Source organism: Triticum aestivum, chromosome 5A (assembly GCF_018294505.1).
Source record: "Triticum aestivum cultivar Chinese Spring chromosome 5A, IWGSC CS RefSeq v2.1, whole genome shotgun sequence".
Classification (NCBI taxonomy): Eukaryota; Viridiplantae; Streptophyta; class Magnoliopsida; order Poales; family Poaceae; genus Triticum; species Triticum aestivum.
In genome coordinates this window covers 608,279,085-608,347,203 of record NC_057806.1, presented here as the reverse complement: position 1 = coordinate 608,347,203, position 68,119 = coordinate 608,279,085, and the positions used below count along the sequence as shown (strand labels likewise).

The 68,119-nt window shown below is 45.9% G+C and overlaps 3 protein-coding genes and 1 pseudogene across 4 annotated transcripts; all 4 read right to left on the bottom strand.

Annotated features, from left to right (window-relative positions):
* Nucleotides 1-12,508: 12,508 nt before the first annotated feature.
* LOC123107926 (protein app1) lies at nt 12,509-13,327 on the bottom strand. The gene has a single exon (XM_044529812.1). It carries the CDS (start codon nt 13,212-13,214, stop codon nt 12,780-12,782), a length of 435 nt encoding a protein of 144 aa, XP_044385747.1. The 5' UTR covers nt 13,215-13,327; the 3' UTR covers nt 12,509-12,779.
* A 2,727-nt stretch (nt 13,328-16,054) lies between these two features.
* On the bottom strand, nt 16,055-16,835 carry LOC123107925 (protein PELPK1). The gene has a single exon (XM_044529811.1). It carries the CDS (start codon nt 16,747-16,749, stop codon nt 16,315-16,317), a length of 435 nt encoding a protein of 144 aa, XP_044385746.1. The 5' UTR covers nt 16,750-16,835; the 3' UTR covers nt 16,055-16,314.
* Nucleotides 16,836-22,692: 5,857 nt separating this feature from the next.
* LOC123105282 (RNA-binding protein 12-like) lies at nt 22,693-23,486 on the bottom strand. The gene has a single exon (XM_044527320.1). It carries the CDS (start codon nt 23,403-23,405, stop codon nt 22,971-22,973), a length of 435 nt encoding a protein of 144 aa, XP_044383255.1. The 5' UTR covers nt 23,406-23,486; the 3' UTR covers nt 22,693-22,970.
* A 4,335-nt stretch (nt 23,487-27,821) lies between these two features.
* Nucleotides 27,822-28,883, bottom strand: LOC123105281 (DBF4-type zinc finger-containing protein 2 homolog; annotated as a pseudogene). The gene has a single exon (XR_006450775.1). The product of XR_006450775.1 is annotated as a DBF4-type zinc finger-containing protein 2 homolog (transcript).
* Nucleotides 28,884-68,119: the final 39,236 nt, after the last annotated feature.

Sequence of the window (68,119 nt, the reverse complement as noted above, 5' to 3'; positions counted from 1 at the left end):
TACTACGAGTGCGCTTCGTCCTTTGGTGTTGCGGCCGTTGCGTGGGAGCGATTCTGGTCTCATGATCGTTTGTCTTGGGAGAGGCGCGAGATTACTGCCGTTACTAGAGTCCCTCAGGATGTTTGCTTCTAGGTACAATACTAGCTGCTTGTATTATTGGGAGATTTCCATATTCTGAAGTAAGTCCATGCCGTAGCAGTAATGCCAAACTATGGTAATGTTCCTGCTGGCCAGGCTGCAGCGTATATGGCCCTCTGCAGATTATAATTGGATAATACTAATAGTTATGTGTTTGAGAGGTGAATTGATCCCAACACTGATGTGCTCATCACTTCAACCTAAGAACACACATTCAATAGATTGAGGAGTCTGTTTGGTGTGTTGGGTGGGGGAGGGGGGCAAGAAGAACATAGCAAACGTAACGAAACAAACGAAGTGCTGAACAATCACGAGAACAACCAAAAAGACACTTGAGAGAAATTACACCACGCAGATGGCTGAATCTTGATGAGATAGGTGGAAGTAGAGCAACGTCAACCCATAAGTAACGCGGAAGAGAGCCGGTGATCATCAACGCATGAACCGCCTCAAGAAGGTGACGATGCTTGCGCTCATCAACACCATAATTTGAACACGTGGACAAGAGAACTGAACAAGTGTGCCCTACTCAGCAAAGAATCCACGCAGCAAATGAGAGATATACTCACGAGCAGAATCTGCACGGAAGACATGGGCATGAGTGGAAAACTGAGTATGAACCATGGTGGAAAACTTCTTAGGGCGAGTGCTTTTGCTGGCTTTTTGGGCTTCCAGAATAAGCTGCCCCCTACCCAACTTATTCTAGAAACCCAATCAAATTTATTTTTAGAAGCCTATAAAAACCCAACCAAATTTATTTTGTTGGGTTTCTAGAATAAGCTAGGTAGGGCGCAACTTATTCCAGCTATTTCTAGAAGCCACCAAAAGAACTCTGTGTCAAGAGAAATGATCTATGGAGAATATAGTAGTGATGGCCTCCTTTCGAGGCAAAGGGAGCTGGACCCCAAACATCAGAGTGAACAAGATGGAAAGGACGTTGAGACACCGTCTCGCTATGAGGATAAAGTAATTGAACTTGTTTACCAAGCCGACAAACCTGATGGTCTAAAAACACGATGCTAAAGACAGATCCAAGAAGACCATGTCGAACTAGGGATGAGGGACGAGAGCCACACAAGTGACCGAGACGATGATGCCACAAAGAGCCGGTAGTCAAGGTAAAAGGGGTGAAGAGATTGATGGCGGTGGCAGAGGGAAGGTGAAGCCTGTCAAGCTCCTGGAGGCCTTAGGAGTTACAATGCCGAGGGCAAGCACCAAGTAGAGCACCCGTGTGACTGATCCTAATCCGAACAAGAGTCAAAGTCGAGATTGACTACAACCAGAGTCGACAATCTGATCACTTGAAATGAGCTACATGGTAAGTCAAGAAACTTGAGCAAAAGGAGCATGAAAAGAAAAGGTGCTAAGATTGTCTCGATGATCGATTGGGAGGGGAGTACCATCAGTAGTAAGAACATGAATAGGAGAATCTAGAGGTTTGAATGGAGGACAAACTAGAAGAATCATGAGTCATATGAAAAGATGCTACACAATCAAGGATCGATGGAAAATTTAGCTCTGACTTCGTAAAAAGTGGTATCAATATTGAAAGAATCAACAACAAAACTGTTGATGGAGAACTAAAAGAAGCATCTAGCAGACACTGAAATCTCGTAATCCCCAGCGTAGTCAGGGGTTCAACTGAAGCAGTAGGTAGGTGTCGAAGTCGTGCAATCTCCAGCGTGGTGAAGGACACCGCTGAAGTGGCCGACGTCGAATCACCAGAAGAGAAGTGCCCACCACCACCTGTGTAAGCCGCTAGAGGAAGCGATGTAGCACGACAAGCACCAAGCACGAAGGGAAGGCGCATGTCCGATGTAGTCGATGGAGTGATGTGCACCAACACTACTGATGAAAGCCGCGAGGGGAGTTTGTGTAGAGCGACCATCACCGTCAACAGAGGTCGCGAGAGGCGACACTATGGAGCCACCACCATAGCCTGCGGAAGGCACTGGGTGGGAGCAACGTCATAGGTGGAGGAGCATCAAGCATCGATGGACGACACATGTGTGAGATGGGGTTAGTGTAGGGTAAGCTTGAGAAACTATGTCCAATGAAGTCAACACACCTGTTTTTTGTTCCTTTACTCTTCTACAAAATTAGGTCCGTCTTACAAAACAAGGGAGCAAAAGAGCAAGGAAGAGCAGCGAATAGGGTACACGAGGTAGGGGCAAAGCCAGTCAGCAGGATGGGCTGCCGGGTCTGAGGTCTAGTGGCGAAGTCTGTCATTGAGGTCCTGCGTGTAGCAAGAGGGAGCTGATACCGTGACCTGCAACAAAGGACGTCTCGAAGATTGCGGTTGGAGCCAACTAGTTTGAGTTTGCGACAATGCGTGGCCTCTTGTAGTGGTAGGGCGCCGGCCTCTCGGAGATGGCGGCGAGGCGTTGACCTTCTATACATGGCGATGAGGCGCGACCTCTTGAAGATGTAGGCTAGATAGCCTACGGTGCGAGCACGACGGAGGTGGCCACAAGGGGCGAGCCTGATGGAGGCGGAGGTAAGGAGATCGGAAGGGCATGATGAGAGGGGCGACATGTGGGAATTTATTGGGGCGCGAGAGGCCCGGACAAGGAAGGTTTTTATCCTGATCTAGAGGCAGCGGAGCGATGACGATAGTCGTCGGGATAGACACCGACGCGGGTCAGGGAGGTGTGGTTGCACATGAGCGTACTAGCCTGAGAAAAATTGATCAAAAACTTGGGATCGATTTGAAGAGGAACGCGAGTTGTGTGTGAGGAAGAAATCCTAGGCTCTAATACCATGTTAGGAATATGCAACTTGTATTCCTAGTTGGACATAGACTAGAAGTACATGTGTGTTGCAATATGCAGAAAGCCCCTTGTATAATGGAAAAAATACAAAGGGTACACAACTATAATATATTACTCCAACATGTTGAACACTTTGGCACTGTGTTCCTTCCAAATGGTCTAGAATGCGAGCAACACTACTGACTCGAGTTCGTAGTGCACCGAAGGTGGCATTGTCGCCCGATGGCTAATCCACTAGTTGGAAAGGGAAACGCCGCTCCTTGGGGGCATTGGTGATGCTGAAGAGGCGAACACCAATTCTAGATTGATGTCGAGAAGGAACAACTGGTGAACATGTGTTGAGAAGTCTTTGGGGCACTTAAGCAGATGGTGTAGGCGACGTGGATGTCCATACAGTGGCGATGACGATGGTAAGTAGACCATAAAAGGTACCTCAAGATATCTGCCAACCGCGTTGTTGCAACCGCAATCCAAAGCCGAGCTTCATCATCGTGTCGTTGTCTCTATAAATTGTCGATCGTTGATGACCCAAGCGTTGTGTTCCTTCTAGATTGTCTAGATTGTGAGCAACAATGCTGGCTTGAGATCCTGGCGCACCAAAGATGGACTGGTTGCTCGACAACCAATCCACTAGTCGGAACGGGAAATGTCGGCCCCTGGTTGGGAGGGCAAGAGTGACACCAAAGAGGCGAGCAACGATTGCTAGATTGCTGCTGAGGAGCAACTGATGAACATGTGTTTGGCAGTCTCAGGGGCACTAGAGTAGAGGGGACATGCGACATGGTTGACAAGACCATGCTAATGATGACAGTCGATGGACCACAAACATTTGTGGGGAGTGAGCCACATGTGGATCTTGCATTTGATGGATGCCCACGCTTTCCACAACACTTTGTTGTGGGGGACGAGCTGGAGCCCATGAAGAACACACAATACGCGAAGTACTTGACGATGTATGTTTGCTTCCAAACTGGGTGATCTTCCTCCTCCTTGAGTACCAATATTGATTGGAGAGCCCACGTGCGAGGCTTGTTGGGCGGTGCTGATTAAGGTTAAGGCTCTCTTCAGTCGTCCTGCTTTTTACATCGCCATGCAGGTGGCTTAGGCAATGCAAAGGACGTCAAATTCATACCACTTATTATTACACTTTTACAACAGAGTTTAAGTGTTTGGGGGATTGGAATCACAACCATGCATGGGGCTCCTTGGCTCTTTAGGCACCATGCTATGGTAATTGAGGAGTATACTGGAATATGTCACCGTTATAACTCCGCATGTGTTTGGGCTCGGATCATGGGTCGATCGGACTTGAGAAGACGAGAAGACGAGCAATGGCTTCCAAGACAAGAGAAGACGAGAAGTGTTAGATGTGGAGCTTGGGCTAAATGGCGTTGAATATGAAAGTTTGTTTGAGTGCACGTCAAGGATAAATTGGAGAAGCCCCCTTTGAGGTTGTTAGGGAATGTTGAGCTAGGTAAACTGCCCAATTGTTCCCGGTGCTATATGAGAAGATGTTGCATTTTTGCGCAAATTATGATAAAATGTTATAGAACAATGCATGGATGGGGTTCATGATCCAAAGAAGTTTCAGTTTAGCGATTTTATGATGATGAGTCCATTGCTCAACCTCGTGGTAGCACTACTTGTGGAAGATGTGGCTGGGTAGTAGAGGCCAAGGTGGTCGTGGAGGGCAAGTTGGGGCATGCCTCGACCCGATGTATAAGGAGAAATATTATTTTCACCCTACGAATGGAAATACCGGTACATGCAATGTCAATGCAAACAATGTGAATGCAAACGGAGTGATTGCAGGCAACCATGCATCGGCCAAGGACCCTCCCTTGGCGCCAGGGGGAAGGAAAGTGCCAGGTCTTACAAAATACCATGAGGGGAAAACTGGGGCGAGCAACTCAGCTCAGGGCACCTCTTTGCAAGTTCAAGCGAAGAAATGGTAGAGGATGGCGGGTGTCCCGTCCAGATAGTGTTTTCATCGCTTCCATGTACCTCCCTTATACTCTCGTTTCCCGCTAATCTGGCTTGTCGTCCTTGCCTTGTTTGCGGGTTGTGTGACACGTACTTGATTCCGCATTCCACGTTCCCTTGTTGGGCGTCCCTGGCCTTGGCGACAGGTAGTGGCGTGCTCTTGGGCACTCTGCGTCCTTGCGTAAGACGGAGACGGTGCCGACTGCCCGTGCTCTTGCTCCACCGTTGGTGGTACTTGAGCTAGCAGCTATGGCGACAACCTGCATGGGAGCACGGGATGTAGGAACAAGGCAGCGCACAAAACAACTTGTAGACAGGAAAAGGATTCCCAATTGGACTAGCGGGTAGCGGAGAGTACGCGGGGGGTGTGGGGGAAGGGGTGAAAAAACTGTTGGGAGCGGATTGCCTTCGCCGTCAGCCGCCTTGTTGGACCCAGAGCTGAGGGGCAAGGGGATGACGATAGGGGAAGCAAGGAAGAGGGAAGACATAAGAGGGTTCTGGGAGGAGAGAGGCATCATCCACCACCCTACGCATGTGCGTCAGCCGTGGCAGTGGGTGGATCTGGTGTCTACACGCGAATCTACTACTCGGGTTGGCATGACGTGGTTGTTGTGGAGTGAGGTGGAAGAACTATTGTGCCGAGTGGGTTTGTTTGGTTGTCGGCAGTTGGGCATTTCTGCTGTGTGGCTCGCGTGCGAGTGAAATCATTAGAGCGGCAATATTGGATTTGGGGGAGTGTGTTTAGTGCAATTGTCGCATGTGCTGTGCTATAGATGAGGCTGTGATGCTTGTGTGGTTTTTGTGCTACTTTTCCTTGTAAATTGGCCTGCTTTGTTTGGTTTTCGATCCAATTTCCCTTATAAACCGAAGCACCCAAATCCTCAAGCTCATGGTGGATCAACAACACCGAGTTTGGAGAGATAGAAGTTGTGTGGTGCTCTAGTCTGGGCCTTCGTTAATAAATCGGTCAACATCGGAAGGCACATACTGAAGAGCAATAATTTGATCTTGCACACTGGAGCACACCAAGGAAGCATCAACACCAATATACTTGGTGAGCTCATGCTTCAAAAGGCCGCACACGATACTGATAGCACTTATACTATCTGATAAGAGAGTAGTAGGTGTAGTGATTGAAACACAAAATCCTCGAGCAGCCATCAAAGCCAAGTCACATCTACTGTAAAAATAGCAGTACCTCGCAACTTAGCCTCTACATTCGAACAAGAAAGTGTAGTATGTTTCTTCATCTTCCAGACAATGAGAAACCACCAAGAAAAACATTAAGTGGAAAGGGGTGACGAATTTGAGCGTGGGAAGAAGAGACGGCGAGAGAGTCTCATGAAGATCCATGCAATGAGAAAACCACGAAAACATAGTAAGCAGAAAGGGATCAATGAATGGGAAGAAGAGACCGCGAGAGTCCCATGAAGATATCGTAGAACACATATGTGGTGACTAGTGGATTGAAGTGGGAGGAGAGAAAAACTGACTGGATGTGGTGACTATGAACGGGATATGAAATGTGCGGACGAGTGATTTAAATACACAAGATTCCCAACAAGATGACGGTAGATGGGGCTAGGAGGGGAGGTTGCCGTTACTGTTGACGAAGCTCTGAGGAGGTGGCGCACGACTTGGTGTTCAAAATGGTTTCCTTCACAGTCAGACTTTAGACTAGGGCTTTTTACAGTGTGAATGTGGTCGCGCTAGAGGTCTACCATCTCTTGGAACGCTGCTGCTTTGAAGACTGACTTAAGAGCCCTGGAGTTGATCGTGTTGGAATTGGTCTTCGGGCTTTGTACTCGGTACAACCGGTCGAAGATTGCATGCTAGGAGTGCCACTCGCTCTCATTTTAGAAGAAAAAGTCATCTTGTCACGCGGTAGAAATTCCCATATTCACATGGGCTTCTTTGACGCACCTCGGCGTCCATTCTCCATAAATTTGTGGTATCCTTCAATTCTGTTCCTCCCGGGCTAGCAAATCCGATGTCTAAGCGCCGGCGAAGCTGCCATCTTGATGAGGCTGGTAATTGAACCTTGCAGTTGCTTTGCCGCTATTTGCCACCAGTTCTTCAACTTCTTGTGCCGCTCACACCGGCATGCCTCAACTCCCCCACAATTTTCACCTCCTTTTCCTTGCCGTTACCAAAGCCGGATGGATGAAGTGGCGCCAAGCTTCTGGCATTCTCTGTGACAAGAGGGTGCCACAAAAGCTAAAAGGCAAGTTCTACAGGACGGCGGTTCGACCCGCAATGTTGTATGGCGCTGAGTGTTGGCCGACTAAAAGGCGACATGTTCAACAGTTAGGTGTGGTGAAGATGCGTGTGTTGAGATGGATGTGTGGCCACACGAGGAAGGATCGAGTCCGGAATGATGATATACGGGATAGAGTTGGGGTAGCACCAATTGAAGAGAAGCTTGTCCAACATCGTCTGTGATGGTTTGGGCATATTCAGCGCAGGCCTCCGGAAGCTCCAGTGCATAGCGGACGGCTAAAGCGTGCGGAGAATGTCAAGAGAGGTCGGGGTAGACCGAATTTGACATGGGAGGAGTTCGTTAAGAGAGACCTGAAGGATTGGAGTATCACCAAAGAATTAGTTATGGACAGGGGTGCGTGGAAGCTTGCTATCCATGTGCCAGAGCCATGAGTTGGTCGCGAGATCTTATGGGTTTCACCTCTAGCCTACCCCAATTTGTTTGGGACTAAAGGCTTTGTTGTTGTTGTTCCTTGCTGTTACCTCCATTTATTTTTCACCCTGCCCCAATTTACTGGTTTTATGTTAATCTCTCTCATTCCCGATTCTTCTTCTTGGCTTATGTATGCTCTCACTTTCCTCCCTCCCCTACAACTCCAGTTTTGAGATTTTGCTCAACAACTTCCTTCTGATCACTAATCTCTGGTTTTGGTCAGAATTTGTTGATTGTATGTGCCCTTTTGTTCTGCTAGAGAATTGAATTTGTATGCTCGGTTTTATTGTGTTATGCAAGGTGCTTCTATCAAGTTAAATGGATGCACTGATATGTTGGTGCTTCCACAATGTAGATTTAGACAATGTAGAAGTTATTCACATGTTCTTTCCAGCTGTATCTGCATAGGTAGCCATCTTGTAGAATTTGGTATACATTCCACTCTTGTTCTTTTCCGAACATAATTCATATATAGAAAACCAATATTGTCAGCTACGTGCCCTGAATAATCCCCTATGCTCTTAGAATTATTTCTTATCTTTGTGATTTATTAGGTAACATAATTCTAGGACATATGATTGTTATTGAACCTTAGGTCAATTAAGTTCCTGGCCACCACCTTTGGTTTCCTCTGTTTGATGCCTGAAAGCAGATGTGGCATCAATTCTCCATTTTCTGAATACAAAACATTAAGAAACAGACTGGAGTGAGGGACAAGGAACAGACACTTGATGTGCCTGCTGGGAAGGCAATTACAAAGGAATTAGTGGTCTGCTGTCCTCCTTAGTCCTTTGAATGATTCATTTTCTTTTGGCATGCAATAACATGACTAATGCCGACACATCTCCATTGTGGGTTTTATATTTTCACTAACCATGTCAAGTTTCCCCCTCATTGGAGTAACTACTTAAGGAATCTGTTAACCGGTTCATGGCTTCTGTAGCAAGAAAGAAGACAAATCTTGATTTCTTTATGAAGGGGTGGAAGGTATATTTCTGTATTTAAGAGTTTACTTATTGATACAGTTTATCAATAGGATCTATTGACAGTCTCTTATGAACGCCTTTGGTGGTAACTATTTATGGGTAATGAACTATTACTTGTGATGCAAGTACCATAACTTATTCCCATCATAGGATATGTTTAAACATCTTGAGCGAATACTCCATACATGTTGAAGCTTTAAGCCTCTTGTTTGCCACGTTGTTTAGGTATCAAGAGCCTTTTCTTTTGAAGGCATTGGCTTTTATGGATTTTATGTATGCCTTCAAAGAGGATTTTATGTATTTCTTTATTCTGGATTTTATGTATGTCTGTTGTGATGTTAGATACAGATTGATTCAAAAGGCTTCAGCTGCGGATTTGTTGGTGGTCTATTTTAGCTGGGGTGACCAGTTGGTTTGCAGACAACGATGGTTTGGCCCCGTTCCCCGTTCTTTATATGAAGTGCTACTTTGCTTTTCTGATTTGGAAACTTGATTCTTTTAATTCAAGGATTCTGCTGATGGTTGAGCAAGTAGGTGGGAACGTCGCATGGTGTGCGCTGCACATTCCGGCAGTATTCAATTCTTCCTCGAAAGCCGCCGTCATCTTGGCTGTGCTGTTCGAGGACGAGAAGTCAAGGCCCAAGCATAGTTGCCATGTTTCCGGTACGATGGGAACGAGGAACGGGAACGAGGGACGAGAGTCGGAGGCTAGAAAAAATAGGGTACAACGGGGGTATACATCTCTAGAACGATTTTTCTAAAGCGGAAACGCGATCCAATCAATTCCGGTACTATGAATCCGGTACGATACCATGGAACGAGGAACGTGAATCTTTACTAGTTGGTCATCTCCCGTCGATCCATGAAGACTAAAATAAATCATCTCCTTCCCAATGGAAAATTTATTAGCAGCCTTGAAGTAATTGGAGAGCAGAACGAGGAGTTATTTAGGGGAGTGGAAATGAACGGGGCAGAGAGTAAAACGAGGAGTTCCTGATTGATATGGCTGACCTTTTGCTTACTCGATCGATTCAAGAACCAAGACTGTCGAGTCGCCGAACCTGAATCGACGATCCGGCTGCGGAAACGCTGAATCCACATCGAATCGTACCGAATCGACCCTCGTTCCCGAATCTGATTCTGGGTCGATGAATCCGGATCGAGGGACGGCCCACCGTTCCCCGTTTCCGGCTACTATGGGCCCAAAGCCGTTGCGGCAGTTGTTGCCCTGGTGGCGACATTCATCCAGCGCTGATGTGTGATAAACTGTCCAGAACCTCACTAGACGCCGCTGGAGTGGATTAGATAAATTTGTCGCTTCCATCCAGAATAGTTACTTTATGTGGACTGCGTCTGGGCCTTTTGGTTAAATGCCGGCAGTATAGTTATCCTGTCACACTGTATGGAAGACCGCAGCTGGCAAAGGGAGAACACCCAAGACAATACACTAAGATTTACAGTACTGTATGTTATTATGGAGTGTTCAGTGTGGAGTAACACAACGCAACTGTATCGTTTTCTATTTCTGTTTTTGCAAATCTCACATTGGTCTGTAAGAATAATAGCACGAATTAGTACTATTTTGGGACGTGCTTGCTACAATGTCGGAACTGAGTGATGCCGCATGCCTAAAGGTATGGGCCGAGTGAGTAGGGAGTGTAGGACATGCCACCGTTTTCTCTGTCGCAACTGTTGCTTACCCTCTATTTTTCTGTTCCTGTGATCAATCTGTCCAGCGACATTTCTGGAGTAAAACCATGCAAATGCAGCGGGATCTTGTTGTAAATTTCTTTAAAGGTTAGCTGCAATATATGCCTGAACTTGCAGTGTCAGTTTTTGTTTGGGGGATAACAATGTCCTCCATGGGCTTGGATGCATTTGATTACCTTGGTTTTTTATCGTTTGATTACCTTGACTCTGCATAGCCGAGTACATGAAGTTCTTTGAATACAGTTGGGCCGGCCGGATTGTAGCGTAGGCCTTTTTTTGTGAACTTTATTAGGTAGAGTCAGCCTTGCTAGCATATAAAAAATGGTCTTCCATCTCAACGGGCAACCATGGCATCGAGAAGAAACACAAAGAAACAGGGTTTTTATTTTTTGAGTCTAAACACCCATGAGATGCCTTTGTGTCATGCCGCAGGGATCACATTAGTTCTTCTCTCATTTTCAAAGTATATACAGAATGGCTAGAAACATATTACCTCCACCACCACTTTTTCCACATCTCAATGCAGTCTTTTGTCAATGGATGGATGTGATAACTCGTGTACCGCTTGCGCAGGTACAAATGCATTTCCCAAGAATGTTTGTGTTTATTTTTTGGTTTTTAAAAGTGTTTTAGTAATTTATCTTTGTCATTTAATTTTTCATTCTTTTTTTGTTTATCATGCGTGGAAATAAATTGCACATTTTCACTTTTTGGGTGCAATTAACTTTTTTTTGTGCATTTGCGTTTTGTTGGGTGCAGATACACTTTCATATGGTTCAATTATATTGTCCGCAACAAAAAAATTGTACTTTTATATTTTGTTTCAATATTTTGTTGCACTTTTATATCTGTGCAACTACACCTTTTGTGCAATTACACTCATGCAATTTGAACTGTTTTTTTGTAATTGTAGTTTTTGGTGCAATTGTACGTTTTTTAGAGATGTTTTCCTTTTGCGGGATTAGAGATGATTTTCCGAGCACCTGGAAGGGAAGAGATGATATAACATCACTCGTTAACTCAGTTATATGCATGACAAGTATAACTCAGCGTAAGAGCATCTCTAATAGGCACGCCAATTGCGCGGCGCACTAAATTTTTTTTACAACATCGAAATAGCATTTTAGCACGCGCATAAGGGTGGTTGCTTTACCAGATGCTGCAAAATTTAGCATGTCGCTATAGTGCTTCACCAGGCGCCGCAAAATCCAGCGCGCGTGACCTGATAAAACGATGCTAATTTAAATAAAACTAGATAAAAATTGAAACAACACATACGACAAAAATATGAAACAACACATGGTTCAAATCCATAGCATAGTTCAAGCCCCAAACAAAAGCTAGTTCATAGGATGCTAAATAAAAGTAGATAAAACTACTACTTGTCCTCCTCGGTGATGTAGTCCGACGACGTAAACGCGTCGAGCCACTGAGGATCTTCATCGTCTCAGGTCGACGCAGGTCCCAGCTCGACGCATATCCCAGCTCGATCTAGGCTTCCACCAGTTCCTTCCTCGCACGCTTGTCCGCCCGACGCATGGCTCGCTCTGCCATCCTCTGCGCCGTGTACTCGTTCGTGGCAGCGACATCCTGCGAGAAGCACTCGGGCCACACCGCCAGGGCGTGCTCGTCTGCCTCGTCGATGAGGAGGCCGCGCTCCCGCCTCCGCTGGAGGCGGCGATCCTTGTTGGTGATTAGTCGTGGGGGAGGCGTGAGTTCCTGCGCCTGCTCGCGCGTCCGCACATCGGAGAAGTTCATCTGCGCCTGTGGCCTCCTGAGGTGCCACGCCAGCGCGTCGTACGCGCGGGCGGCCTCGAATGTTCCGAGCCCGAGGCGTGTATCGCCAGAGCGTTCTCCGCGTAATACACGCTGGAGGGGTGGAGGCGGACGTCGTGGAAGCCCGAGCTGCTTCGGGGGCGCGGCGGCATGGCGGGGGAGACGGCGGGGCGGCAGTGAGGCGCGGGAGAAGGCACGGCGGCGGCGGGGCGCTGGAAGAGGCGAGGAAGAAGGCGCGGCGGTAGGGAAATCATGGCGGTTGGCGGGTACTGGCGCACGGCTTTTAACCAGTACGCTAGGCGTCGCACCGCGCGCTGCCGCTTTTCCCTGCTGGAGCGCCTCGCGCGGCCTCTCGCGCGCCAAGCTGGCGGTTTATCCAGCACACGCCTGATATTTCGTGCGCCTGTTTGGAGATGCTCTAAATAGAAATTTCTATGTGGGAAAAACACAAATACCGTAAATAGTAATTTGTATTTAAGAAGATCAAGAAATACATACAATGGGACAAAACCCTCAACATTCAAACACTACAAATACATATACTACTGAGACGTAAAAAAAGGGCAAGAATTACTGACACTGTGATACATCGCATATAAAAGACCAAGCTTGCATGTAAGAAAATGTACGTCGTGTCCACGGAGTGACCTGGCGCTACTCTCACACGAAATGGAGCCCTATCGTAGACGTGGACAGGGCGAGAGCACCGCCGCGAGGACGTGCCTACGCTGACGGGGGTGGTGCCGCGAACGGCATAGGCACATTCACATTCGGGACGAACGGCAACAGCGGCAGCGTCACCTTGGGCACGACAATGGCGGGCATTGGCGCCATCGTCACCTGCGGCACGGTGGGTAGGGTGACCTTGGGCATGGGCGGCAGGACCGCCTTGGGCACGACGATGGCGGGCATGGGCGGCAGCATCACCTGCGGCACGGTGGGGAGAGTGACCGACGGCACGGGCGGCATCAGGGTGACCGTGTCCGTGGGCACGGCAGGCAAGGTCGGCACGGCCGGCAGGCCAGGGACGGCGCTAGCAGCCGGAGCGGCACCCGCCAGCGTCGTGCCGGCCAGGTTGCGGGCGGCGTGGCACGTGCTGCCGGCGAGGAGGAGCGCGCACGCCATGATCACGGCCAACATGCTCGCGTTGGAAGCCATATATATAGCTAGAATTAGCGAAGGTACTGTTGAGAGACGGTTTTCTGTCTCGTGTGTAGCAGGTGACTGCAAGATGTTGCTTCTGCGCTGCTGCGATGTATGAACATGGGTCAATGCCTGGCAATTTATACAGTTCAAAGTGATCGTGTGATTAGGTCGGTTGTTGGCCAGATTCAGGATGCCTGTGCCTGCGTCGTCAGTCCAAAAAGGGAGGTGCTTTGTGTGGTCGAGATAGCTAGGGGATAGCTACAATTTTCTGGGTTTAGGTGAAGAGCTGGCCGACGCTGCAGCTTCGATTTGCTCAACCGTCTTTGATTATTCGTACCATCATTTCTCAACAGCATCAGTCACACGTTCTCGAGCGAAGGCGCACTGACAGAGACGGTATCCTCGTGGACGTTGGAGCCGTCCCAGTCACCTGAGCGGCCGCCGCGCGCCATGGGCTTGGTCATTCGGCGGCGGTGCGAGGTGGCTGCGCGAGGTCGAAGCTGCGGCGATGCGGGGAAGTCCGACGACGGCAGACGGTGGTTGTGCTCCGGCGGCGACGTGGGGGGGGGGGGGGGGGGGAGTGCGCGTGCGTTCCACCACACCCTCCTCCCCTCTCTTATAGGCTGTGGCGGCGGAACCGAGGGGGCGAAACGTGGGGGAACGTGGGATTAACTGTGCCCACTTCTCCCACGCCCCCGCACCTTCCGCGCCATAACGGCGCGGAGTTACTGCGCCCCAAAAGGGCAACCGTCAGCCTCGGCCGCAACGGATCCGCGCGCGCGCCGGGGTCCTATAGTGGCGGGCCCGGGCCTGCGGCGACGTCCCATCGCGCGCGTGGGCTGGCAGGCTGGCCTGTTCTGCTGGCGCCGCGTGGCAAATGAGCAACGGGCGGCAAGCCTACCACCCGGCTGGCAAGCCACCCGGCCTCTACTTCAACATTTTGAATTTGCCAGTCAGCCGGCCGCTCCATGGGCGGTTCCTAGCAGTCGGCGTTTCCAGAAGGCGGACGAAGCAAGATTACCAGATACTCGGAGAAGGAAGCTGCTCAGGCTCCCTGACTTTCAGCCGCGACACCCCACCAGTTTTTGGGACTACTATCGGAGTAAATAACCACGGGTAGCCTCATCAGCTCTCCATGATATTTCAAGACATCGGGACCGACTGCGCCCTCACACCTCGCGGACGAAAGGCCGACCCTTCGGGCCGTCTGGTCCGACGGCCGGCTGCCAGGAGACGGCGCGCCCCCAATAGACGCCCCCATGGGGCTGGCATCTAGCAGGCGGCCCCGTGCCACCTCAAAGTTTGCACCCATTTATAGCAATTAGACGGGGCGTGGCTACAGTACAACCTGCCACCCCGAATCTAGGGCTGAGCGTGGCCATAGTACGGGCGTACCAAGCGGACACCCCTCACCCGGCGGGGCACTGTTTCCATGCAGCCCGTGACATCACCTACGATGTAGGGAGCCACGCTCCCACGATGGGCGGTTGGTACGGCCCGCAGGCGGCGGGCCCTACCTGTCCACGAGCCATCAGAAGGCGGCGAACCCCAATAAGGCGGCGTCAAGGGCTGGCCGACTCCTAGCAGGCGGCCCTCCCTTCCCTCAAAGTTTGTGTGCCATTAACCAGATGAGACGGGGTATGGCTATAGTGAGCGCCCGCCAGGTGGCGGGACTGTAGCCACGCTCCCCCCCCCCCCCGACAAAGCCTCCATCATTAGTAGCAAGGCTACAGTATAAAGCGATCAGCAAGACCCGCAAGCGGCGGGCCCGGCCTGTCGGTCGAGTACACTACAGCCGGCGGGATCCACCAAGAGGTGGGCCCTAGCAGCCGGAGGAGAAGCCGGCGCCCAGAGACGCTGACGGCCGGGTCCTACACCCGGCCGGATTACCATTGTACCCTTGGGGGTAGGCCTATATAAACCCCTCGGGCTTCCCCATGCAAGGGGTTTCAGAATCCTAGCCATTACACACACACCTGTAGAAGGAGAAGTTAGGGCTAGCCTTGCTCTTCCTCCTCCTCTAGCCGAAACAGCTCAAGGAGCAATCTTGTAGCTACTCTATTGACGATAGTCATCATGCGAAGACCCTGCAGAGCAGGACTAGAGGTGTTATCTCCACGGAGAGCCCCGAACCTGGGAAAGATTCGCAGGCGTATGCGGTCTCGCTCACTCCCGCCTCTAGAGCCCGGCGATGTACTCTTGTCCCTCTTCATGATTAGCCACCTCCTGACATATGTTGCTACATATTCCCGACAGTTGAACTATAAAAAGTTGGATTTAGGACAAACCGAGAACATCAAGTAATTTGGTAAAGAATGTTAGTTACCCTACGAAAGAAAGTAAAGAATGTTTGTGTTTGTTTTTCCAAAAGAGTTTTAGTTATTCATCTTGGGCACCTATTATTTTCTTTCTTTTGTAGTTATTTTTGTCTACCGGGTATGGAAATAAATTGTCCATTTCAGTTATTGGGAGCAATTATAATTTTTGTCTGCAATAAAAATCTTTTGTGCATTTGCGCCTTTTTGTGCAGTTACACATTTGTATGGTTCAACCGTATTTATTCTTTTGGGCAACTACACCTTTTGCATTGTACTTTTATTTTGTGCAATTACACTCTCTTATGCAATTTGCACTATTTTGTGTAATTTTGCCTTTTGGAGTAATTGCGCTACTTTGTGCAACTTGCATTTTATTTTTGTAATTCACAATTTCTTTGGCTGGCTCAAAAAGAGCTAAATGACCTCTCTTTTACTGTATTTTGGAGCACCTGACAGGAAAGTGAAAATTGTACCCTCACCCATAGTTTTTTTTTACGGATCCTGTTATTAGAGTTATAAAAGACAAAGATAGCATACGGTAAATAGTGTGTATTTAAGAAGATCAAGAAATACATACAATGGGACAAAACCCTCAACATTCAAACACTACCAATACATATACTACTGAGACGTAAAAAAAAGCAAGAATTACTGATACTGTGATACATCGCATACAAAACACCGAGCTTCCATGTAAGGAAATGTACGCCATGTCCACGGAGTGACCTGACGCCACACTCAGATGAACGGCGCCCTATCGTGGACAGGGCAAGAGCACCGCCGCGTGGGTGCGTCTACGCTGACGGGGGTGGTGCCGCGAACGGCATAGGCACGTTCACATTCGGGATGAATGGCAACGGCGGCAGGGTCACCTTGGGCACAACAATCGCGGGCATCGGCGCCATCGTCACCTGCGGCACGGTGGGGAGGGTGACCTTGGGCATGGGCGGCAGGACCGCCTTGGGCACGACGATGGAGGGCATGGGCGGTAGTGTCACCTGCGGCACCGTTGGTAGGGTGACGGACGGCATGGGTGGCATCAGGGTGACCGTGTCCGTGGGCACGGCAGGCAAGGTCGGCATGGCCGGCAGGCCAGGGACGGCGCTAGCAGCCGGAGCGGCAGCCGCCGGCGTAGTGTCGGCCAGGTTGCGGGCGGCGTGGCACATGCTGCCGGCGAGGAGGAGCGCGCACGCCATGATCACGGCCAACATGCTCGCGTTGGAAGCCATATCGCTAGAACTAGCGAAGGAGAACTGTTGAGAGATGGTTCTCTCTCTCTCTTTTGTGTAGCAGGTGACTGCAAGATGTTGCTTGTGCTCTGCTGCGTTGTATGAACATGGGTCAATGGCTGGAAATTTATACAGTTCGAAGTGATCGTGTGATTAGGTCGGTTGTTGGGCAGATTCAGAATGTCTGTGCGTGCGTCGTCAGTCCAAAAAGGGAGGTGCTTTGTGTGGTCGAGGTACGTAGAGGTGGTAGCTACAATTTTCTTGGTTTAGGTGAAGAGCTGGCCGGCTCTGCAGCTTCGATTTGCTCAACCGTCTATGATTATTCGTACCATCATATCGTCATTCGAAACTACTACACACACGACAATTCCAATGAACGACACGAGGACGATAGCTAATCCAACCGCTGGAGATGTTTTGCCTTGGACTCTGATGGTGGGATATGTCATATCGTCTGCATGTCGTCCGGCCAGTGTCGTGCATGTAGCACTGCTGTTCTCAACTGCCTTAGTCACACGTCCTCGCGCGAAGGTGCATTGACGGTATTGTATATCTTCAAAACACAGTGCCATTCGTGGGATTGACTTGTAGAATCTGCTGGTAGCATCATAGATTTTCATGCTACGGGAGTGTCTCTAGTTGCAAGTCACTGGTCGATTGTATCGTACCTGCTTCACTCTGTTTTCCTACTTTCTTTTCCAAACGCACGGCATTTTTACCCTTTCTATATAGATTTTGTTTGGAGGACAGGGTGTTGACCCGTTGGTTGGGCAGCTGAGGTTGCTGCCAGCCCACCCAAGTTCAAGTCTTGGCACGGACGCGCGGTGCTGACGGAGTTTCTCCTATAAAGAAAAACCAACGAGGGTTAGCCCTTGGATTGGTCCCATTTTTTATATAGATTTTGTTTTAAAAAATTGTTTTCAGTTTATTATGGAAAACTAGGTACAAAGGATACAAATGAGACCAAACCCATTAAAACTTTTTTTTTTGCGGGTGAATAACTTGTATTACTCAACTCATAGAATAAAATCATCAGTAAAACAATGGCACCACAGGGCCATGCCCATTCTCGAGACACCATGACCACACCCGCTCCTGCCGACGGGGCGGCAGACATCACAAAAGCACGTCGAACACACGTGCACAAACCAACAGCGACCCACTCTATTTCTTTAGGAAGACTCGGAGTTTCGAAATTTTCCTTGTCGCATCCATTGTCAATGGACGACTTGGCCAAGAGGAATAAGCATGTAGGTTTGCTAAAACCAATGCAAATGATTTTGAATAAAAGACTGTTAATCTTCCTGCTATCAGATTTGCACTTATATTCAAGTTGCTCTGTGTTTTTAATTGATCTGCATTTATTCGAGTTGTTGTTTATTTTTGAGAAAAACATGAGGAACTAGCAGGCGGATTTGCTAAAATCCAGGTGGCTGTTATGCAATTAGATTTGAGTTTGTTGTGTGCTTTGAGAAAAATAATTTGAAAAGCGTGCAAACCTACTGGGCCTTGAATCTGCAATCTGCCACTTCCTTTGAGTATGCTCACCGATTGAACTCTGGATCTGTAAGAAAAACTTATTGGGCTTTGACACCGCCAACTGCCAGTTTGGTCAGTAAGCCATTACCATCAAGCTACATTGTTTGCTCGAAAATAAAATAAATCAAGCTGCATTGTTATTTGCTGACGGAGTTTCTCCTATAAAGAAAAGCCAACGAGGGTTGGTCTCATTTTTTTATATAGATTTTGTTTTAAAAAATTGTTTTCAGTTTATTACGGAAAACTAGGTAAAAAGGGATACAAATGAGACCAAACCCACTAAAACTTTTTTTTGCGGGTGAATAACTTGTTATTACTCAACTCATAGAATAAAATCATCAGTAAAACAATGGCACCACAGGGCCATGCCCATTCTCGAGACACCATGACCACACCCGCTCCTGCCGACGGGGCGGCAGACATCACAAAAGCACGTCGAACACACGTGCACAAACCAACAGCGACCCACTCTATTTCTTTAGGAAGACTCGGAGTTTCGAAATTTTCCTTGTCGCATCCATTGTCAATGGACGACTTGGCCAGGAGGAATAAGCATGTAGGTTTGCTAAAACCAATGTCAATGATTTTGAATAAAAGACTGTTAATCTTTCTGCTGTCAGATTTGCACTTATATTCAAGTTGCTCTGTGTTTTTAATTGATCTGCATTTATTCGAGTTGTTCTTTATTTTTGAGAAAAACATGAGGAACTAGCAGGCGGATTTGCTAAAATCGAGGTGGCTGTTATGCAATTAGGTTTGAGTTTGTTGTGTGCTTTGAGAAAAATAATTTGAAAAGCGTGCAAACCTACTGGGCCTTGAATCTGCAATCTGCCACTTCCTTTGAGTATGCTCACCGATTGAACTCTGAATCTGTAAGAAAAACTTATTGGGCTTTGACACCGCCAACTGCCAGTTTGGTCAGTAAGCCATTACCATCAAGCTACATTGTTTGCTCGAAAATAAAATAAATCAAGCTGCATTGTTATTTGCTGACAGAGTTTCTCCTATAAAGAAAAGCCCACGAGGGTTGGTCTCATTTTTTTATATAGATTTTGTTTTAAAAAATTGTTTTCAGTTTATTGCGAAAAACTAGGTAAAAAGGGATACAAATGAGACCAAACCCACTAAAACTTTTTTTTGCAGGTGAATAACTTGTAATTACTCAACTCATAGAATAAAATCATCAGTAAAACAATGGCACCACAGGGCCATGCCCATTCTCGAGACACCATGACCACACCCGCTCCTGCCGACGGGGCGACAGACATCACAAAAGCACGTCGAACACACGTGCACAAACCAACAGCGACCCACTCTATTTCTTTAGGAAGACTCGGAGTTTTGAAATTTTCCTTGTCGCATCCATTGTCAATGGACGACTTGGCCAGGAGGAATAAGCATGTAGGTTTGCTAAAACCAATGCGAATGATTTTGAATAAAAGACTGTTAATCTTCCTGCTGTCAGATTTGCACTTATATTCAAGTTGCTCTATGTTTTTAATTGATCTGCATTTATTCGAGTTGTTCTTTATTTCTGAGAAAAACATGAGGAACTAGCAGGCGGATTTGCTAAAATCCAGGTGGCTGTTATGCAATTAGATTTGAGTTTGTTGTGTGCTTTGAGAAAAATAATTTGAAAAGCGTGCAAACCTACTGGGCCTTGAATCTGCAATCTGCCACTTCCTTTGAGTATGCTCACCGATTGAACTCTGAATCTGTAAGAAAATAACTTATTGGGCTTTGACACCGCTAACTGCCAGTTTGGTCAGTAAGCCCTTACCATCAAGCTACATTGTTTGCTCGAAAATAAAATAAATCAAGCTGCATTGTTATTTGCTGACAGAGTTTCTCCTATAAAGAAAAGCCAATGAGGGTTGGTCTCATTTTTTATATAGATTTTGTTTTAAAAAATTGTTTTCAGTTTATTACGGAAAACTAGGTAAAAAGGTATACAAATGAGACCAAACCCACTAAAACTTTTTTTGCGGGTGAATAACTTGTAATTACTCAACTCATAGAATAAAATCATCAGTAAAACAATGGCACCACAGGGCCATGCCCATTCTCGAGACACCATGACCACACCCGCTCCTGCCGACGGGGCGGCAGACATCACAAAAGCACGTCGAACACACGTGCACAAACTAACAGCGACCCACTCTATTTCTTTAGGAAGACTCAGAGTTTCGAAATTTTCCTTGTCGCATCCATTGTCAATGGACGACTTGGCCAGGAGGAATAAGCATGTAGGTTTGCTAAAACCAATGCGAATGATTTTGAATAAAAGACTGTTAATCTTCCTGCTGTCAGATTTTCACTTATATTCAAGTTGCTCTGTGTTTTTAATTGATCTACATTTATTCGAGTTGTTCTTTATTTTTGAGAAAAACATGAGGAACTAGCAGGCGGATTTGCTAAAATCCAGGTGGCTGTTATGCAATTAGATTTGAATTTGTTGTGTGCTTTGAGAAAAATAATTTGAAAAGCGTGCAAACCTACTGGGCCTTGAATCTGCAATCTGCCACTTCCTTTGAGTATGCTCACCGATTGAACTCTGAATCTGTAAGAAAAACTTATTGGGCTTTGACACCGCCAACTGCCAGTTTGGTCAGTAAGCCATTACCATCAAGCTACATTGTTTGCTTGAAAATAAAATAAATCAAGCTGCATTGTTATTTGCTGATGGAGTTTCTCCTATAAAGAAAAACCAACGAGGGTTGGTCTCATTTTTTTATATAGATTTTGTTTTAAAAAATTGTTTTGAGTTTATTACGGAAAACTAGGTAAAAAGGGATACAAATGAGACCAAACCCACAAACTTTTTTTTGCGGGTGAATAACTTGTAATTACTCAACTCATAGAATAAAATCATCAGTAAAACAATGGCACCACAGGGCCATGCCCATTCTCGAGACACCATGACCACACCCGCTCCTGCCGACGGGGCGGCAGACATCACAAAAGCGCGTCGAACACACGTGCACAAACCAACAGTGACCCACTCTATTTCTTTAGGAAGACTCGGAGTTTCGAAATTTTCCTTGTCGCATCCATTGTCAATGGACGACTTGGTCAAGAGGAATAAGCATGTAGGTTTGCTAAAACCAATGCGAATGATTTTGAATAAAAGACTGTTAATCTTCCTGCTGTCAGATTTGCACTTATTTTCAAGTTGCTCTGTGTTTTTAATTGATCTGCATTTATTTGAGTTGTTCTTTATTTTTGAGAAAAACATGAGGAACTAGCAGGCGGATTTGCTAAAATCCAGGTGGCTGTTATGCAATTAGATTTGAGTTTGTTGTGTGCTTTGAGAAAAATAATTTGAAAAGCGTGCGAACCTACTGGGCCTTGAATCTGCAATCTGCCACTTCCTTTGAGTATGCTCACCGATTGAACTCTGAATCTGTAAGAAAAACTTATTGGGCTTTGACACCGCCAACTGCCAGTTTGGTCAGTAAGCCCTTACCATCAAGCTACATTGTTTGCTTGAAAATAAAATAAATCAAGCTGCATTGTTATTTTCTCCCGTTCCAGCTTGTTTCAAGTATTAGCTTTATCCTAAGTCAATTTTTTTTAACTTTGAATAAGCTTAGATAAAAATATATTAACATCTACATCACCAAATTAGTTTCATTAGATTGTTCACAAAATATATTTGCATACTATATCTACTTGATTACAGCCTATTTGATATTCTAAATCTTAGCATACTTTTCAATATACTTGATTATAGTAAACATTAAAAAGGTTGATTTAGAATAAAACGAGAACATCAAGTAATTTGGAACCGAGGAAGTACTACTAATGTTTGTTTCCCCTACAAAAGAAATATATGAATGTTTGTGTTTATTTTTGTTTCCAAATGGGTTTCACTAATTTATCTTTGGCACCTATATTTTTTCTATCTTTTGTAGTTGTTTTCGTCTATCGTGTATGGGAATAAATTGTCCATCTTCAGTTTTAAGGTGCAAATCTAGTTTTTGTAAGCAATTAAAATCTTGTGTGCATTTGCGCTTTCGGTGAAGTTACACTATTGTATGGTTCAATCATTTTTATATTTTGGCGCAACTTTTGTATAATTGTACTTTTATTTTAGTGCAATTGCATTTTTTGTAATTACTCTCCCTTATGCAATTTGCACTATTTCGTGTTATCATCCCTTTTGTTGTAATTGCACTACTTTGTGCAATTTGCAACTTTTCAGTCACATTTTTTGGGGTGCAATTGCACTTTTAAATTTTTGGGCAATTCACTATTACTTTTGGTGCAGGAAAAAATAAACAAAATTCCTAATGGTTAGCTCAGAAAGAGCTAGATGACCTCTCTTATATTTTGCAGCACCTCAGAGGACTGAGACAATTGTACAATCACTCATTATTTGAGTTATAAAAGACAAAGATAACATATCTGAAATAGTAAATTGTATTTAAGAAGATCAAGAAATACATACAATGGGACAAAATTCTCAACATTCAAACACTACCAATACATATACTCTGGGACGTAAAAGAAAGGCAACAATTACTGATACTGTGAAATCTGTGATACATCGCATATAAAACACCAAGCTTGCATGCAAGAAAATGTACGTCGTGTCCACGGAGTGACCTGGCGCCACTCTCACACGAACGGCACCCTATCGTAGATGTGGACAGGGCGACAGCACCGTTGCGTGGACGTGCCTACGCTGACGGGGGCGGCGCCGCGAACGGCATAGGCACGTTCACAGTCGGGACGAACGGCAAGGGCGGCAGCGTCACCTTGGGAATGACAATAGCGGGCATCGGCGCCATGGTCACCTGCGGCACGGTGGGGAGGGTGACCTTGGGCATGGGCGGCAGGACCGCCTTGGGCACGACGATGGAGGGCATGGGCGGCAGTGTCACCTGCGGCACCGTGGGTAGGGTGACGGACGGCATGGGTGGCATCAGGGTGACCGTGTCCGTGGGCACGGCAGGCAAGGTCGGCACGGCCGGCAGGCCAGGGACGGCGCTAGCAGCCGGAGCGGCAGCCGCGGGGGTCGTGTCGGCCAGGTTGCGAGCGGCGTTGCAGGTGCTGCCGGCCAGGAGGAGCGCGCACGCCATGATCATGGCCAACATGCTCGCGCTGGAAGCCATGGCTAGAGCTAGCGGTTGTACTAGTCAGAGATAGTATTCTCTCGTACGTGTGCGGTGTGCTGGTTGCAAGATGTTGCTTCTGCTCTGCTGCGATGTATGAACATGGGTCAATGCCTGGCAATTTATATCCCCGGGTAAACGTTGTGATTAGGACATTAGGTTGGTTGTTGGCCAGATTGAGAGTGTTTGTGCGAGCGTCGTCAATCCAAAAAGGGTAGCGCTTTGTGTTGTGTGGTCGAGGTAGCTAGGGCCTAGGTGATAGCTACAATTTTCTGTGTATAGGTGAGGAGGGGAGCTGGCCGGCGCTGCAGCTTCGATCTGCTCAACCGTTTCGTTCCTGCCATCATTTTTCAACTGGCGTCGTCATGGTGCCTCGCGAAGGTGCCCTTGCTCTGGCAGTACTGCACTACTGTGTATCTTCGGCGTATATACAGTTTGGATATTTCTCCAAGCTCCAAGGTGAAATCGGCACCACTGTCTCATTCGCGAATAAGATGACAAAATGTATATATCAATGTGCCATAGTTGATCAAATAATCAACTGTAATATGTGGTTAGATGATTAGAAGCGTTGTTGCACCCTCAGCTCACTAGAGATCAAACCCTAGATTTGACACATGTGTATCTCGTAAAGATCGATTATTCTTTCGGTGGGAGAGGCGACCTACACACAAGGCCTTTGTGGCGACTTTGAATAGATCACACAAGGTCAATACCGTGCTGAAGTTTATACAGACAAGGTCAATAGTACAACACAATTTATTGGTTGGAAAATCTTAAGTTCCTGAAATGTTATAAAAATTGGGAAAGATGGTTTCTCTCTCAAAAAAAGAGAAGATGGAAATTCGAAAATTCCACAAGGTGGAAAATATATGCATCAATACCAGCAATAATACCTATGTAACTAGGACATGTGTTGTCAGAACAATTTCATAAGAAATTTGCACATTGCAGCATAAGTATTTTTTGCAATGTGGGTTGTTTGTTTTGTAGGCTGAGCCATATAGAGTTTTTTTCTAAGGATTTGTTCCACTATATTTCTTTTTAGTACTACCGCTTGAAAAGATTATTTTTGTATTCCCTATGTTATAATCGAACACACACAATATGGTGCAAATTCAACCAGTGCAATACTCTATTGGAATCCCATTCACAAGTTACAATGTTCTGCCTTTTGTTTTCCTGTTTTTTTTAGATTCATATGGATCAAAGAGGCCATTAACTATTTCATATCCTCCGTAGAAAGATGGGCCTTTAGTTTTCAAGAGGGTTCACATTGACATGCAATGTAACAAAGAATATAGCTAAAAAGTACAACTTTTGGGGCTGGGATTCCAAAGAAACGTCCTCTTTTTAAAATTCTCAAAAAACTATCACAAAATTGTTTTTGTTATTTCAAAAAACTCTATTGACCGAATGGTTAAGTTTTAAGTAGGCTTATGACAGGTGGGTCCCAGTAGCAGGTTGTTATGTGCAGGTAAGTTAGCAGCAGATCAAGCTTTTGTGGAATTGAACTTTCAGATGTAGAACTGTTGGAGTGGTTTGTTGTTTCGAAAAACTGTCATTGTGTCTATGTAGCACATGTAACTGAAATGGAAGAGTAGAGTAGATGATGCGGTGATACTGGTATATAGAGTGTAGAATTGACATTGTTTTGTTGGTGCTTCCTTGATCGCTGGCCACTTAACCTAGCACTAATTAAGTATTGCCAAGTGAGGTACCCTTTACATTTAATGGTAGTTTAGCAAATGCTCATTGATCTGTAGTGTCAGTCTGCATAATTGTAAGATATTAGGAATATAGTAGGTTAGTTAGCAATGTCATTAATACTTATGTGGTACTAAATTAAATTATGTTACTTGTTTGGTGTGTTATGATGAACCAATTGGTTTGGCTAAACTTCATACGATCTGTTTGGTTAGACTGTGGTGACCAAAGAAGATACCCAAAGTACTTGTTTAAACACATGTAGGCACTGATACTGAATTCATTAAGGGTCCATACAAAGAGCAGGTGCATCAGTGGGTTCATACATAGAGGATCCGTAGAAAACTAGATGATTTCATACATAGAGGATTATTACACCAGGATTCATCAAGGGTAAGGAATTCTCATCCAACGAGCTCTGGTTGGCTGGTTATGGATGTAGGTTAGCAGTCCATCTCGCCCTAGCGATGATTTGGTTGAAGGTACGACTCCTACCACTAGGGAACACCTCCTCATACTCCTCGTTGCAGGACTTCGGGATCTTGTTTGATAGCCGACGGCTGTACTCTCCAGCGAGTATCATGTCGCAGTCGGTGCCCTCTGAGACTTCTCCCTCCAAGTCTCGCCACTGTTGCTCTCTACGGCCGCACCCTACCACCCCTCACCTCCACCACCTCATGATCATCTTCAGTCAGCTCTCCTAGGCTTGGATGCATCTTTCTCGGGTTCTTGCACTATGGGGCTTTCGGCTAGAAAAAAGGGTTTTGAGTGGTGTAATGGTCGGGTTGGTTGGTTTTTATTTTCAAAGTTGGGCTGGCTATGTGGTGGCTGTGTGTGGGTTTTGTTGAGGCCGTGTGTGGATTAAATTACAATATTTATTTATGATTATTATCATTCATGGCATAAACTCATATATGCATTACGTCCATGATAAGTAGACCATTAATCCAACTGCATCTACAACTAATACTCTACCCCAAACCGCTATCTAGCTTTGCATCTCGATGTATTAAGTTTGCAAGTAACATGGCATCACAATAAGCAAGATGACATAACATAGACAATAAACCATCAATCAATATGACGAGACACCATCATTTTATCCTTAATAGCAACAATACACTACATGTCGTTGCCCTTATTGTCATTGGGTTAGAGCACCGCAAGATTGAACCCACTACAAAGCACCACTCCCTTTGAATAATATCCATCGAATTTGCCAGAGAAGATATATAGATCGGAGAGCATGCAAAACTATTTAATTATACTACAAGAAAACCTCAAAAGATTCAATTGATTTCAATAAGCAATCTGATCATGAAGTGACAATTCATCATATCCCAACAAACAGACCACCGATTACATCGAATTGATCTTGATCATGTGAAGCAACTCACATGAACATGGTAGAGAGAGAGAGAGAGAGAGAGAGAGAGATCTAGCTACTACTTGGACCCTAAGGTCCCAATGAGACTACTCACACATGGTCATGGAGGCAGCAAGATTGATAAATAAGCCTCCAACAATGGATCCCCCCCTCCATCAAAACACCGGAATAGACTTCCAGATTGGATATTCGTGAAACAAGAACTTGCAACATCGAATTGTATGAAAATATCCCAGAGGGTTTCATTATTTATAGGAATTTATGGCACTGGAGTAGACGTAAGACGGTGTAGGTGGGCCCCACATGACCTAGGGGTGCATCCTACCCCCAGCTACGTGGGCTCCCTGTAGGTCCTCTCGATCTCCCACAAAGCTTCCCCGGTCCTTCGTTGCCCGAAAGTAAAACATATTAAATCGGCAAGGTATTTTGACCTCTGTAGATATTGATTTCCTGCGAGACAAAAAAATACAGAAACAACAACTTGCACTAGGCACTAATTAATAGGTTAGTCCAAAAATAATAATATAAAAGGTTATAAAGTATAGAAAAGTGATAATATAATAGTATGAAACAATAAAAAGTTATAGATACATTTTAGACATATCATTAATTCAACACTCCCTAATGATTTCCCCTGCTTAAGAAAATCATCCAAAGAAGCATAGTCATACATTAGTACAGATAAATCAAAAGTAATGTGTCACCAATAGCTTGCTTAATTTCTAGTTGTAATTGGTCATTGCGCAGTTGTAGATAGTTGGGAAAAGATCCATCATGAACAAAGTCTCATGTCATAAAAAAAATCGCCAAAGTGGGTTATGGGCAATGATTATTGCCAAGTAAATAGAAACGTAATATGAACAGAATCATTTGCAGACAGTTGAGGAAAAAAAACCCTTCAAATAGTCCAGTTAGCTTTCGGGTTGGAGTTGGTCTCTGCGCTAATTAGTTCAATGGATCATCTAGTGATACTATTCATTCTCAAAGTCCATGAATTTGCTTTTAGTACAGATCACATTTCAAGGTATTTCATCATGATTTTTTTACACACATATACATTTCATCCTTGTATACTTGCATATTTTTTTGAAACTAAAAGTTTGAATTTTTCAAAAATTTCAGGAGCCCGGTCACCAATACGCCCCACTCCATTGGTTAATATTCTTTAGCAGAACTCATATAAAACATATGATCATTATATATTGTACCCAAAAAAACCAAATTTATATAATATTGGAATAATTTGAAAGCTTTCTCTAGCTCCATATATGCTCTTGAATCTGAGATACATACACCTAAAGCAAACTACTCAAGCTTATATCTACATGAATAGTGTATATATAGATACAAATGAAACTAATATTATACAGTGGCACACGTATAAATGGAGCAATACCCCTTTTCCTACACAAACAATGTCTTGAACCACATAAACGTACAAGCATACAGTACACACATCCACAGTTCCACACCACACGCACCCATCGAAAAGATATACCACACACGTACACAAGCGGGTGTACTTCTTTTTTACTTGCACACGTAGACACAAGTGCTGCTCAAACAAATACTACCAAGTTAAAGTAACCATATGGTGGTTGGACGTTACAGTTTTATTACACTCGTAAATCGTGCATGTGGGCACGTACGTACGTCTGGTCCGTCGACGGTGGAGGTGCAAGGAACTATGGCACGGCCGGCACACCGGGAACAGACGGCACCGGCGGCAGTGGCACCTTGGGCACGCCAGGGACGGACGGCATCGGAGGCAGTGGCACCTTGGGCAGGTCGGGGATGGACGGCATAGGCGGCAGCGGCAAGGTAGGCACGCCGGGGACGGACGGCATAGGCAACGTCGGAACGCGTGGCACCGTGGGAACCGTCGGCACGCTCGGCGCAGTGGGCACTGTCGGCACGACGGCGCCAGGTACCGGCACAGTCGGCACGCCTGGCACGGTGGGAACCGCCGGGATGGTCGGCAGGGCGGCGCCAGGTACTGGAACCGTCGGCACACCTGGCACGGTGGGCACCGTCGGCACGCCGGGCACGGTGGGAACTGTCGGCACCTTCGGGACGCCTGGCACGGTGGGAACCGTCGGGACGTTCGGCACGGTGGGCACCGTGGGAACGACGCCGCCTGGCAGGGCGGGGACTGTAGGGACGACGGGCACGGGGGGCAGCATCGGTGTGGGCAAGGCCGGAACGTCGGCGAGGAGGCGCGCGGCATGGCACGTGCTGAGCATGACGGCCATGACGAGCGCCATGGCCACGAAGCTCGTCGACGTGGAAGCCATGGGCGCGCGCTCGTGACCGCTAGTCACTACGTACCTTGTAGCTCTCTTCAAGCCCAGCGAAGCGCGATGTGGCTACTTGTTGTGTTGCTTTGTGATGCAATGATCGGAGCGCTGCATGCCAATTTTATAGCCCGTGAGCTGGCCTCGCGCCACTCTGTGTTTTTTTGGAAGGGAAGCTGGCGGCCGACCTCTGCTTGGCATTTTGCAAGCATCGGTTGTTGGCCAGGCAGAGCTGGTATGGGTCACATGGCCGCGTAAGGACTACTGATGATTGGCGGAGAAGTGCGAGACGATGGGTGGTATCCATCCATGCAACATGCTAGCTATGCAGCGCATTGCTTGATTTTATTAAACCTCACTACCCTAGTTAAGCTCACTAAGCTGGATGAAATTTTCTCCTTTAGGCAGCAGTTTCACTGCCTTTACTTCTATCATTTAGGACGACTTCAAGCACCAGATGCCAACCTAATTTATATTTGCATGGTGCAAGCGATTTGAACCGGTCATATTAGTCATGAAATACGTTTTTTTTTCATTAAGCAACCGCCCAGAGCTATGGATATTCATCAATCAAACAAAATAATAGCAATCCACTCCCTCTGTTTTGGGTTTCTTCTGTAGGAGAGGGAGTGTGGGGCGCTGGATTCCAATTCTTATTCGGCCTGGAAGCTGGATAGGCATTGCAAAGGTATCTTTGGGCCACGTCAGACTGCGATGTCCGCTCGTAGGCCCCGCCATGCTCTTTTTTTTAGCGAAAAAAATATGCAAGGTGCGTATCTTTTCATTGATAGGAGAAGATAGTTTAGCATGAGATTACAACCGATTCCAAGGCCATGTACACATGCGGCATAAGTGAAAGCGTCGGAGTAGAATCAAGTATGAACATGTTTTTATCAATGGGGATGTATCTCAAAAGGTAGAGCTCTCGCTTAGCATGCGAGAAGTTCTTCTTGAGGAAAACGACATCTACCCCGGCTCCATTTCATTGAAATGAACCAAACAGAGTAACGATTTATTACAGCACATGAGAGAAAACTGAGAGATCGACCTTGGCTACATGTGAAGGGTACGGTGATCGATACTCCACATTCTCGAATGCTCTGTTTTGTTGCACATTTTTGCTGTTGTTCCCTTTTCTTCGTAGAACAATGCACATAAATCACTCACGACCCGACGGTTAAATACAACGCGCAGTAACCAACTGGTTAGGTAACAGCCTGCGCCTAATTTCATTCTTTTCATTTCTTGTTGCGTACAATGTGTGGCAGGTATGTCCGTTTTCTTTTCTTGGTTTTTCTGAACCAATTTTTGTTATGTTCTATTTAGTTGTTTCTCTTTTCTTTTACCCCAATGCGTGAACTAGTTTCATATTTCTTTTTCTTTTTTCTTCAAATGCATGAACTATTTTTAAATTCCATGAAGTATTTCAAACCCATGAACTTTTTCTTTTTTCAAATTCATGGATTTTTCTCAAATTCGTGAATTTTTTTAATTTCATGAACTTTTCAAATTTTGTGCGCTTTATCAAATCCATGAACTTTTTTCAAACTCATGTTTATTTTTCATATTCATGAACTTCTCAAATTAGTGAACTTTTTTCAATTTTCTTGAACTAGTTTGTGTGTTGTGAACTTTTTGCAAGTATTAATGAACCTTTTCAAGTGAACTTCTTTCAAATTCAAGAACTTTTCTTCAATTAGTGAACTTTTTTAAAATTTTCATGAAGATTTTCAAATCCGTGATACTTTCCTCAGATGAGTGAACTTTTTTCAATTTTCATGAAATTTTTTGAATATGTGAACCTTTTATTTTTTTAAACAAATTCGTGAACTTCTTTTGATTGTTTGTGAGCTTTTTTTGTTTGAAATCTGTGAACTTCCAAATTTTGGAACGGCACGGCTGCAATTGTTTCATAAATATTCCGCTGTACTATCTGTTTGTAGTACACAGGTAACTCTAGTGGTTAGCCAAGCGTGTGCGGCATTGCAATGGTGTGAGTTCAAATCGTCGCTGCAGCAAGTTTATTTTTTGGTGTTTTTTCGCCTACGCTGTGCGTTAGTGGGCCGCCCCACCAGGGCGCTGCAGTGGGCGCCAATTGGGTTCGGCGGCGCTGAAGGCACCAAATAGGAGGTCCCCATAAATCGTGACTAGTTTTCTTTGAGGGATTCGTGACTACTAACTAGCGCATGGTCATTCGGCTACCAGTAGCAGCCCACAGCCCACGGCCCAGGCACTCCATTCGTAGCCGAAAACAACCGTCATGGGCGATTTCCTATTTGCTGCTTGCTGCGTCGAATAGTCGAGCAATCGCACAGGCGCGCTCCCTATTGGGCCGGCCCATATAGCAAGCGATGTAGCTAGCCGGGTAGACGGACTTTGTATGTCCAGTGTCCTGTAGCAACCGAGTTTCAGGGGTTTAAAAATTTCAAGATTTTTTTATAAAACGAATATGTTTTGAGAAACCAAATAATTTCGAAATTTCTGAATTTTCTTTGAAATTCCTTACATTTTTTAAATTCGGAACATTTTTTGAGACCTAGAAACCTTTTTTAATCCAATCTTTTTATTAGAAAGCGAACATTTTTTGAAACTCCCGAACAAAAGTTGAAGCACAAACATATTTTTGGAATTTGCAAACAATTATTTAAATGGAAACATTTTATGGAGCTACCAAAAAAATTGAAAGCATGAACATTTTTTGGAAATTGGCGAACAAATTTTGAAAATGGGGACATTTTTTGAAACTCCTAAACAAAATTTGAAAAGTTGAACATTTTCTGAACTTATGGATTTGTTTTTGAAAAGAGAACACTTTTTTTATAATATGCAAGCATTTTTTTGACAATGAAGAACATTTTTTGTATTTGTGAACATATATTAATAACAAGAACATTTTTGAACTTCTATTTTTTTAGAATTTTTGAAAAGAATTTGAAATTCTGAAGAACAAAAAGAAAATAAAAAAAGAGGAAAAAGGAATAAAAAATGAAATAAACAAACAGAAAAACGAAGAAAGAAGAAAAAAGAAAAAGAAAAGGCTAGTGAAAAAAACGGTTCAAGAAGCTTCTAGAAGGTTCCCAAAACCGGTCAGAAACCTCCAGAATGTTTCCAAAACCGGACACTGTAGCACAAATCTTGTAATTGGACCGGCCCATCTTGATAGCTAGGTCGCTCGCCTCTGTGCGAAGCAGCAGCAACTTGACGGCTGAATCCTATTCGATGCCTTAAGCATCGAACACAGTGCATTTCGTACAGGGCGCACACCCCTTTGTACACTTGTTTTTGTCCGTTCCTGGCTAATACACGCTACGCTAACCACTTTGCTAGTCCACTTTACGTGCTCAATAGAAACTCCTTCCGTCTTTTCATCTTACGTCTTTTTCTTTTTTCTATTTCTTTTTTCTTTGCTCTCTTTTTCTTTTTCCTTTATCATTGTTCTTTTTATTGGGAATGGTTTTGTTTGGTTTTTTATTCTTTTTTTCTTAATGCAAATTAAAACAAAGTTTTAAAAATCATTTAATTTTTTCGAAATTGATGAACTTTTATCAAATTGAACAAACTTTTTCAAAATTGAATGAATTTTTTTCAAATTAAATTAACATTTTCCAAATATAATAATCTTTTTTCAAATTTGATAAACTTTTTTCTTAAATTCGTGAACTTTTTTCTTCAAAATCAATGGACTTTATTCAAATTTGATTTTTTTTCTTCAGATTTGATGAACTTTTTCCATATTCAATGAACTTTTTTTAATTCAACGAACTATTTTCAAATTTGATGAACTTTTTTGAAATTTGATGAACTTTTTTCAATTTGATGAATTTTTTTTCAAATTCGATGAATTTTTTTCAATTTGATGAACTTTTTTGAAATTTGATGAACTATTTTTTTGAAATGTTTAATTTGATGAACTTTTTGGAAATTTCAACGAACTTTTTTCAAAATCGATGAACTTTTTTCTAAGCACAAGAGTATGTATTGTAGCCATCTGTTTTTTTAAATCTAGCCAACTGGTTTTGTTCCTTAAGAAAATGAGTACGTACTGTAGCAATTTAGCCATAGAAAAAAAATTGAGGGGAGCCAGGGATCGAGGGAGCGGCGGGGGGCAGCGATCGAGTGAGCCAGCAGCGAGCGGGCGAGCAGGAGGAGCCAGCTAGTGAGCGAGCGTTACTGGGCCAGGCCCAGTCAGGCTACGCAGCAGGCGTTGCGTTCGCCTACGAGCGCTGAAGGCGCCAGGGAGGAGCTCTCAACTTGACGCAATGAGCGTCCATTAGGATTTTCCGCGTTGAACTGTCGACGCAATGCACATGCAAACCACCCGAGCGCGGAATCTGGGCCGGCCCACTCACAGCGTGACAACAGTGGGTGCCAGCCGATTTTGGGAAGATGGCAAATGGTTCCTAGAACCGGGTTCTTCTACTAGTTTTGGGGTTTTTTCCGAGTGTTTATTAGTTCTTTTCTTTCTTTTCTTCTTTCTGTTTTCTTTGTTTCTTTCACATTTATTATTTTACTTATTTTCTTTTTAATATTCCTTTTTTATTTCAAGCCTTTTTGAATTTCCAAATATTCATTCGGAATTCCAACAAATTCTTGATTTCAAAGAACGTTCGTAGTTTGAAAATTATGTTCCCATATTCAGAATATATTCCTATTTTCTAATTTTTCTTCACAATTAAATAAATTGATTATACCAAAAAAATTTCACATTGTCAAAATTTGTTCGCAAATTCTAAGATTGTTTAGAATTTCAAAATTTGTGAATATTTTCAAAAAATAATTGGCATCCATTATTTGTTCATGTTTTCAATAATTCTTTGCAAATTGAAAAGGGAAAAGTATATTTTTCGTCCCTCAACTCTATTGAAAATATAGAAATAATCCCTAAACTTCAAAACCGGCAAATCATGGTCCCTCAACTTCTCAAACCGGATAACTTTCATCCCCCATACCGCTTTTTATGATTCTTGTCTGACCGCGTGCAGTAGCGATGGACACCGTGGATGATGTGTCCATGTTGCACTCGTCGCCGAAGGCGATGCAAGTGCAAAGCTGCTGGACGTAAGCCACGAGCTCAAAGTGCGCCCTAGCGATCTCGTGTTGGTTGGACTAAGAACGAGGCCCTCCTGCAGCCATGGCGGACGGTTGCTGTTAGTTGCATCGTGCCGACGGGGTGAACGGTGAAGGAAATATGCCCTAGAGGCAATAATAAAGTTATTATTTATTTCCTTATTTCATGATAAATGTTTATTATTCATGCTAGAATTGTATTAACCGAAAACTTGATACATGTGTGAATGCATAGACAAACAGAGTGTCACTAGTATGCCTCTACTTGACTAGCTCGTTGAATCAAAGATGGTTAAGTTTCCTAGCCATAGACATGAGTTGTTATTTGACTAACGGGATCACATCATTAGGAGAATGATGTGATTGACTTGACCCATTGCATTAGCTTAGCACTTGATCGTTTAAGTTTGTTGCTATTGCTTTCTTCATGACTTATACATGTTCCTATGACTATGAGATTATGCAACTCCCGTTTATCGGAGGAACACTTTGTGTGCTACCAAACATCACAACGTAACTAGGTAATTATAAAGGTGCTCTACAGGTGTCTCCGAAGGTACTTGTTGGGTTGGCATATTTCGAGATTAGGATTTGTCACTCCTATTGTCGGAGAGGTATCTCTGGACCCACTCGGTGATACACATCACTTAAGCCTTGCAAGCATTGCAACTAATGAGTTAGTTGCGGGATGATGTGTTACGGAACAAGTAAAGAGACTTGCCGGTAACGAGATTGAACTAGGTATTGAGATACCGACGATCGAATCTCGGGCAAGTGACATACCGATGACAAAAGGAACAACGTATATTGTTATGCGGTTTGACCGATAAAGATCTTCGTAGAATATGTAGGAGCCAATATGAGCATCCAGGTTCCGCTATTGGTTATTGACCGAAGACATGTCTCGGTCATGTCTACATAGTTCTCGAATGTGTAGGTCCGCACGCTTAAAGTTCGATGACGGTTATATTATGAATTTATGGTTTTTGATGTACCGAAGGTAGTTCGGAGTCCCGGATGTGATCACGGGCATGACGAGGAGTCTCGAAATGTTTGAGACGTAAAGATCGATATATTGGATGACTATATTTTGATACCGGAATAGTTCCCGGTGAGATCGGGATAATACCGGAGCACCGGGAGGTTATTGGAACCCCCCAGGAGGTATATGGGCCTTAATGGGCTTTAGTGGAAAGGAGGGGAAAGGAGTAAGGGAGCCCCCCCAAGTCCAATCCGAATTGGGAAGGGGGCCGGCCCCCCTTTCCTTCCTCCCTCCTTCCTCTTCCTTTCCTTTCCCTCTCCAAATAGGAAAAGGAGGAGTCCTACTCTCGGTGGGAGTAGGACTCCCCCCTTGGGCGCGCCTCTTCCCCTTGGCCGGCCCTCCCCTCCCCTCCTTTATATATGGAGGAGAGGGGCACCCCATAGACAACAATTGATCTCTTGGATCTTTTAGCCGTGTGCGGTACCCCTCTCCACCATAGTCCACCTCGATCATATTGTAGCAGTGCTTAGGCGAAGCCCTGTGACAGTAGAACATCAACATCGTCACCACACGTCGTGCTGACGGAACTCCCCCTCAAAGCTCGGCTGGATCGGAGTTCGAGGGACGTCATCGAGTTGAACGTGTGCAGAACTCGAAGGTGCCATGCGTTCGGTACTTGATCGGTCGGATCGTGAAGACGTACGACTACATCAACCGCGTTGTGCCAATGCTTCCGCTTTCGGTCTACGAGGGTACGTGGACACACTCTCCCCTCTCGTTGCTATGCATCACGATGATCTTGCGTGTGCTTAGGATTTTTTTTTGAAATTACTACGTTCCCCAACAGTGGCATCCGAGCCTAGTTATATACGTTGATGTTATATGCACGAGTAGAACACAAAGTGAGTTGTGGGCGATACAAGTCATACTGCTTACTAGCATGTCATACTTTGGTTTGGAGGTATTGTTGGATGAAGCGGCCCAGACCGACATTATGCGTACGCTTACACGAGACTGGTTCTACCGACGTGCTTTGCACACAGGTGGCTGGCGGGTGTCAGTTTCTCCAACTTTAGTTGAACCGAGTGTGGCTACGCCCGGTCCTTGAGAAGGTTAAAACATCACTAACTTGACGAACTATCGTTGTGGTTTTGATGCGTAGGTAAGAACGGTTCTTGCTCAGCCCATAGCAGCCACGTAAAACTTACAACAACAAAGTAGAGGACATCTAACTTATTTTTGCAGGGCATGTTGTGATGTGATATGGTCAAGACATGATGCTATATTTTATTATATGAGATGATCATGTTTTGTAACTGAGTTATCGGCAACTGGCAGGAGCCATATGGTTGTCGCTTTATTGTATGAAATGCAATCACCCTATAATTGTTTTACTTTATCACTAAGCAGTAGCGATAGTCGTAGAAGCAATAGTTGGCAAGACGACAATGATGCTACGATGGATATCAAGATGTCGCACCGGTGACGATGGTGATCATGACGGTGCTTCGAAGATGGAGATCACAAGCACAAGATGATGATGGCCATATCATATCACTTATATTGATTGCATGTGATGTTTATCTTTTATGCATCTTATTTTGCTTTGATTGACGGTAGCATTATAAGATGATCTCTCACTAAATTTCAAGATAAAAGTGTTCTCCCTGAGTATGCACCGTTGCCAAAGTTCGTCGTGCCCAGACACCACGTGATGATCGGGTGTGATAAGCTCTATGCCCAATTACAACGGGTGCAAGCCAGTTTTGCACACGCATAATACTCAGGTTAAACTTGACGAACCTAGCATATGCAGATATGGCCTCGGAACACTGAGACCAAAAGTTTGAGCGTGAATCATATAGTAGATATGATCAACATAGTGATGTTCATCATTGAAAACTACTCCATTTCACGTGATGATCGGTTATGGCTTAGTTGATTTGGATCACGTGATCACTTAGATGATTAGAGGGATGTCTATCTAAGTGGGAGTTCTTCAGTAATATGATTAATTGAACTTTAATTTATCATGAACTTAGTCCTGATAGTATTTTTCAAATAATGTTGTAGATCAATAGCTCGCGTTGTTGCTTCCCTGTGTTTTATATATGTTCCTAGAGAAAACTAAGTTGAAAGATGATAGTAGCAATGATGCGAACTGGGTCTGTGATATGAGGTTTATCCTCATTGCTGCACAGAAGAATTATGTCCTTGATGCACCGCTAGGTGACAAACCTATTGCAGGAGTAGATGCAGATGTTATGAACGTTTGGCTAGCTCAATATGATGACTACTTGATAGTTTAGTGCACCATGCTTAACGGCTTAGAATCAGGACATCAAAGACGTTTTGAATGTCATGGACCATATGAGATGTTCCAGGAGTTGAAGTTAATATTTCAAGCAAATACCTAAGTTGAGAGATATGAAGTCTCCAACAAGTTATATAGTTAAAAGATGGAGGAGAATAGCTCAAGCAGTGAGCATGTGCTCGGATTGTCTGGGTACTACAATCGCTTGAATCAAGTGGGAGTTAATCTTCCAGATAAAATAGTGATTGACAGAATTCTCTAGTCACCATTACCAAGTTAGTAGAACTTCGTGATGAACTATAGTATGCAAGGGATGACGAAAACGATTCCCGAGTTTTTCATGATGATGAAATCGATGAAGGTAGAAATCAAGAAAGAGTATCAAGTGTTGATGGTTGACAAGAACACTAGTTTCAAGGAAAAGGGCAAAGGAAAGAAGGGGAACTTCCAGAAGAACGGCAAGCAAGTTGCTGCTCAAGTGAATAAGCCCAAGTCTGGACCTAAGACTGAGACTAAGTGCTTCTACTTCAAAGGGACTGGTCACTGGAAGCGGAACTGCCCCAAGTATTTGGCGGATAAGAAGGATGGCAAAGTGAACAAAGGTATATTTGATATACATGTTATTGATGTGTACTTTACTAGTGTTTATAGCAACCCCTCAAGTATTTGATACTAGTTCAATTGCTAAAGAGTAGTAACTCGAAACGGGAGTCGCAGAATGAACAAAAACTAGTTAAAGGGCGAGGTGACGATGTGTGTTGGAAGTAGTTCCAAGATTGATATGATCATCATCGCACACTCCCTATACTTTCGGGATTAGTGTTGAACCTAAATAAGTGTTATTTGGTGTTTGCATTGAGCATGAATATGATTTGATCATGTTTATTGCAAAACAGTTATTCATTTAAATTAAAGAATAATTGTTGTTCTGTTTACATGAATAAAACCTTCTATGGTCATATGTTGGGGAACGCAGTAATTTCAAAAAAATTCCTACGCACACGCAAGATCATGGTGATGCATAGCAACGAGAGGGGAGAGTATGATCTACGTACCCTTGTAGATTGCAACGGAAGCGTTGACACAACGTAGTGGAAGTAGTCGTACGTCTTCTTCCCGATCCGACCGATCCAAGCACCGTTACTCCGGCACCTCCGAGTTCTTAGCACACGTACAGCTCGATAACGCTCCCCGGGCTCCGATCCAGCAAAGCTTCGGGGATGAGTTCCGTCAGCACGACGGCGTGATGACGATGATGATGTTCTACCGACGCAGGGCTTCGCCTAAGCACTACAACGATATGATCGAGGTGGAATAAGGTGGCAGGGGGCACCGCACACGGCTAAGGAACGATCACGAGGGTCAACTTGTGTTTCTTGATCTATCTTTGGTGCTAGCCCTGCCCCTCTATTTATATCTTGAGCCCTGGGGTCGAAACTTGGAGTTAAAGCCTTCACAAAGTCGGTTTCACCCGATAGGCAAGAGTCCTTCTCGGACTCCAGGGCCAGACGCCAGGGATCCCGGCGTCTGGACCCAGACGCCAGGGACCCTGGCGTCTGGCTCCTGGACTCCGCAAAACTTCCTTTTGCGCTTTCGAAAAACCTTGTGGGCTTTCCCCTTTGGCCCAAATAAAGTGTTCTCGTACCCAAACATTTCGGGAAACATCCGGAACCCCTTCCGGTGATTTCCGGAACCCTTCCGGTGACCAAACACTATTATCATATATATCAAACTTTATCTCCGGACCATTCCGGAGTTCCTCGTCATGTCTGTGATCTCATCTCGGACTCCGAACAACATTCGGTACATCAAAATGCATAAAACTCATAACAACTGTCATCATAACTTTAAGCGTGCGGACCCTACGGTTCGAGAACAATGTAGACATGACTGAGACAAATCTCCGGTTAATAACCAATAGCGGGACCTGGATGCCCATATTGGCTCCTACATATTCTATGAAGATCTTTATCGGTCAGACCGCATAACAACATACATTGTTCCCTTTGTCATCGGTATGTTACTTGCCCGAGATTCGATCGTCGGTATCCAATACCTAGTTCAATCTCGTTACTGACAAGTCTCTTTACTCGTTCCGTAATACATCATCTCACAACTAACATATTAGTTGTAATGCTTGCAAGGCTTATGTGATGTGCATTACCGAGAGGGCCCAGAGATACCTCTCCGACAATCGGAGTGACAAATCCTAATCTCGAAATATGCCAACCCAACATCTACCTTTGGAGACACCTGTAATGCTCCTTTATAATCACCCATTTACGTTGTGACATTTGGTAGCACCCAAAGTGTTCCTCCGGTAAACGGGAGTTGCATAATCTCATAGTCATAGGAACATGTATAAGTCATGAAGAAAGCAATAGCAACATACTAAACGATCGGGTGCTAAGCTAATGGAATGGGTCATGTCAATCAGATCATTCAACTAATGATGTGATCTCGTTAATCAAATAACAACTCCTTTGTCTATGGTTAGGAAACATAACCATCTTTGATTAACGAGCTAGTCAAGTAGAGGCATACTAGTGACACTCTGTTTGTCTATGTATTCACACATGTATTATGTTTCCGGTTAATACAATTCTAGCATGAATAATAAACATTTATCATGATATAAGGAAATAAATAATAACTTTATTATTGCCTCTAGGGCATATTTCCTTCAGTCTCCCACTTGCACTAGAGTCAATAATCTAGATTACACAGTAATGATTCTAACACCCATGGAGCCTTGGTGCTGATCATGTTTTGCTCGTGGAAGAGGCTTAGTCAACGGGTCTGCAACATTCAGATCCGTATGTATCTTGCAAATCTCTATGTCTCCCACCTGGACTAGATCCCGGATGGAATTGAAGCGTCTCTTGATGTGCTTGGTTCTCTTGTGAAATCTGGATTCCTTTGCCAAGGCAATTGCACCAGTATTGTCACAAAAGATTTTCATTGGACGCGATGCACTAGGTATGACACCTAGATCGGATATGAACTCCTTCATCCAGACTCCTTCATTTGCTGCTTCCGAAGCAGCTATGTACTCCGCTTCACATGTAGATCCCGCTACGGCGCTTTGTTTCGAACTGCACCAACTGACAGCTCCACCGTTTAATGTAAACACGTATCCGGTTTGCGATTTAGAATCGTCCGGATCAGTGTCAAAGCTTGCATCAACGTAACCTTTTACGATGAGCTCTTTGTCACCTCCATATATGAGAAACATATCCTTAGTCCTTTTCAGGTATTTTAGGATGTTCTTGACTGCTGTCCAGTGATCCACTCCTGGATTACTTTGGTACCTCCCTGCTAGACTTATAGCAAGGCACACATCAGGTCTGGTACACAGCATTGCATACATGATAGAGCCTATGGCTGAAGCATAGGGAACATCTTTCATTTTCTCTCTATCTTCTGCAGTGGTCGGGCTTTGAGTCTTACTCAATTTCACACCTTGTAACACAGGCAAGAACCCTTTCTTTGCTTGATCCATTTTGAACTTTTTCAAAACTTTGTCAAGGTATGTGCTTTGTGAAAGTCCAATTAAGCGTCTTGATCTATCTCTATAGATCTTAATGCCTAATATGTAAACAGCTTCACCGAGGTCTTTCATTAAAAAACTCTTATTCAAGTATCCCTTTATGCTATCCAGAAATTCTATATCATTTCCAATCAATAATATGTCATCCACATATAATATCAGAAATGCTACAGAGCTCCCACTCACTTTCTTGTAAATACAGGCTTCTCCGAAAGTCTGTATAAAACCAAATGCTTTGATCACACTATCAAAACGTTTATTCCAACTCCGAGAGGCTTGCACCAGTCCATAAATGGATCGCTGGAGCTTGCACACTTTGTTAGCTCCCTTTGGATCGACAAAACCTTCCGGTTGCATCATATACAACTCTTCTTCCAGAAATCCATCCAGGAATGCAGTTTTGACATCCATCTGCCAAATTTCATAATCATAAAATGCGGCAATTGCTAACATGATTCGGACAGACTTAAGCATCGCTACGGGTGAGAAGGTCTCGTCGTAGTCAACCCCTTGAACTTGTCGAAAACCTTTTGCGACAAGTCGAGCTTTGTAGACAGTAATATTACCATCAGCGTCAGTCTCTTCTTGAAGATCCATTTATTCTCAATTGCTTGCCGATCATCGGGCAAGTCAACCAAAGTGCATACTTTGTTATCATACATGGATCCCATATCAGATTTCATGGCTTCAAGCCATTTTGCGGAATCTGGGCTCACCATCGCTTCTTCATAGTTCGTAGGTTCATCATGATCTAGTAGCATGACTTCCAGAACAGGATTACCGTACCACTCTAGCGCAGATCTCACTCTGGTTGATCTACGAGGTTTAGTAGTATCTTGATCTAAAGTTTCATGATCATCATCATTAGCTTCCTCACTAACTGGTGTAGGTGTCACTGAAACAGTTTTCTGTGATGTACTACTTTCCAATAAGGGAGCAGGTACAGCTACCTCATCAAGTTCCACTTTCCTCCCACTCGCTTCTTTCGAGAGAAACTCCTTCTCCAGAAAGTTTCCGAATTTAGCAACAAAAGTCTTGCCTTCGGATCTGTGATAGAAGGTGTATCCAATAGTTTCCTTTGGATAACCTATGAAGACACATTTCTCTTATTTGGGTTCGAGCTTATCAGGTTGAAGCTTTTTCACATAAGCATCGCAGCCCCAAACTTTCAGAAATGACAACTTTGGTTTCTTGCCAAACCACAGTTCATAAGGCGTCGACTCAACAGATTTTGATGGTTCCCTATTTAACGTGAATGCGGCCATCTCTAGAGCGTATCCCCAAAATGATAGCGGTAAATCAGTAAGAGACATCATAGATCGCACCATATCTAGTAAAGTACGATTACGACGTTCGAAGACACCATTACGCTGTGGTGTTCCGGGTGGCGTGAGTTGCGAAACTATTCCGCATTGCTTCAAATGTACACCAAACTCGTAACTCAAATATTCTCCTCCACGATCAGATCGCAGAAACTTTATTTTCTTGTTACGATGATTTTCAACTTCACTCTGAAATTCTTTGAACTTTTCAAATGTTTCAGACTTATGTTTCATTAAGTAGATATACCCATATCTGCTTAAGTCATCTGTGAAGGTGAGAAAATAACGATATCCGCCACGAGCCTCAATATTCATCGGACCACATACATCTGTATGTATGATTTCCAACAAATCTGTTGCTCTCTCCATAGTACCGGAGAACGGTGTTTTAGTCATCTTGCCCATGAGGCACGGTTTGCAAGTACCAAGTGATTCATAATCAAGTGGTTCCAAAAGTCCATCAGTATGGAGTTTCTTCATGCGCTTTACACCGATATGACCTAAACGGCAGTGCCACAAATAAGTTGCACCATCATTATCAACTCTGCATCTTTTGGTTTCAACATTATGAATATGTGTATCACTACTCTCGAGATTCAATAAGAATAGACCACTCTTCAAGGGTGCATGACCATAAAAGATATTACTCATATAAATAGAACAACCATTATTCTCTGATTTAAATGAATAACCGTCTCGCATTAAACAAGATCCAGATATAATGTTCATGCTCAACGCTGGCACCAAATAACAATTATTTAGGTCTAATACTAATCCCGAAGGTAGATGTAGAGGTAGCATGCCGACCGCGATCACATCGACTTTGGAACCATTTCCCACGCGCATCGTCACCTCGTCCTTAGCCAATCTTCGCTTAATCCGTAGTCCCTGTTTCGAGTTGCAAATATTAGCAACAGAACCAGTATCAAATACCCAGGTGCTACTGCGAGCATTAGTAAGGTACACATCAATAACATGTATATCACATATACCTTTGTTCACCTTGCCATCCTTCTTATCAGCCAAATACTTGGGGCAGTTCCGCTTCCAGTGACCAGTTTGCTTGCAGTAGAAGCACTCAGTTTCAGGCTTAGGTCCAGACTTGGGTTTCTTCTCTTGAGCAGCAACTTGCTTGCTGTTCTTCTTGAAGTTTCCCTTCTTCTTTCCTTTGCCCTTTTTCTTGAAACTAGTGGTCTTGTTGACCATCAACACTTGATGCTCCTTCTTGATTTCTACCTCCGCAGCTTTCAGCATTGCGAAGAGCTCGGGAATAGTCTTATTCATCCCTTGCATATTATAGTTCATCACGAAGCTCTTGTAGCTTGGTGGCAGTGATTGGAGAATTCTGTCAATGACGCAATCATCCGGAAGATTAACTCCCAATTGAATCAAGTGATTATTATACCCAGACATTTTGAGTATATGCTCACTAACAGAACTGTTCTCCTCCATCTTACAGCTATAGAACTTATTGGAGACTTCATATCTCTCAATCCGGGCATTTGCTTGAAATATTAACTTCAACTCCTGGAACATCTCATATGCTCCATGACGTTCAAAACGTCGTTGAAGTCCCGATTCTAAGCCGTAAAGCATGGCACACTGAACTATCGAGTAGTCATCAGCTTTGCTCTGCCAGACATTCATAACATCTGGTGTTGCTCCAGCAGCAGGCCTGGCACCCAGCGGTGCTTCCAGGACGTAATTCTTCTGTGCAGCAATGAGGATAATCCTCAAGTTACGGACCCAGTCCGTGTAATTGCTACCATCATCTTTCAACTTTGCTTTCTCAAGGAACGCATTAAAATTTAACGGAACAACAGCACGAGCCATCTATCTACAATCAAACATAAACAAGCAAGATACTATCAGGTACTAAGTTCATGATAAGTTTTAGTTCAATTAATCAAATTACTTAAGAACTCCCACTTAGATAGACATCCCTCTAATCCTCTAAGTGATCACGTGATCCAAATCAACTAAACCATGTCCGATCATCACGTGAGATGGAGTAGTTTCATTGGTGAACATCGCTTATGTTGATCATATCTACTATATGATTCACGCTCGACCTTTCAGTCTCCGTGTTCCGAGGCCATATCTGTATATGCTTGGCTCGTCAAGTATAACCTGAGTATTCCGCGTGTGCAACTGTTTTGCACCCATTGTATTTGAACGTAGAACCTATCACACCCGATCATCACGTGGTGTCTCAACACGAAGAACTTTCGCAATGGTGCATACTCAGGGAGAACACTTCTTGATAATTTAGTGAGAGATCATCTTATAATGCTACCGTCAATCAAAGCAAGATAAGATGCATAAAGGATAAACATCACATGCAATCAATATAAGTGATATGAATGGCCATCATCATCTTGTGCTTGTGATCTCCATCTCTGAAGCACCGTCGTGATCACCATCGTCACCGGTGCGACACCTTGATCTCCATTGTAGCATCGTTGTCGTCTCGCCAATCTTATGCTTCCACGACTATCGCTACCGCTTAGTGATAAAGTAAAGCATTACATCACGATTGCATTGCATACAATAAAGCGACAACCTTATGGCTCCTGCCAGTTGCCGATAACTCGGTTACAAAACATGATCATCTCATACAATAAAATTTAGCATCATGTCTTGGCCATATCACATCACAACATGCCCTGCAAAAACAAGTTACATGTCCTCTACTTTGTTGTTGCAAGTTTTACGTGGCTGCTACGGGCTTAAGCAAGAACCAATCTCACCTACGCATCAAGACCACAACGATAGTTTGTCAATTTGACTCCGTTTTAACCTTCGCAAGGACCGGGCGTAGCCACACTCGGTTCAACTAAAGTTGGAGAAACAGTCACCCGCAAGCCACCTATGTGCAAAGCACGTCGGGAGAACCGGTCTCGCTTAAGCGTACACGTAATGTCGGTCCGGGCCGCTTCATCCAACAATACCGCCGAACCAAAGTATGACATGCTGGTAGGCAGTATGACTTATATCGTCCACAACTCACTTGTGTTCTACTCGTGCAAATAACATCAAACCATAAAACCTAGGCTCGGATGCCACTGTTGGGGAACGCAGTAATTTCAAAAAAATTCCTACGCACACGCAAGATCATGGTGATGCATAGCAACGAGAGGGGAGAGTATGATCTACGTACCCTTGTAGATCGCAACGGAAGCGTTGACACAACGTAGTGGAAGTAGTCATACGTCTTCTTCCCGATCCGACCGATCCAAGCACCGTTACTCCGGCACCTCCGAGTTCTTAGCACACGTACAGCTCGATGACGCTCCCCGGGCTCCGATCCAGCAAAGCTTCGGGGATGAGTTCCGTCAGCACGACGGCGTGATGACGATGATGATATTCTACCGACGCAGGGCTTCGCCTAAGCACTACAACGATATGATCGAGGTGGAATAAGGTGGCAGGGGGCACCGCACACGGCTAAGGAACGATCACGAGGATCAACTTGTGTTTCTTGATCTATCTTTGGTGCTAGCCCTGCCCCTCTATTTATATCTTGAGCCCTGGGGTCGAAACTTGGAGTTAAAGCCTTCACAAAGTCGGTTTCACCCGATAGGCAAGAGTCCTTCTCGGACTCCAGGGCCAGACGCCAGGGATCCCGGCGTCTGGACCCAGACGCCAGGGACCCTGGCGTCTGGCTCCTGGACTCCGCAAAACTTCCTTTTGCGCTTTCCAAAAACCTTGTGGGCTTTCCCCTTTGGCCCAAAATAAAGTGTTCTCGTACCCAAACATTTCGGGAAACATCCGGAACCCCTTCCGGTGACCAAACACTATTATCATATATATCAAACTTTATCTCCGGACCATTCCGGAGTTCCTCGTCATGTCCGTGATCTCATCTCGGACTCCGAACAACATTCGGTACATCAAAATGCATAAAACTCATAACAACTATCATCGTAACTTTAAGCGTGCGGACCCTACGGTTCGAGAACAATGTAGACATGACTGAGACAAATCTCCGGTTAATAACCAATAGCGGGACCTGGATGCCCATATTGGCTCCTACATATTCTATGAAGATCTTTATCGGTCAGACCGCATAACAACATACATTGTTCCCTTTGTCATCGGTATGTTACTTGCCCGAGATTCGATCGTCGGTATCCAATACCTAGTTCAATCTTGTTACCGACAAGTCTCTTTACTCGTTCCGTAATACATCATCTCACAACTAACATATTAGTTGTAATGCTTGCAAGGCTTATGTGATGTGCATTACCGAGAGGGCCCAGAGATACCTCTCTGACAATCGGAGTGACAAATCCTAATCTCGAAATATGCCAACCCAACATCTACCTTTGGAGACACCTGTAATGCTCCTTTATAATCACCCATTTACGTTGTGACGTTTGGTAGCACCCAAAGTGTTCCTCCGGTAAACGGGAGTTGCATAATCTCATAGTCATAGGAACATGTATAAGTCATGAAGAAAGCAATAGCAACATACTAAACGATCGGGTGCTAAGCTAATGGAATGGGTCATGTCAATCAGATCATTCAACTAATGATGTGATATCATTAATCAAATAACAACTCCTTTGTCTATGGTTAGGAAACATAACCATCTTTGATTAACGAGCTAGTCAAGTAGAGGCATACTAGTGACACTCTGTTTGTCTATGTATTCACACATGTATTATGTTTCCGGTTAATACAATTCTAGCATGAATAATAAACATTTATCATGATATAAGGAAATAAATAATAACTTTATTATTGCCTCTAGGGCATATTTCCTTCATCATACACCCAATGAAAATGGTTTGTTGGATCTCGATCATAGTGAAACACATATTCATAATATTGAAGCCAAAATATGCAAAGTTAATAATGATAGTGCAACTTATTTGTGGCACTGCCGTTTTAGGTCATATTGGTGTAAAGTGCATGAAGAAAATCCATGCTGATGGGCTTTTGGAATCACTTGATTATGAATCAGTTGATGCTTGCGAACCATGCCTCATGGGCAAGATGACTAAGACTACGTTCTCCGGAACAATGGAGCGAGCAACTGACTTATTGGAAATAATACATACTGATGTATGCAATCCAATGAGTGTTGAGACTCGCGGCGGGTATCGTTATTTTCTGACCTTACAAATGAATTGAGCAGATATGGGTATATCTACTTGATGAAACATAAGTCTGAAACATTTGAAAAGTTCATATAATTTCAGAGTGAAGTAGAAAATCATTGTAACAAGAAAATAAAGTTTCTACGATCTGATCGTGGAGGAGAATATTTGAGTTATGAGTTTGGTCTTCATTTGAAACAATGCGGAATAGTTTTGCAACTCACGCCACCTGGAACACCAGAGCATAATGGTGTGTCTGAACATCGTAATCGTACTTTATTAGATATGGTGCAATCTATGATGTTTCTTACCGATTTACCACTATCGTTTTGGGGTTATGCATTAGAGACAACTGCATTCACGTTAAAAAGGGCACCATCTAAATCCGTTGAGACGACACCATATGAACTGTGGTTTGGCAAGAAACCAAAGTTGTCATTTCTTAAAGTTTGGGGTTGCGATGCTTATGTGAAAAAGTTTCATCCTGATAAGCTCAAACCCAAATCGGAGAAATGTCTCTTCATAGGATACCCAAAGGAGACAGTTGGGTACGCCTTCTATCACAGATCCGAAGGCAAGATATTCGTTGCTAAGAATGGATACTTTCTAGAGAAGGAGTTTCTCTCGAAAGAAGTGAGTGGGAGGAAAGTAGAACTTGATGAGGTAACTGTACCTGCTCCTTTATTGGAAAGTAGTTCATCACAGAAATCTGTTCCTGTGACTCCTACACCAATTAGTGAGGAAGCTAATGATGATGATCATGTAACTTCAGATCAAGTTACTACCGAACCTCGTAGGTCAACCAGAGTAAGATCCGCACCAGAGTGGTACGGTAATCCTGTTCTGGAGGTCATGTTACTTGACCATGATGAACCTACAAACTATGAGGAAGCGATGATGAGCCCAGATTCCGCGAAATGGTTTGAGGCCATGAAATCTGAGATGGGATCCATGCATGAGAACAAAGTGTGGACTTTGGTTGACTTGCCCGATGATCGGCAAGCCATAGAAAATAAATGTATCTTCAAGAGGAACACGGACGCTGGTAGTAGTGTTACTATCTACAAAGCTAGACTTGTCGGAAAAAGGTTTTGACAAAGTTCAAGGTGTTGACTACTATGAGATTTTCTCACTCGTATCGATGCTTAAAGTCTGTCTGAATCATGTTAGCAATTGCCGCATTTTATGAAATCTGGCAAATGGATAACAAAACTGCAATCCTTAATGGATTTATTAAAAAAGAGTTGTATATGATGCAACCAGAAGGTTTTGTCAATCCTAAAGGTGCTAACAAAGTGTGCAAGCTCCAGCGATCCATCTGTGGACTGGTGCAAGCATCATGGAGTTGGAATATACGCTTTGATGAGTTGATTAAAGCATATAGTTTTATACAGACTTGCGGTGAAGCCTGTATTTTACAAGAAAGTGAGTGGGAGCACTACAACCTTTCTGATAAGTATATGTAAATGACATATTGTTGATCAGAAATGATGTAGAATTTTCTGGAAAGCATAAAGGAGTGTTTGAAAGGAGTTCTTCAAAGAAAGACCTCGGTGAAGCTGCTTACATGTTGAGCATCAAAGATCTATAGAGATAGATCAAGACGCTTGATAAAGATTTTCAATGAGTATGTACCTTGACAAGATTTTGAATTAGTTCAAAATGGAACAGTCAAAGAAAGAGTTCTTGCCTGTGTGCAAGGTGTGAAGTTGAGTAAGACTCAAAGCCCGACCACAGCAGAAGATAGAAAGAGAATGAAAGTCATTCCTTATGCCTCAGTCATAGGTTCTATAAAGTATGCCATGCTATGTACCAGATCTATTGTATACCCTACACTGAGTTTGGCAAGGGAGTACAATAGTGATCTTGGAGTAGATCACTGGACAACGGTCAAACTTATCCTTAGTGGAACAGGGATATGTTTCTCGATTATGGAGGTGACAAAAGGTTCGTCGTAAAGGGTTACGTCGATGCAAGTTTTGACACTGATCTAGATGACTCTAAGTCTCAATCTGGATACATATTGAAAGTGGGAGAAATTAGCTAAAGTAGCTCCGTGCAGAGCATTGTAGACATAGAAATTTGCAAAATACATAACGGATCTGAATGTGAAAGACCCGTTGACTAAGATTCTCTCACAAGCAAAGCATGATCACATCTTAGTACTCTTTGAGTGTTAATCACATAGCGATGTGAACTAGATTACTGAATCTAGTAAACCCTTTGGGTGTTGGTCACAAGGCAATGTGAACTATGGGTGTTAATCACATGATGATGTGAACTATCGATGTTAATCACATGGTGATGTGATCTAGATTATTGACTCTAGTGCAAGTGGGAGACTGAAGGAAATATGCCCTAGAGGCAATAATAAAGTTATTATTTATTTCGTTATTTCATGATAAATGTTTATTATTCATGCTAGAATTGTATTAACCAGAAACTTGATACATGTGTGAATGCATAGACAAACAGAGTGTCACTAGTATGCCTCTACTTGACTAGCTCATTGAATCAATGATGGTTAAGTTCCCTAGCCATAGACATGAGTTGTCATTTGATTAACGGGATCACATCATTAGGAGAATGATGTGATTGACTTGACCCATTCCATTAGCTTAGCACTTGATCATTTAAGTTTGTTGCTATTGCTTTCTTCATGACTTATACATGTTCCTATGACTATGAGATTATGCAACTCCCGTTTACCGGAGGAACACTTTGTGTGCTACCAAACGTCACGACGTAACTGGGTGATTATAAAGGTGCTCTACAAGTGTCTCCGAAGGTACTTGTTGGGTTGGCGTATTTCGAGATTAGGATTTGTCACTCGATTGTCGGAGAGGTATCTCTGGGCCCACTCGGTAATACACATCACTTAAGCCTTGCAAGCATTGCAACTAATGAGTTAGTTACGAGATGATGTGTTACGGAACGAGTAAAGAGACTTGCCGGTAATGAGATTGAACTAGGTATTGAGATACCGACAATCGAATCTCGGGCAAGTAACATACCGATGACAAAAGGAACAACGTATGTTGTTATGCGGTTTGACCGATAAAGATCTTTGTATAATATGTAGGAGCCAATATGAGCATCCAGGTTCCGCTATTGGTTATTGACCGGAGACGTGTCTCGGTTATGTCTACATAGTTCTCGAACCCGTAGGGTCCGCACGGTTAAAGTTCGATGATGGTTATATTATGAGTTTATAGTTTTTGATGTACCGAAGGTCGGAGTTCCAGATTTGATCACGGACATGACGAGGAGTCTCGAAATGTTCGAGAAGTAAAGATCGATATATTGGACGACTATATTTTGATACCGGAATGGTTCCGGGTGAGATCGGGATAATACTGGAGCACCGGGAGGTTATCGGAACCCCCGGGAGGTATATGGGCCTTAATGGGCTTTAGTGGAAAGGAGGGGAAAGGAGCAAGGGAGGGGCGCGCCCCCCAAGCCCAATCCGAATTGGGAAGGGGGCCGCCCCCCTTCCTTCCTCCCTCCTTTCTTTTCCTTCCCTTTCCCTCTCCAAATAGAAAAAGGAGGAGTCCTACTCGGGAGTAGGACTCTCCCCTTGGGCGTGCCTTCTCCCCTTGGCCGGCCCTCTCCTCCCCTCCTTGATATACGGAGGAAAGGGGCACCCCATAGACAACAATTGATCTCTTGGATCTTTTAGCCATGTGCGGTGCCCCTCTCCACCATAGTCCACCTCGATAATATTGTAGCAGTGCTTAGGCGAAGCCCTGCGATAGTAGAACATCAATATCGTCACCATGCCGTCGTGCTGACGGAACTCTCCCTCAAAGCTCAGCTGGATCGGAGTTCGAGGGACGTCATCGAGTTGAACGTGTGCAGAACTCGGAGGTGACATGCGTTCGGTACTTGATCGGTCGGATCGTGAAGACATACGACTACATCAACCGCGTTGTGCTAACGCTTCCGCTTTCGGTCTACGAGGGTACGTGGACACACTCTGCCCTCTCGTTGCTATGCATCACCATGATCTTGCGAGTGCGTAGGAAATTTTTTAAAATTACTACGTTCCTCAACAAACGGAAGCCGATGCAGTTGGCGGCAAGCGCTGACAGCGGTCCGCGGCACGCGCACGAACTTCACAGGCACACCACGTACAACACAAGCTCATCACGCATGCATGCACTGATGCACACCGGCATGCCAGTAAAAATACATGCTATTATTATTTACTAATAAAGGAGGGCATTGCACAAATCACCATTTATTGGGGCTACTGATGAAGCTATGTACCTAGGGTAGGGGCACGGACCCGTCTAAAGAGCCCTACCCAAGGACATCCCTAGAAGAAGCCACCTTTCAATCGACTTGAAGGTATCCCACTCGACGGGTTCAAGACACTCGACCAAGAAGCTATCACTCAACCATGAAGCCAACCACTCGACTGCCAGGAGACCTAAAGTCACTCCGCAGGCAAACGGTCAGCTGTTAAGTAGTCTTTATGGTCATTATAGCACTTTATTAGGAGCGTTACCAGTAACGCCCAATCTTAAATGTACCTTAAACCCTGCATTACTGAGGGCAGGAGGGGGCTGGCGAACTCTATATAAGCCACCCCCCTCCTCAGTATGAAGGGTTCGCACCCCTGTAATCCATACACGCATAATCCAGTCGACCGCCTCCGGGCTCCGAGACGTAGGGCTATTACTTCCTCCGAGAAGGGCCTGAACTCGTAAATCTCGCGTGTTACAACTTCCCAATAGCTAAGATCTAGCCTCTCCATACTCACCCCCTACATCACTGTCAGAGCTAGAACCACGACAGTTGGCGCCCACCTTGGGGCAGGAATCTTAGCGCCTAGTTGGAGAAGTTGCGATCTTTTCCGATCCCTTTGATCATGGTTTCTTGTGGAGTTTTGGTGGAGGGCCGTGAGATCCGTCTCGGCGCGCTCACACTCATTGTTGATGACTCCACCTGGCTGCAGGAGGCACCACTCGACATCGACGCGCTCCCCGTCCGCGGTGCGACGCACTTCCGCACTTGCATTCGTGGCGTCCTCCCGCGGCAGCCATCGACCCATTATCAGTCGGCCCCTGCGTCGTCTCCCCGCCCTGTCTCCCACCAGCGCAAGCGCTCCGGTCGGTCAAGACTTCAGCGGTGGGTGAGGCCCGCTGTGGCCCGCCAGTCGGCAGCCCCACAAGTCGCGGCAATCGAGCCCGACGAATCCCTCTATGGCCTGTTCGACCTGTCGACTGGCTCCGCGGAGACCGCATCCGAGTGCGACAGCAGTGACCCAGCGGCTGAGGTTCTGGCGGTCGATGGAACACACAGTCCCCCCGGTTTCCCTCGCGCTGAAGGGGGCGCGGGTGGGGGGGGGACCCGTCGCGTCCCCACGATGAGTATCTCCCCGAACCTCTCACGTCATTACAGCGAGAGGAGCTTCGCCGCCGGAACATGGACGCGCTCCACACTCCTATTGTCGGAGAAACCCCCGAGGCCCGGGCCTTGGAGGACGCGCGCCTGGCTAACCTGGCCGAGCGCACTCGACTAGAGAATCTCCAGCGAATACTCGACGAGCAAGCGCGTCAGCGAGCTCCCGAGTCCAGTTGACATCAGCAAGCCCCCGAGTCCAGTCGACGTCAGCTCTTCTCGCCGCCTCAGGTATATCGAACCCCTGTTCAAAATTTGGCCGCCGCAGCCCGTATAGCAGAATCAATTCAGCCCTCCCAATTGGAGGCTGGCAGGGGCTTGTTGCAGATCAGAGCGTTGCTCCGGGCGGTGGGAAACCAGAATTCCGCCATTTCTCAGTCGCGGGATAGGATCCACAGTCGATCCATTGCAACAGATACAGTCCAGTCGGCTCACAGCCCGAGATCGCCCCCGAGGCGTGAGGGACATGGTGACCGGCATGATCAGTACAGGAGGAATGAGCAGTATGATCACCGATTCGATCGTGATGACCGACGTCGAGTGCCAACCCCTCCCCCGAGGAGTGGGTCATATGCGCCTCGACGGCGAGATGACAGACGCCCTCATAGTGTTGGGCAGAGGATTCTAGTCGACCCCAGGGACCCAGGCTTTCATGCGAGATCCATCCTCGTTCAAGGCTTGGTTGACAGGAACAGAGCTCATCGAGAAGGCCACAACAGAGATGCGCCTGCCGGCAATAGAGTACACGCTCAGGGCCAGAGTGTTTCAGTCGAGCCATCAGAGCCGCAGAGATTCCTCCCAACTTCAGGCTGGCGACTGGAGTCAGCAAGTTCACAGGTGAATCTAAGCCTAACACTTGGCTCGAAGATTACCGAGTGGCTGTACAGATTGGCGGTGGCAATGATGAGGTGGCCATGAAGCATTTGCCTCTCATGTTAGAGGGCTCAGCCAGAGCGTGGTTAAATCAGTTGGCACCCGGAAGCATCTACACTTGGGAGGACCTCTCCCGAGTGTTTGTCACAACCTTCGAGGGAACATGCAAGCGACCCGCAGGCCTTACGGAATTGCGGTCTTGCGTGCAGAAGCCGAATAAAACTCTGAGGGATTACATCCAGAGGTGGATCACACTGCATCACACGGTTGAGAATGTGCCAGACCATCAAGCAGTTTGTGCCTTCAAGGAAGGCGTCAAGTACAGAGAATTGAATCTGAAGTTCGGTCGAACTGGAGAGATGTCTCTGAATCGGATGATGGAGATTGCCACCAAGTACGCTAATGGTGAAGACGAAGATCGACTCCGGAGCGGCAAGTACAAGGCAGTCGCCCAAGAAATCAGAGGGAACTCCAGTCGGAAATAGAAGCGGAAGGCCGAACCGGCTGCCCCTGGGGAGGCCCTGGCCGTAGCCCAGGGAAACTTCAAGGGAAAACCCAAGGGCACCTGGAAGCCCAAGAAAGTCAAGGATCAGGATGAAAATGATGTGTTGGATCTTCCATGTCACATCCACACCAAGAAAGATGAAGAGGGTAATTTTATTTACCCAAAACATACCACTCGATAGTGTCGGCTCCTAATCCAGCAGTTTCAAGGCAAGCAGTCCAAGGACAAGGAAAAAGAGTCGGACAGAGTTGAGGACAAGGAAGACAATGATGATGGATACCCCCAAGTCAATTCCACCCTGATGATTTTTGCCGATGTCGAAAGCAAAAGTCGACTGAAAGTCATTAACCGCGAGGTGAACATGGTTGCCCCGGCAACACCCAGTTACCTGAAGTGGTCTCAGACTGCCATCACGTTCGACCAGTCTGATCACCCGACGCACATTGCCACCCCTGGGAGGCAAGCTTTGGTGGTCGACCCAATTGTCGAAGGCACTCGACTGACCAAAGTCCTGATGGATGGTGGCAGTGGTCTGAACATACTGTATGCCGAGACATTGAAAGGAATGGGCATTCCGATGTCCAGGCTCAGTACCAGTAACATGAGCTTCCACGGAGTCATTCCTGGGAAGAAAGCCCAATCACTCGGCCAGATTGCTCTTGATGTGCTTTTCGGTGATTCAAAGAATTACCGCAAGGAAAAGTTGACATTCGAGGTTGTGGACTTCCAAAGTGCTTATCATGCCATTTTGGGAAGGCCAGCTTACGCACGCTTCATGGCCCGACCATGTTACATGTATCTCAAACTGAAGATGCCTGGCCCCAAAGGTGTGATCACTGTTATGGGCAATCGGAAGAAGGCGGAAGAGTGTTTTCAGAAAGGCTCAAAGATTGCAGATGCTCAGATGGCAGTGGTCGAACTGCAAGAGTACCAAAAGACTGCCGATCCGAGTGAATTGCTACGAGCCAAGAAGCCTACTTCAGAATCTGCTTTCCAGTCGTCCGGTGAAACAAAGACAGTCCACATTCACCCGACCGACCCCGATGCTGCCCCGACTCACATCTCAACGACGCTTGACTCCAAATAGGAAGAAGCGCTCGTCCAGCTCCTCCGTGAGAACTGGGACATCTTCGCATGGAAACCCTCTGACATGCCTGGAGTTCCCAGAGGGCTAGCCGAGCACCGTCTACGAGTCGACCCAAAATTCAAGCCTGTGAAGGAACATCTTCGACGGTCCGCCGTCCAGAAGAAGCAAGCCATTGGCGAGGAGGTGGCTCGGCTCTTAGCAACAGAGTTCATCCGAGAGATTTACCACTCCGAGTGGCTCGCCAATGTCGTCATGGTCCCCAAGAAGGACAAGTCACTTCGCATGTGCATTGATTTCAAACATATCAATCGGGCCTGCCCGAAAGATCATTTTCCTCTCCCTCGCATCGACCAAATAGTCGACTCGATTGCGGGGTGCGAGAGACTGTCTTTTCTAGATGCCTATTCTGGGTACCATCAGATCCGTCTGTATGGACCCGACGAGATCAAAACAGCTTTCATCACTCCATTCGGATGCTTCTGTTACGTCACCATGCCGTTCGGCCTCAAGAACGCCGGAGCCACGTTCATGAGAATGATTCAGAAGTGTTTACTCACTCAAATCAGTCGGAACATGGAGGCATACATGGACGATATTGTGGTCAAGTCACGGAAAAGTTCTGACCTGCGGACTGACCTTGCTGAAACCTTTGCCAACCTCAGGAGGTATGATATCAAGCTCAATCCATCAAAGTGCACATTCGGGGTTCCAGGTGGAAAGTTACTCGGTTTTCTCGTTTCCGAACGGGGGATCGATGCCAATCCTGAAAAGGTTGGCACCATACTCCGGATGAAGCGTCCCGTACGCGTGCACGATGTCCAAAAGCTTACAGGCTGCTTGGCCGCCCTAAGTCGATTCATTTCTCGTCTCGGTGAAAAGGCGTTGCCTCTTTACCGACTGATGAAGAAGTCTGACAAGTTCGAATGGACTCCAGAAGCTGATGCAGCATTTGCAGAGCTCAAAGCTCTACTCTCCACCCAGCCGGTGCTTGCTGCTCCAATCAGCAAAGAGCCTCTGCTACTTTACATTGCAGCCATAGGACAAGTTGTCAGCACAGTACTTACGGTCGAGCGGGAAGAAGAAGGAAAGGCCTTCAGAGTTCAGCGCCCAGTCTATTATGTGTCTGAAGTTTTGACCCCTCCAAAACAAAGATATCCTCATTACCAGAAGCTTGTATATGGGATTTATATGACCACAAAGAAGGTTGCGCATTACTTCTCTGTCCACTCCATTACGGTCGTCAGCGACGCCCCGCTGTCAGAGATTCTGCATAACAGAGATGCAACTGGTCGAGTGGCCAAGTGGGCGATTGAACTCCTTCCCTTAGATATCAAGTTCGAAGCAAAGAAGGCTATCAAGTCCCAAGCAATCGCAGATTTCATCGCCGAGTGGATCGAACAGCAACTTCCGACTCAAGTTCACTCGGAGCACTGGACCATGTTCTTCGATGGATCTAAGATGCTGAATGGTTCCGGTGCTGGGGTAGTATTAGTCTCCCCCCGAGGAGATAAGCTCAGATACGTTCTCCAGATTCACTTTGATTCCTCCAATAATGAAGCAGAATATGAAGCACTTTTATATGAGTTGCGCATGGCCATTTCACTCGGCGTCCGTCGCCTCATGGTCTATGGCGACTCAGATTTGGTGGTCAATCAGGTGATGAAGGAGTGGGACGTCAGAAGTCCGGCTATGACTAGTTATTGCAATGCAGTGAGAAAGTTAGAAAAGAAATTCGAGGGGTTAGAACTTCATCACATCCCCCGACTGAAAAATCAGGCAGCTGACGATTTGGCAAAGATAGGCTCCAAGAGAGAAGCCATTCCCAGCAACGTGTTCCTGGAACACATTCACTCGCCGTCAGTCCAAGAAGATCCTTTTACAGAAGAAGCCCCGCAGCCGAAAAGTGCCACAGATCCGACTGAAGTCGAAGTTCCTGCTGTGGTTGACCTGATCATGGAAGTCTTGGCCATCACCCCGACTGGACGATACCGTACATCGCGTATATCCTAAGGAAAGAACTCCCAGAGGACGAGGAAGAGGCTCGACAGATCGTCCTCCGATCCAAGGCCTTCACAGTCATAAAGGGACAGTTGTATAGAGAAAGCGCAACTGGAATCGGTCAGAAGTGCATAACACCAGAAGAGGGTCGGATAATCCTTGATGATATCCACTCGGGGACCTGTGGTCACCATGCGTCCTCTCGGACCATTGTGTCTAAAGCATACCGAGCGGGATTTTACTGGCCAAGAGCAAATGAGATGGCAAAGGAGATAGTCGACAAGTGTGAAGGGTGCCAGTTCTACTCCAACATGTCACACAAGCCTGCATCAGCCCTGAAGACCATTCCACTTGTCTGGCCCTTTGCTATCTGGGGACTAGACATGGTTGGTCCACTGAGAACAGGCAGGAGCGGTTTCACTCATGTGCTTGTGGCAGTCGACAAGTTTACCAAATGGATTGAAGCTAAGCCCATCAAGAACCTTGATGCTTGCACTGCTATCAGTTTCGTCAGAGGACTAACATTCAGATATGGAGTCCCTCATAGCATCATCACTGACAATGGGTCAAACTTCGATTCAGACCAGTTCAGAGATTTTTGCGCCTCTCAAGGCACACGAGTCGACTACGCTTCGGTCGCCCATCCCCAGTCGAATGGACAAGCCGAGAGAGCAAATGGTCTGATTCTCAAAGGACTAAAGCCTCGACTGATGCGTGATCTCAAGCACGCAGCAGGTGCTTGGGTCGACGAACTTCCGTCAGTTCTGTGGGGATTGAGGACCACCCCTAACCGGTCGACTGCAAGAACTCCATTCTTTCTGGTCTATGGAGCCGAAGCGGTTCTGCCGACTGATCTTCTTCACAACGCACCCCGAGTCGAACTCTACACTGAAGATGAAGCAGAACAAGCCCGGCAAGACACAGTCGACCTCCTAGAAGAAGAGAGAGAGATGGCCATGATCAGATCGACCATTTATCAACAAGACTTGCGTCGATTCCATGCCCGGCATGTGAAGAGTCGAGCCTTCCAAGAAGGAGATTTGGTCCTCCGAGTGGGTCAACAGAAACCACACAAGCTTGCTCCTACTTGGGAAGGCCCCTTCATCGTCACCAGAGTCCTCCTCAACGGAGCGTATCACCTCTACAATGTTGATCACCAGATCGACGAGCCGCGAACTTGGAACGCGGAGCTGCTCCACCACTTTTACACTTAAGTTCCTTCCTCTAAAGATGTAATAAGAGAAACTTCTGCAGTTCATTTTTATCAAAGACAAGAGTGTTCCAATGATTGCTGTCACTTTTGTTTGCATACGAAATCCCCCAGTGGGTGACTTAGCCGCGAATCTGTTTCGCCTAAGTTTGAAAAATCCTACCGGGTGGAGAGCCAGACTCCCACTCGGGGGCTTAGCTGCAGTCCAGCACTCTCCTAAGTTCTCCCACTAAGAGACTTAGCTGCAGTCAGACACTCGCCTAAGTTTGAAAAAATCCTATCGAGTGGAGAGCAAACCTCCCACTCGGGGGCTTAGCTGCAGTCCAGCACTCGCCTAAGTTCTCCCACTAAGAGACTTAGCTGCAGTCAGACACTCGCCTCAGTTTGATAAAATCCTACCGAGTGGAGAGCAAACCTCCCACTCGGTTGCTTAGCTGCAGCCCAGTGCTCGCCTAAGTTTGAAAAAATCCTACCGAGTGGAGAGCAAACCTCCCACTCGGGGGCTCAGCTGCAGTCCAGCACTCGCCTAAGTTCTCCCACTAAGAGACTTAGCTGCAGTCAGACACTCTCCTAAGTTTGAAAAAATCCTACCGAGTGGAGAGCAAACCTCCCACTCGGTTGCTTAGCTGCAGCCCAGTGCTCGCCTAAGTTTGAAAAAATCCTACTGAGTGGAGAGCAAACCTCCCACTCGGGGGCTTAGCTGCAGTCCAGCACTCGCCTAAGTTCTCCCACTAAGAGACTTAGCTGCAGTCAGACACTCGCCTAAGTTTGAAAAAATCCTACCGAGTGGAGAGCAAACCTCCCACTCGGTTGCTTAGCTGTAGCCCAGTGCTCGCCTAAGTTTGAAAAAATCCTACCGAGTGGAGAGCAAACCTCCCACTCGGGGGCTTAGCTGTAGTCCAGCACTCGCCTAAGTTCTCCCACTAAGAGACTTAGCTGCAGTCAGACACTCGCCTAAGTTTGAAAAAATCCTACCGAGTGGAGAGCAAACCTCCCACTCGGGGGCTTAGCTGCAGTCCAGCACTCACCTAAGTTCTCCCACTAAGAGACTTAGCTGCAGTCAGACACTCGCCTAAGTTTGAAAAAATCCTACCGAGTGGAGAGCAAACCTCCCACTCGGGGGCTTAGCTGCAGTCCAGCACTCGCCTAAGTTCTCCCACTAAGAGACTTAGCTGCAGTCAGACACTCGCCTAAGTTTGAAAAAATCCTACCGAGTGGAGAGCAAACCTCCCACTCGGGGGCTTAGCTGCAGCCCAGTGCTCGCCTAAGTGTTTAAAAATCCTACCGAGTGAGAGCAAACCTCCCACTCGGGGGCTTAGCTGCAGCCCAGTGCTCGCCTAAGTATTAAAAAATCCTACCGAGTGAGAGCAAACCTCCCACTCGGGGGCTTAGCTGCAGCCCAGTGCTCGCCTAAGTATTAAAAAATCCTACCGAGTGAGAGCAAACCTCCCACTCGGGGGCTTAGCTGCAGCCCAGTGCTCGCCTAAGTGTTTAAAAATCCTACCGAGTGGAGAGCAAACCTCCCACTCGGGGGCTTAGCTGCAGCCCAGTGCTCGCCTAAGTACGGAACACAACCCAATCCGCAAGGACGACGAGGTGCAAATCGACTGCTACCTTCTCCTTCGGAGCTGCACCACAAATACAAAAGTTATTTCGAGTGAGGACCAAATTCCACTCGACGGATCGTCCACAAAGATGTTCAACGATAAATCAAGTTCAAATAAAACCTAAAAGGTCCCAGACCTCAGATAAAAGTATTCGAGCCCTCGGCTCGGCGGAGTTTAACTGTTACAATTCCACTCGGCATTCCGAGGAAAATTCAAGGCGGAGTTTAACGGTTACAAAACCCACTCGGCATTCCGAGGCAAATTCAAAGTGAAGCATAAAAAGTTTTTTCATTCCTCAGGTGGAGGACTGGAAGGGGCGACGAACTCATCCAAGTCGATCCCGTCTGTGATACGGGTGGCAGCAGCAATAAATGTCTCCATGAAGTCCTGGAAGTTGTGCTTCCTCATGTTGGCAACTTGGATGGCAGCCAGCTTCTCCTCTCGCGCCTCCTTGCAATGGACGCGGACCAGAGACAGAGCCACATCAGCGCCACATCGAGCAGAAGACTTCTTCCACTCCTGCACTCGGTCAGGGATTCCGTTAAGTCGAGTCATCAGAGACTCGAGATCGTTCTGGAGCAAAGAATCTGGCCAAAGTGCCGGGTCGATCCGCGACATGGCAACCTTCAGCCGAGCCAAGTAATCCACGACGCCGTCAATGCGAGATTCCAGTCGGAGCAGATTCATGGCAGCTTCATCTTTCACCGGAGAGTTGATTGGATCCAAACCTGTTTCGATCCGCCCAGTCTCCTCTTCAAAGTTCTGGCAAAGCTCTGCATACACGATCCAAGGATAAGTCAATTTTCATAAGACTGAGTCGACACAAAAAAAACTAGTCGGAACTGAATGTGCACCTTCGAGCTTGATGTACAACTTCTTGGCAAGGCTCCTCAAGTAGCTCTCCAGGTCGTCCCTCCTGCGAGCGATGCCTTCCATCTTCTCGCTCAGGGTGAGGTTCTCCTTCTTCCAACATGAACACTCCCTGTTGGCTTCATTCAGAGCGGTCTTCAACTTGGTATTCTCTCCTTCTAATTGGTCGACCGAAGCCAGCTTCTGTACGGCCAGAGCGGTCTTGTCATCAGCCTCCTTACGGGCGGCAGCCAAGTCCTGATCCTTCTTCGCCAGAGCTTCGTTCAGTTTTTCTGCAAAGAAATGATGATTGATTCGGAAATAGCAGAAGGGTACTCAAGCCTAAAAACTAACCAGTCGACAAAGGCGTCTTACCTGCGGCGCCGTCTCTGACCCTCTGCAGCTCTGTTCTGGCCAGCTCCAGATCAAGGTTCAGTTGAATTTGCTGCTTCTCCAGGTCAGCCAAGCGGGCTCCAAGATCGCAAGATTTCTGAAGTCAAAGGGGAGAAGTTATCATTACAGTAAAAAACAACAAAGGCAATAAATACTAAGACTACGGTCGACTGCCAGCAGTCCACCATAGTCTCGGGGACTACACCCAGTGGGTGCACTTAGCGTGCCCCCACCGGTTCCTATCCCACCCGACCGACCCCCGAAGTCGAGTCCAAGACAAGTTGCTTCCGAGTAACTAAGAGACAATGATGGTGTTTCTAAAACTACAGCCGAAGCAAAAACATTCGACAGTAGTCTCGGGGACTACACCCAGTGGGTGCACTCAGCATGCCCCCACTATAAAAAAAAGTCGACTGCCCGCAGTCGACAGGATACCGTTCCATTCGACATGGCCCGATCAGACCGAGTGAAGAAACACAGCTACAACAACTCAATATAAAGACTACAGTCGACTGCCAGCAGTCCACCGTAGTCTCGGGGACTACACCCAGTGGGTGCACTTAGCGTGCCCCCACTCGTCCAAGAATTGGCAGACACACCCAGTGGGTGTACAAACATAAAGATCTTCGAAAAAGAGATTCTTCAAAGAACATATCGTAACAGACCAAGTGTTGAAGTCGACTGACCTGGACATTGCTCTGAAGAGCCGAGCTTGCGTCATAAGCCGCCTGGCAGGCCTCCCGAGCCACTTTCACTTGTTCCATCATGATCCCCGCCTGGCGTACAGCCTCCTTCGCAGCAGCCGCTTGGTCCTCAGGGACGGGGTACGCAGCAAAAAGCGAAGACGGATCCGCAGTCGACACTGAAGGCTGCACACTCGTCAGAGGAATGGCGAAAGTAACGGAAGCCCGAGTGGGTTCGCCATCGTCCCGAGCTACGGCCTCAGGCGCCGGAGTGGATTGTGGGGCCTTGCCAGCCGACGCCCTCTTCTTCCTCTTCACTCTCAACGGTTCGTTGTCATCGTCGTCCGGGAGGTCGATAACATGAGGAGGGGCTACAAGGAAAACATTCAATCGACCAGAGTTGCAATAAAGGTTCAGTCGACTCAAAGGCGGGACGTCAGTGATCGTACCAGGGTTGGAGGTAACAGCGTCCTCCATCTCTTGGTCGTCGTCCTTGGCGGAGACCTTAGAAGTAGCACCGCTGCAAATCTCGAAAGTCAGTCAGTTGGCTCAGTGAATCGACCAAGGATCCGTCCACGGTCGACAAAGGAAAGCAAGTTTTATTATTACCCGGAAATGGTAGGAACAGCTATCTTCATCTTGGGCAGAGCCTTGGGTGGCTTGGATGGCGTCGCTCGTGGGTGCTTGGGAGCCTTCCTAGTCGGCGGAGGAGAAGAGGTCCGAGGGCGTCTCGATGACTGCCCAACAGGAGCAGTCGCCTTGCCACGTTCCCACGCTGGATCGTGGGTGAGCTTGGATCGCCCCTCCGGGCGGGGGGGGGGGTTCAACCTCCTCCTCCTCCTATTCGCTGGAGAAGACGTCGTCGCCTCCCTCTCCCTCACCGTCAGACTCCCACTCGCCTTGGTCGTCCCCGCTCTCGCCTCCGCTCGCCTCCCCTTCCTCAGTCGACCCCTGCGCCCCGTTGGGCATCGAGTACATCTCGGTGGTCGCCTGGAAAACAACAGACAAAACGAAAGTCAATCGACTTACTCAAAGAAGACCAATGCAGAAGACAAGATCTCAGTCGGGAGCACAAAGACATGCCTGGTCCACCTCATACGAGTTGTCGAGTGGGATTACCCTCCTGGCTCCTCGGGGGTTGTCTTTGTTCCCCGTGATGCTCGACAGCCACCCCTCCAGCATCTCGTCAGTGACCTCCTCCGGGTGGATCCGAGTGGTGTCGTCGAGACCCGAATACAGCCACATCGGGTGGTCGCGGGCCTGGAGCGGTTGGATGCGCCTTTGGAGGAAGACCTCCAGCAGGTCCATACCAGTCACTCCCTCACGGACAAGCTCAACCACATGACCTGCCAACACCTTGACTTGGGCCCTTTCCTCCGGCGTGACTTTCACAGAGGCAGGCTTCTCGGCTCGGTCGAGGGAAAAAGGAGGAAGACCAGTCGACTGTCCCGGGGTCGCCTGGTCCTGACAGTAGAACCAGGTCGACTGCCAACCACGGACCGACTCCGAGAAGGTGATAGATGGAAAACAACTCTTTCCCCTTGTCTGGATCGCCAGGCCCCCGCACAACTGGATCACCTGTGTCCTCTCGTCACTCGACTTGGCCTTCTTGACCGATTGAGAACGGCAGGTAAAGATGTGTTTGAAGAGTCCCCAATGGGGGCGACAACCCAAAAAAGCCTCACACATAGAGATGAAAGCAGCAAGGTATACAATGGAGTTGGGAGTGAAGTGGTGGAGCTGCGCTCCGAAGAAGTTCAGAAAACTCCGGAAGAAAGGATGGGGTGGCAGAGAAAACCCTCCGTCGATGTGGGTGGCTAGGAGCGCGCACTCACCGTCGTGGGGTTGTTGTTCGATCTCTCCCCCCGGAAGACGCGCAGCTTCATGGGGAATGACTCCCCCCTCGACCATGTCGTCGAGATCCTCTTGCCGGAGCACCGACGGCATCCAGTCGCCCTGGATCCAACCTTTGGGCAGAGCGGTCCTGGAGGAGGATCCGCCCCGAGCTGACCTCTTCCCTTTCCCCGCCGCCGCCTTCTTTGCGCGCTCTAAAGCAGTCGTCTTGCCCTTCACCATCGTCGCCGGCGAGATCTCACACGGGCTTGCGGCGCTAGGGTGAGAGCGGAGGTAGCAGAAGGACTGGCGAAGGGAGAGAGGAAGAAGGAAGGAGAAGAGAGCGCACGGCTTGGAAACCCCGAGCCGGCAACTTATTAGGGGCCGCTCCCGAGTGGCTGACTGGTAGGCCCAGGCTATCCAGTCAAATCCCGCAGCAGACGCACGCGCAGTATGTGGCGAAAAAGGCGACGCGGGGATCGAGGAGCTTCCACTTTATCGCTTCCGATTACTGCGGCTGCTCCCGTCCCGCGCGCTTCCCAAAACCCGAATCCCGCGACATCCGCGGGCCGCAGAACAACTTGCCAAAAACAGAAGACCCCGCTCGCGCCGACGCTCAGCATGTCACAAGCAAAAAGATTCACTCGACGAAAGGCCTAGAATGGATCAAGGCGAGAGGTTGATCACGTCATCCGTGACGATCGGCCCGTGTAGCTCGAAGAACCAGTCGGAAAGATCCCCAACTCTTTCCCCACTCTAACCTCGATCCATTCGGGGGCTAATGATGAAGCTATGTACCTAGGGTAGGGGCACGGACCCGTCCAAAGAGCCCTACCCAAGGACATCCCTAGAAGAAGTCACCTTTCAATCGACTTGAAGGTATCCCACTCGACGGGTTCAAGACACTCGACCAAGAAGCTATCACTCGACCATGAAGCCAACCACTCGACTGCCAGGAGACCTAAAGTCACTCCGCAGGCAAACGGTCAGCTGTTAAGTAGTCTTTATGGTCATTATAGAACTTTATTAGGAGCGTTACCAGTAACGCCCAATCTTAAATGTACCTTAAACCCTGCATTACTGAGGGCAGGAGGGGGCTGGCGAACTCTATATAAGCCACCCCCCTCCTTAGTATGAAGGGTTCGCACCCCTGTAATCCATACACGCATAATCCAGTCGACCGCCTCCGGGCTCCGAGACGTAGGGCTATTACTTCCTCCGAGAAGGGCCTGAACTCGTCAATCTCGCGTGTTACAACTTCCCAATAGCTAAGATCTAGCCTCTCCATACTCACCCCCTACATCACTGTCAGAGCTAGAACCACGACAGCTACCGTTGCACAAAACACTTACTATACGGGTTTGTTGCGGAAAACGTCATCTATTGGTGTATACATTGCAGATATGTCTAATCTAGTGTTTGAACACATTAACATAATGGGGTTTTATCATTTATGCCACAAGTTGTGTCCCACAACCCAGTTTCGTCACTAGAAATTTCAAATGCTAAAAAATGTCATCGCTTCATTAGACACATGCTTAAAAATGCCACTGCACATTATTATTGTGATCTCAAATCTCTTTTGACATGTTATAACGGCATAAATACCTATGAACCAACATGTCAGCTCTCCCTCTATCTCACTACAATAAAGTGTGGGGCCCACTTGATCCCAACGATGTTCTTATTTTTCTGTAAAATTATCCGCTTACTTACTCCTCACAAGTGGGGCCACACTTATCATTGTAAGATAGAAAGAATTGAAATGTGGGTCTAGGCTTTTTTTTGTCATATTGGATGGTCAACAAGTTTGACATGAAAATAACAATGTCTAATGGTATTATTAAGCAAACATCTAACGGAACGATGACATTTTTGATATATCTAATGGCATTTTTGAGCGGCTGTAACTTTTAATGGCAAAACTGAATAGTGAGATACAACTGGTGGCATAAATGATAAAAACACTAACATAATTGCAGACAAATGGTTCCCGCTTATGGTCTTTTCACTTCTTGGTCTAATATGTTGCTGATGTGGCCAGTTTTTATTGTCACGCATGCACTTACAAGCGGGATCCATTTTGTGTGTAATTATGTTAATGTGTTCAACACTAGATTAGACCTATCTGCAATGTATTACACCAATAGATGGTGTTTTCCGCAACAAATCCGTATAGTAGGTGTTTTGCGCAATGCTAGCCCCAATAAGTGATGGTTTGGGCAATTCCCTCACTAATAAAGTGTCAATCCAATCCCTGAGTACATATCGGTGTGGGTTTAGCTGGCTAGGGTGAGCGTGGCAATGCTGGTTTGATCCCCACACCCGCAATAATTTTTTAGTGCTCCTCTTATTTCTTTTTCCAATAGCTGACAAGTGGGTCCCACACAAAACTGTGACAACAACCATCCAAAGCGGTATTGGGGACTAAACTTATCCGGTTTGAGACGTTCAGGGACCAGGTTTTGCTGGTTTTGGAGTTGAGGGACTAATTCTATACTTTTAAAAGAATTAAGGGACAAAAAATATACTTTTCCCATTTGAAAATAACTTTTCGGAATATGAAAAATTGTTTTTGTTTTCCAAAAAAATTAAGAGTTTCAATTTTTGAGGGTTTCTAAAGTTTTTTTTTCAATTTTTCATTATTGTTTGTAATTTTTTAATATGTTTGTGTATTAAAAATATTCCAAATTATTGATTCTCAAAAAATGTTCGAAAATGTTCAAAAAAATTCCAATTTCAAAATTTGTTCACAAATTAAAAAATGTCCCTTTTTAGAAAGTTAATTCATTGGTTCTAAAATTGTTCACATTTTGTGAAAACTTGTTCATGATTGTCAAAAACTGTTTGGGATTTTAAAATCTGTTCCCCTTTTTCAAGATTTAATCACAAATTCAAAAAGAATGTTCATGTTTATTCTTTCCTCAAAATTAAAAATTGTTCACATTTTTTAAAAACTTCGTCTTTATAAAAATTGCTTGGAATTTTAAAAATTGTTCCCTTTTTTCAGAATTTGTTCAGAACTTAAAAAATTGTTCATGTTTTAAAATTTTGGCCTCGCGCTACTGTGTGTTTTTTGGAAGGGAAGCTGGTGGCCGACCTCGGCTTGGCATTTTGCAAGCATCGGCTGTTGGCCACGCAAAGCTAGTATAGGTCACATGGCCGCGTAAGGAGTACTATGATTGGCGGAGAACTGCGAGACGATGTGTGGTATGCATGCATGCATGCAATATGGTCGGCAAGCATTGCATTGCTTAAGATAAAGCTAAGACAATGTGCAAGTGTCCAGAGGCCATTAAATATGAAATTCTATAGGCAAGTAGTATTACTCCGTATCAAAATGTAAGGCGTTTTTAACGTTAGTTTAGCCGACAAAAGCATCTTATATTTTGGTATGTAGGTAGTGTACTTTCTTGAGGAAATTTTCTCCTTAACGCATATGTAGCCGATCCCTTAAATAGCTATAGAGGAGTTCCTCTAACCGGCACCTAGTTGATCTCCTAAACCGGTTAGAGAAGTAAAAAAAAAAAAAACTCCTCGACCCGGACAAGTAAAAATACTCCTCCGCGACCTGCCGGGGTAAAATTTTCCTTCGCGTTTGCAGCGGCCTCGCGACTCGCGTGAAGCACCCCGTCAACTACTCCTTTGATGTTAACTTCGGGCCTCGTCGTCGACCGGGCCGGTGTACTGACTCGTGAGGAGCTGCTCCTAGTGCAGCGACTGCTCGACGTGGAGGTGCACTTTAGCTACCAGATGCACCCATTGCTTGATCCATGGCCTCCGCCGCGAGGTCCTGCACAGTCATCTGCTTCGCCGTTATACTGGGTGTCGCCGACGGTCATCTCCGGCGTGAGTTTAGCGGGCACAGACAGGCTCGATGATGGACGCGTATCTGCTCGGTGATGGACATGTTGTCGGTGGTGCGTCGCCGGCGTGGTCACCATAATAAGTGATCGACGGAATGCATAAGCCAATTATAAGTTTTACTCCGCTAAGTTTACGGGGTCGCCTAGAAACGACCAAAAACTTAGAGTAGTAAATTTACTCTACTAAGGTTCATTCGGCTGTTTACTCCTCTATTTTTTAGTGAATCAACGACCTTCCTTCTCCCATTTTAGGAAGACTTCAAGCATCAGATGCCCACCTAATTTACATGCATGGTGCAAGCGACTTGAAGCGGACATATTGGTCATCAAATACTCCCGATATTCATCAAGCAAAATAACAATAATCTACTCGTAATCGGTAAGGAAAACCAGAGCGAAAACTCCAAAAGCGGAACTGTGTCGAATTGCTTGTTCAAGTTTCCTTTCTCTCCTTGAGGCAGCTGTCTCGCGGCGTTTCTTTTTCTTTTTTTTTCTTTTTTCTCCCTTTGGAAGTAGCATAGCATAATAACAATAATTTTCAGAATGGCTTGGAGCCTTGGAAATTCTGAGAGGACGTGTCATGTTGTGCTGTCAAACCATGCGTCGCCCGAATTAATGCAGGGACCGGACGTTTTGGGTTTCTTCTGTAGGAGAGGGAGTGTGGGGCGCTGGATCC

Excerpts from the sequence above, each read along its gene's own strand:
- LOC123107926 (XM_044529812.1), bottom strand. The coding sequence starts at position 13,214 with ATGGCTTCCAACGCGAGCATGTTGGCCGTGATCATGGCGTGCGCGCTC.
- LOC123105282 (XM_044527320.1), bottom strand. The coding sequence starts at position 23,405 with ATGGCTTCCAGCGCGAGCATGTTGGCCATGATCATGGCGTGCGCGCTC.
- LOC123107925 (XM_044529811.1), bottom strand. The coding sequence starts at position 16,749 with ATGGCTTCCAACGCGAGCATGTTGGCCGTGATCATGGCGTGCGCGCTC.